Source organism: Zootoca vivipara, chromosome 3 (assembly GCF_965207765.1).
Source record: "Zootoca vivipara chromosome 3, rZooViv2.hap1.1, whole genome shotgun sequence".
In the NCBI taxonomy this organism is placed as follows: Eukaryota; Metazoa; Chordata; class Lepidosauria; order Squamata; family Lacertidae; genus Zootoca; species Zootoca vivipara.
In genome coordinates, this window is record NC_142586.1 from 1280019 (window position 1) to 1351925 (window position 71907).

Consider the following 71907-nt stretch of genomic DNA (forward strand, 5'->3'; position numbering starts at 1 on the left):
CTGGGAAAGCAACTTTTAAGTCCAACTTTATTATAAGCCACAGCTAGAAGGCTTTTGTCACTCCTTTAATGAACCTAACAGAAACAGAATGAGACTGGCAAAAGCTGAGGCATTAAGTGTCAGAATCATGAAACAGCTAGAAAATCATAACTCTCTGGTTGTCTTGGGCATAGCTGCTACAAATGGCTACTTCTGAATCAGATTATTGAATTGGATAATGTGCTGACCTGTAACAAATCTTGAGTTTAGGAATGTGTGTTCGGTGGGGGGGGGACGACATTTGGCACTATTAAGACATTTTCTGAATAAGCAGGGAAAGGGGGGGGTAGCATCTTCTTCCATGCTCATGCCTTCTGGCCTTGCCCTCACTCCTTATGCACATTCAGCATGGTGTCTGTACAAATGATGCCCTACACATGTGCAAACTGTTGGCTCTGTCTGTGTGATCAGGGACCTTTCCTGATTGTGTAGTCAGAGCTTACACACACACATTTGTAATGCCTGCAGGATCTTTCAGACATTGCATCAGAAGCACATTGGGGCAGACCTGGCAGGAGCAATCCTACCCCCCCCCACCCCCACAATAAGAGCTGAACAGTGTGGCTGAAGCATGATCGTACAGGCCATTGAAGGGGGGGGGAAGAGAAACATTGTGACATCACAGCAACACACTAGATCTCCCCAGTCCCCTATTCGGATCCAGCAGAGCATTCAGCTGTTTATGGTTTTCTGCGGGCACAGAACTCAGCTGCAGGTGGGAAAGATGGTCAGAAGCTCCAGCTCTTATTTAGTTGAACTTCTCCTAGCTAGCGGTAAGAAGGCTGTGGACTCAGTGGCCACACCCTCCCAAGAGAAGGCACCAAGGCTGGAATGACAAATCATTGACGGGCTTTGACATCAATTTCTGGTGTGGATCTATCAGACGCTCCCAGGCCTCAGTACTCAGTCCAAACTTGTTATTTGAAATACTGTATCTTCAAGTTCTTCCACCTCCTATGCAAGACTTGCTTCCATATTGTCTCTCGTGGGGGCCAATGAAAAGAGGCACTCTTCTCTGTTTCATCCCTTGAACGGGTGATGATGTGACACAAGTTCACCTGGGAGGCTGCATATCCCAGGATGCCATATTCTTTTAGCCTCCGACTAGGCTGTCCAATCAGAAAAGTGTTTCAGCATTAGCCTGTGATAGGTTAGAATTGTGCTGCTTCTTCCAAGTCTGGAAGTGCTAAGGGTGGGGTGGGGGGAGTGTCAGTGTATCATTCGGAATGATCAAATGTATGTGTGTGCGTGCACACACAAAACATCATTGAGAGAGAGAGAGAGGCTTTAAAAAAAGTTTCATCCCACAGTTACTGTACATAGCTGTCCTTGGGGAGAGCAGGGGTGGTGGGTTTTTAAAAACCTCCCCCTCCCCAAATTCAGTTTGGTCCACCGGAGCCAAGTCACTTTTGTTGAGATATATAGATATAGATATATATGTAGATCTATATAGAGAGATAGATAGATATATGTTTTTTAAAAAATATCAGTAGCAAGGTTCTCTGGAAATAGATTCTGTTTGATGTAGCTAATCTGTCTTTTCTGTTTTGCCCTCTTTCACAGCAGCCTCTGAAGTTTTCCGCAGCGGGGCTTTCTCCGAGTTGGGGTGTCCTTGGCCGGATTCTGCTGCTCCGCCATTTTTGTGTGCCGTGTGTTTTTCCAAGTAGTTCAGCATTTCACTGAGAACAGTTTGGAAAGTGCTGAGGGCAGCACATATGGCAGGCGTCCCAAAGCCATGCGTGATCAAGCTGTAAAGGAAGGAGAAAGAGAGAGAGAGAGAGAGAGAGAGAGAGAGAGAGAGAGAGAGAGAGAGAGAAATATTGAAGAGTTTACTGCACAGATTTTCATTTTGCTGAAATTGAAGACTTGCCCACTAAAATATTTATTACTTTTCGAGTGAGGAAGACACAAAAATAATCTATCTATCCAGGCCAGAAACATCTTCAAAGGTTGATTTTCTTGACAGAAGCTTAGGTCTTAAGTGCAGCCCTTAGGGACCAGATTTTCAGTTGGTGTTGCTTCATTTACTGTGGCCAGGATGCCCTGGAACCCCACAGGTGGAAGAGGATGCCCTGAAGTCCCCCAAAGTAATAGAATGCGACTCCCAACAAAACTGTCTGCTAGGATGAGGAGGAATAAAGTCCAGCAAGAAAAAGCCTCCAAGGTAGAAATATGTGTGGAAAAACACACAGCTTGTACCCACTGGGAAACTCTGGCCCAATCAGGTACTTGTGCACGGGTGTTTATGGGTTTGTGGGTAACATCCACTCTTGGCATGGTGTGGTGAGAGTCAGTGTTTCAACAACAGTGATTCCTGCAGTAATAATGTATGGAACTGGAACATATACTGGGGTGGTAAAACAGGGAGCAGGCAGTCTTCATTCTGGGAATAGGTATGAAGGAAAAGGGTTAACCCCCTTCCAAATACATGGCCCTGATCCAAATCATACTTGGGATACAGTCACATGTAGTTTGGTCTTTCATTTGGATTGCCGGTTTCCCCGCCTGGCATGTCCCCTATACCTTTAATGATTGCCTGGCTGGCAAAAATCAGCACTGACGTTTTTGCGGCCATGGCTATTCAACAGTGGGCAAAGCTTAACATACTGGTTTCTGACTGTTATATAGCTATGAAATGCTGGAAGTATTTGGATGCAGCTAAGCTTGCACTAGGGACACAGGTGGCGCTGTGGGTTAAACTACAGAGCCTAGGGTTTGCTGATCAGAAGGTCGGCGGTTTGAATCCCTGCGACGGGGTGAGCTCCCGTTGCTCGGTCCCAGCTCCTGCCAACCTAGCAGTTCGAAAGCACATCAAAGTGCAAGTAGATAAATAGGGACTGCTACAGCGGGAAGGTAAACGGCGTTTCCATGTGCTGCTCTGGTTCGCCAGAAGCAGCTTTGTCATGCTGGCCACATGACCTGGAAGCTGTACGCCGGCTCCCTCAGCCAATAATGTGAGATGAGCGCGCAACCCCAGAGTCGGTCACGACTGGACCTAATGGTCAGGGGTCCCTTTACCTTTACCTTTTAAGCTTGCACTAGAGGCAGAGGTGTAGGAAGGTCAGGTGGTACCCAGTGTGGAAAATTTCTTGTCACCCCCCCCCCACATACACACACATTGATTTTTTTTTTATTTGTCTGCAAAAATGGTTTTACATGATTTCTTATTTTCTTACAAAGGAATGTGGATTCTGGGCCCCTGATAACAAGTAGGCGACTGTGGACAGATACTTAAATCTACAGGATGGATTGTGTTTTGGCTCCACTGAATTGAAATTTCAGCCCTCATGACATATGAAAACAGCCAAGTAAGCAGTTATTTGCGTGGAGGAGGCTCAAGATATTAACTGATATGCATGAAATTTCAGATATAGCTATATAATCCCTAGTGTAGTAAGGTAAGATCTTTGGAGCAGGCATTTTTTAAAAAATAAATAAATTATGAACCACTCTAGTAGGGCAAAACAAAAAAAATTTTCCCCCTTCAGCAGCACCTTAGAGACCAACTAAGTTTGTCATGGGTATGAGCTAGTGGGGCAGTAATTGTTCCTTGATAATATGGCACTCGGGTCGCCCCTGACTGGAGGCTACAGAGAGGAACCTCCTAGCTTCCTAGACTATCATTTATCCTGTGCTGACCTTCCTAGAATTTCTGACCTCATTTCCTACTTTCTTCTTTTCCATGCCACCTTGGCATCCGCCTTGAGTCTCTCTCCATTTGAGATGAAAGAGAAAGCAAGGTTCATTGCACCCCTTCTATTCTTACCCTGGTACAATGCTCTTTGGGGAAACAAAAAATGGATTTGTGTTTGTAAAGAGTGTTCTGAGAACTTTGGTGGTGGTTGGATATTATGCCAATTTTCTCAAGTCATTATGCAGTTAAGCATATGCAGCCATGCCCAGAAGCTGGATGGGAAGGGTGTCTCCGTCATGTTTTAATGATATCCTTTCACTGAAACAAAACCAGCCAAATAGGCCTCAAGACTTGGACTCTCCTTTGGCAGCAGCTACAAGGTGTCGCACACCCCACCCCACCTCTCCACCCCCAGGCTGACAGAGCTCAGTCTTATGGTGAAGGAAATAGCTTTACTCTCCATGGGAGGTGGAGGAGAAAAAGAGGAAGCCACCATCTGTCTATCCCCGTTTACAGCAATGGCCAAGTCTGGATATTTCTAGCAGCAGAAGTTGCTATCAAATATTTACAACATACTGTGGCAGGCTGATGATACTCAAAGAGAGACATGTGCCTCTGCTATGCCCTGCTCAGTGTGAAAACATCTAACCCCATGAGTGGCCCCTATGACTGCAGAAGCCCCTTCCTGCAACCTCTACAACATACAGTGGTACCTCTACTTACGAATGTTTCTACTTATGAATGGAGCTCCGTCCGCCATCTTGGATGCGGTTTAGATAGGATTTTTTCTACTTACAAATTTTTAGATAGGGTTGCTTCGACTTACAATTTTTTTCTCCCAATGCATTCCTATGGGATTCGACTTACAAATGTTTTCGACTTACAAATGTGTGTTTGGAACGCATTAAATTCGTAAGTAGAGGTACCACTGTATTACCTGTGGTTCTTCTCAGTATGTAACTTGTTCATGGTTAGAAGCTAGAATGCCTCTCCTCATGATGGATAACACCAGGGCTTAGCGCCAAGCCTTCAGATGCTTTACAGCAGGCACAGCCAAGGTGGGGGCCCTCTGGATGTTGTCAGACATCAACTCCCATCAGCCCCAGCCGGCATGGGAGTTATAGTGCTGAACATCTGGAGGCAGGGCCGGTGCTAGGGTTATTGGCGCGCTAGGCAAGATCACCTTCTGGCACCCCCCCCCCCCCGGGGTATGTATCTTATCGATGCACGCCTGGTGGTTCCACTGACTTACTTTAATTGGAAGATCAACGTTTCAGCTGATAGCTCAGACGTGAGATGGTGCAGTGTGAATGGCAGGAGGGATGAAAACTTTATAGAGCACATGGGATGACTGAAGCTCTACGGGGCGCAGAGCCCATGCTGCTGGTCTGGGCAGCGGACGCTGTCTCCGTGCCACTGCCGGCGCCGCTTCCTTCCTGCTCTCGGCCGCTTCTGGCCGCTTCCTCCTGCTCGGCCCTGCAGCCAATCAGAAGCTGCGGGCGCCTCTGGGCCAAGCGGGAGGAAGCGGCCGAGAGCAGGAAAGAAGCGGCGCTGGCAGCGGCACAGAGACAGCGTCCGCTGCCCAGGCCAGCCTCCAGAAGGCGCGCACAGCAGTGGCGGCCTCAGAGGAGGACCGCCTCCTGCGTCCTCCTCCCCACAGTACCCCTGATCGCCAGGCGCCTTGGCGCCCCCCGCCCGAGCCTAGAGACGGCTCTGCAGGCAGCAGCGGATGGTGGTGGCGGCGGGTGGGCTGGCCAGTGCAGCGCCCCTCAATTTCGGCACTCTAGGCAGTGGCCTAGTCCGCCTAAATGGACGCGCCGGCCCTGTCTGGAGGGCCACCCTTGCTTTACATAAATTTATTTTGGGAACAAAAAGGTGAGAGCAGTCTCCAGTGTTTTCTTGAAAGGATCTCGCTTGGTCAATAATCACATTTTTGTGGCCCACGCACAGCACTCGCTGTTTTCATCTTCATGAGGATCTGCTTGCAACGAGTGTATCAGCCGTGTCTCTTGCTGCATGAGGGACTGTATCGGCCACAATGTGGGCATGCTTTATGCGGGGTTTCAGCTTCTCTGGCACTGAAGCCTATGCACATAGCTCAGTTGCCCATGTCGGATGTGTGGGTGTTGGGGGGGGTCAAGGGAAGCTGCAGAGGCCGTGGTATCGCCCCACCACTCCTTTCTGGGCATGGCCTATTAGAACCCACACATTCCCTTAAATACTATGAAATTGTTTAGTGGTAGTTCTACTGGTTGTGTTTTAGTTAATTTTGTTTGCAGAAAATCTTGCAGGGTTATATTCAGATACCCTGTCATAGCAGCACAAGGCTCCATAAAGGTTTTGGCACTTCAAGAATTTAAATCCTGGAGAATGTAACCTAGTCCTATGTCCTTTCTTGCTTCCACATATTCTTCTTTTGTTTAGCTCACTAGCAGAGCAGCAGAAAAGAAATGACTGCTTCTCACCAGCACCACCAGAGGGCACCTGACCACTCAGGAATGACAGCACCTTGGAACGAGACAATAGTTTCCATTGCATTGTGCAAATTTTCATGAATTTGGATTTCATGTTTAAGCCCACATATTCCACTGGACAGTTTTTCATTATGCAAAAACTGAAGTGGTTTAATTGTTTATTTACTTAAAACATTAGTCGTTTCCGACTCTTCGTGACCCCGTGGGGGCAGATCACCAACAATAATTTAAAGAAAAACATGGGGGGGGGAAGCTAAACTATTAAATGTTGAAGAACACACACACACAAATAAAAGCGTCTCTTAAAATAATCTTAGAACAGTGCACAAACAATGCAGTACAGATCAAAACAGGAGTTTAAAAACCATTCATAGCCTCATGCTCCTTTAAAATGGAAGGTTTGACCATCCGGTGAAAGTCATTAAAGGGAGGGCTAAGGCAAGCCACGCTGGGAAAAATTCAAGAGCCTTTTCTAATCTAAGTCTATATTATTTATATAGCAAAATAAAAGTCTTAGATAGTAACTGTGTTCCAGAGAGCCAAACTCTCTCCTGGATCAAATTCTAAGACATTCCTGTGCCTTGGGATCCTGTAAGATGTGGTTGCTACACAAGGACTAAACTCGGCATAGCTCCCTTACCCAAGGACAAAAAGTTCTACTAGCCTCCTTTTATGCACCCCTTGAAAGCTCTTCCCTACCACACATAGATTGGATTGAACAGATACTAGTCTTAATGTAGAACTTACCGTGGCAGCATAAGAAACTTTCCTCCCAGTTTCTTGAGAGAAAGCACATTGAAATCTAAAACATTCACCAACTAACATTTCAAGTTGACTTACAGAAGACAAATGGATTTCAAAGGTCATACCTGAAATGTGTTAAATGTCTCTGGATGTCAAGGTCCAATATTGGAGTGGGTCTTGAGGATCCCAAGGGTGATCTATCTTGGCTTAGCAGGTCCTGAAATTCTTTACATATTTGCCTAGAATAAAAATTGATGCATAATGTCCAAGATGTCTACCCAATGTCCCAATGCATGCTCCAATGTGTTGACATCTCTTAGCAGAAATGGATTCCCAGGTATGGAGCACAACTGAATAAATAGTAGCAGATGGTACAGTGGGAGGTGGGCTGGGAAATGAAGGCATTCTTCAAAGCTCTGCTGAAAAGAGTTTGGCACTGGCACTATTCCACTAAAATAGCATGTGAAATAGCGACACTATGAAATGCATATGGAATGTGCATAGAGGCTCATTGCTTCTTTGCTTTACAAGTGAAACTGTGCCAGGATGTTTGAAACACGTAATATAAAATTGGAGACCAGATCATCCAGCATGTGGACTATTAGCTGGCCATTGCTCTCTTATGCTGTTTAGTGATGATATTCAAAATCAATCTACATTCCAAAAAATGTGCATATGCATGCACATGCATGTACACACACATAATACAACGACAACATTCCAACGCAATTTATATGTGGTTATGCTGCTTTTGGAATCTATTTTAAAATGCTTCAGGTTGCAGTATTACTAAACCTTGACCACCCAGTTCCAGGCTTTGGTCAATAGAACTTCACATTTCAGTGAACAGGAAAGGCCATCAATGGGAGGCATCTCCCTACAACCAGGACTTGCCAACCATGCTTATCTCACTCATGTCTAAATTCAGCTGCTATCAGCTTAAAGGTAAAGGGACCCCTGACCGTTAGGTCCAGTTGCGGACAACTCTGGGGTTGCGGCACTCATCTCGCTTTACTGGCCGAGGGAGCCGGCATACAGCTTCCAGGTCATGTGGCCAGCATGACTAAGCCATTTCTGGCGAAACAGAGCAGCGCATGGAAATGCCGTTTACCTTCCCGCCAGAGCGGTACCTATTCATCTACTTGCACTTTGATGTGCTTTCGAACTGCTAGGTTGGCAGGAGCTGGGACCGAGCAACGGGAGCTCAACCCGTTGCAGGGATTCGAACCGCCGACCTTGTGATTGGCAAGCCCTAGGCTCTGTGGTTTAACCCACAGCGCCACCTGCTATCAGCTTACTTGTACGCAATTTTCATCCACTATGTCAGTGAGACTACTGCATAGGATCGAAGACAGACGATCAAAGGAAATAGTGCTACATGGGGTTAACCTCTTGGTTGCACACCATTGCACTGTTCTCTCACCATCTCACAAGGAAGCCACACATACGTAAAATATTGACTTCTGGAGCCTGCAGTGTAATTTTCAAAAGAGATGATGAGCCATGCCCTTCCTTTTGAGGCCATTATCAGAAATAAGCAAATCTCTTGGGTGCATGCCACAAACACCTCCCAGGTAGGGTTTTTTTTGTGTGTGAATAATTTCAGAACCTGCCTCTTAGGTTCAGATAGGAGGCCACTTCAGCTTGTGTTTAGAGGGTTGCTTCAGTCCATTTTCTGAAGCCTCACATGACTTTCCCACAGACTATAATGGGGAAATTAAAAAGAGTCTCCACCTTTAAAAAAAATTTAAGGCAGAATTGGGTGTTATATGCAGAGCTGAGTTGCTCTCAATTTCTAAACAGACTGTATGAAACAGTGTAATTTGTCTGAGATTCCTGCCTCATAGAACTGTTGAGTTGTAGAGTTGGAAGGAACCTAGTTATCTAGTTCAACCCCCTGAGACTTTTGCACAGCCTTGCTCTCAAGTTCTACACCAATTTTCCCTACAGGCATAATTTTATCTCATGAACAATAACCTTCCACACGAACTTCTTTCTCTAAGATCCAGGGGAGCCTGCGTTAAGGCCCACCAGTCCATATCAAGCAAATCTTTGCTCTCTAGCATTTTAGCCTTTGTAGCACATCAAAAGTCTTATTTTTCAAAAAAGGAAACAAATGATTTGCAACCGTTGATAGTTTAAAATGAAAGCAAATAGTATTAGTTTTTATCATGCCAATCTTTACAGTGTTAAATCATAGCTCCCCAAAACTCTAATGCAAATCATTAGTGTGAGTAAGCCCCAGAGTAATTTTGGTCCAGTCTTTCTTCGAAGCTCTGCCACTCTTGGCAGGAAGGGGTCACTTTGAAATGGTATGCTGACGTGCCTGCAGATGAACGAATTGGTCTGTGCTAGTCCTAGGTAAATGTTTTAAGAGTCTGTTTGGTCTTTAAAATCCTGGCAGACTAATTGTTTTTTATGGCTCCTTGGGGAAGTTAAAGGGCTTCAGGAGGCCTATTTGCCTCTGTTATGTTTGTGCATTTCAGAACTTCTGATTGTAATGACTGTGTGTGGCCTAATAAAAGTGGCAGCTTGTTTCCTTCCATTTTAAGCCAGTTATGTGATTTTTGGACTATTGCATGCTGGTATAGCCAAAGGGGATTCTTTGAAGAGAGGTTATACATCAAGTAGGAAAGAGGTTTCCCTTTTCAAGGAAACAGAAAGCTTGCTACTTTCATTGAAGCCTTTGATACTGTATAAGTTATTTGCGGTCACCTGTATCTTGTCGCCAGGCAGCACACCATGGCCGTTGAAAATGTGAAAGAGGCACAGGGGAAGGAACTCAGAAGCACTTACAGAGCAAAAAGCCTACTCTCTGTCCTTCATGAATGAATATGCAGGGCAGGTATAATACAGAAAGTCTGATCCCTAAACAAATTGGGCTGTTATAGTTTGATTGAGTCTCATATCTCAGACCAACAGAACAAATTAACCTACTTTGTCTAGCCTATCATGTGAGCTTAAATGGTTTGTGCATTGGACTATAATGCTACAGTGCAGTATGTACTTCTTTGGGGGTCTTGTTGAAATCAGGGGAAGTTTTGTAACTGGGCTTATTCAGAATACCTGAGAGAGACTCTTACTGAAACTGCATTAGTGAAAATAATAGCTGGTGTGCACAGTGACTAGGTCTGGGGAGACCTTGGTTCAACGCCCCACATCCATGAAGATCACCAGCCTTCTTCATAGACTGGGATGAGGATAACATGGGATAAAGTGACAGGGAAATGGAGACATGTTAGCAGTGGTGTCCCTTAGGTCTGCAACATCTGGTCTTTTGCATGTTTACTCAGAAGTAAGCTTCTGTTGAATAAGCCTCCTCATTTCAGAATAATTGCATTTGGGATTACATCCTTGCTTGTGTATTAAAATAAAGCAAATAAGAGACTGAAGTCTGTAATGTATGTTTATGGCCATCATTACAATAAACTAAAAAAAAATACAAGGCATTTACTCCAAAATATGGCCCTTGATTTTTGAAAAATTAAAATTAAGCCATTGACTTTTGCATAAGTAACCAAAAATATTTCAAGAAAACATTTTCCTCGCTTTTTCCATATTGCCAAAAAAGTTCAAAAATCAGATAATTTCATAAGATTTAACATCAGGAAGTCAATAGGCTGTTTCTGGCCTGCTCCTGTCTTGATGTTTGCATGTAATAATGTCTTCTTCATGTACTTTAGTAAATTCAGCACATTTGGGCACATTCAAAGAAGTTTGATATGGAGGATCGCAAGTCAACTGCTATACAGTGAGGTTTTCATGAGAATACTGAACTTCTTGGTCAGTTTATATGTTTCCCATGAATCCCACTGGATAATTCCCATGGCAAATCAAGCAGAGATGGATTTAGCACAGTGCGACTGGTTCCCCTGCACTGTGTGCCAACCTGAGGGTCACGCCACAACTATGTTGCAATGCATATGCAGAATAGACATGGAGAGGTGGGAGGGCCCCAAATTTTGGCCTCATGGAGGGGGCTGCTGAAATTAGAAAGACCAAAGTTCTCCCTTGGTACAAGTGCACTACAGAATTGGCTCATGTGCATGGTTTGTTCAGCAAGCCAGCAGGCATCTTCTCAATGGTAGACACCTGGAATTAAGACTGTATTTACAGAGCAACCAGAAGCTTGACATGGACCATTCACGGAACACATGGGCACATCTTTAGAGAACATTTTGAAGGAGTCATCCTAGGCTTTGCAAAGTTTGTTTTCTGAATAGACCTCGCAAAAATGAGCAAAGGTGCTTTCACTGCAGAAACACAGTTTTCAAAGTCCTGAGTTAAATGAAAATCACTATGGTCAGACTTGCAGCTGGGCAGTCTATGTCTATGACATGCAGGTGATCAATTCTGATTATGCCCAGTAGAGGGCAATAATAGCATAACAGAAAACAAGCAACAGTCCATCTGTCTGTCATGCACCAGTCAGCGGATTCCAGTGATGTGTCAGCTGCCGACTTCTGTTAAAAAACATCCAACTCATCTTTCTCCACACAAATGGAATTGGCGATTTTGCATTTCTAATAATATAGTGCTCATGCAAGTACAGTAGACCGCTCATGTGAGCGCTATACTTTCAGAACTGATACAAAGTGCTATTCTATTAATATTTACGTATTTGTCTCACTAAATTCAACACAATGGACTTCCTAGGAAGCGTGTTTCAAGCTGCGGCCTTTGTAACTAATGCATTTATGTATCATGGAACAAAAACAATCTAAAAGTTTGCAGAGGTACACATGCCCTTCCACTGTGTTTTGGGCTGATCCACGGTCAGTTTACAAACCAGCATGAAAATTATCTGGCTCTTCCTTACTTTGTTGCTAGGATCATCTTTTTCCTTGCTGTTTGTTCCTTCTGTTCCATGTGCTGCCTGGCAAGATGCTCCCCAACCGCCTTAGCTGGGAATTCAGTTTCACAAGTGTAGCCAAAATCCCTGGCCAAATGTAAAGCTTCTCCTGCAAGCGGACAAAAACAACTGGGTCATTTTACATTTAGTCTTTGGTACTTTACTTTACTTAGAATGTACAGACACTGTCTCTCTCAACCTAGATAGATAAATATTTATAATTTAAAGCATTTTTACCTGCTCTTCAAACAAGAACAATGCCAGAGCAGATTGCATAAGAGTAAAGGTAAAGGGTAAAGGGACCCCTGACTGTTAGGTCCAGTCGCGGACAACTCTGGGGTTGCGGCGCTCATCTCGCTTTACTGGCCAAGGGAGCCAGCGTACAGCTTCCGGGTCATGTGGCCAGCATGACTAAGCCGCTTCTGGTGAACCAGAGCAGCGCACGGAAATGTCGTTTACCTTCCTGCCAGAGCAGTATCTATTTATCTACTTGCATTTTGACGTGCTTTTGAACTGCTAGGTTGGCAGGAGCTGGGACCAAGCAACAGGAGCTCATCCCGTCACAGGGATTCAAACTGCTAACCTTCTGATCAGCAAGCCCTAGGCTCTGTGATTTAGACCACAGTGCCACCCGCATCTACTCTGCATAAGAGTAGTAAGAAACAAAACAACAACAACAATTTTTGTTGTTGAAATATGGCATCAAAAAAACAAAATATGGTACTGACAACCCTGAAGAATCGCAACCATCAAAATACAAGACTGGACTTTGGCAAACTTAAACTTTGGCTGAGTTTTTAATCCATGCTCACAAGACATTATCCAAAATGTATATGTATCCTGTACTTTGTGTTTAGATACGACTGATGCCTTGTTTCTCAAACCAGTTTCCCACCAGCTTAAATTGTTCTGAAGCCATTCCTCATTTGTCTCTAGCCAAAGCATGAACACATTTGCATGGGGCAAAGACATCCCTGCTCAGTCAACACCTCCTGGTGTGTACACAGACAGAAATTGAACTGATTCATAGAAGTTGGAAGGGATTCCGAGGATCATCTAGTCAAAGGATCATCATGTCAAAGTGCAAGTAGATAAAAGGATCATCATGTCAAAGTGCAAGTAGATAAAAAGGTACCACTCTGGCAGGAAGGTAAATGGTGTCACTGGTCTGGTTTTGGCAGAAGCGGCTTAGTCATGCTGGCCACATGACCCGGAAAAACTGTCCGTGGACAAACGTTGGCTCCCTCAGCCAGTAAAGCGAGATGAGCGCCACAACCCCAGAGTCGTTCGCGACTAGACTTAACTGTCAGGGGTCCTTTACCTTTTTAGTACCTCTGGTGGGGGATACGTTCCACCTTTGTTCCCCACCCTGCTCTCAGCTCACCCCTGTGGCTCCCAGAAACTGTCAGCATGCAACACCAGCCATACCCCAGGAATGGCTTTGACTAGCCAGCTAAACCAGGTGAAGGCAGCCGATGGGTCTCAAACCTTCGATGAGTTAGGGACTTTCCCAGCATGTGAAGATAGGCTCGGGCTAATAGTGGGTCCAATGGTCAAGGAGGAAGTTGTATTGCCAGATCAGATATGGCCAGTAGGCGGTGCTTCCTGGTTTCAACGTTTAAAGTTTGCATTGTAATATGCAAATATATGGATATTTAATCAATTAATTCATTGATTATGTGTTCAGCTATAAAACATGTAGCCAGATAAAAGCCCTAAGATGGACAAAAGATCAAGGGTAGGTATTTGACACATAATTCTGATTAATTTTGTGTTGCTTGTTTAGAAACAGAATTTTTATACAGAATTTTATAGTTTCATTGGGCTCAATTCGATAACTGTGGAGTAGCTAAAACTGGAGTAGCTAAAACATCAGGAGGACATATCACACTTAGCTACAGATATTAATTTTAGAGACAATTTGCTTCCCTCGCCCCATCCCTTTAGAGGACAAAACACATATTTTCAACAAACAGGTCAACATAATGTGTCTCTTTTGGCTGTTTAATGGGCACTACCATATCCTCAGCTCGTCTCCCCTTCTCCTCCTACTCTGTAGCCTTTGTTTTCACAGCCTTCATTCTTCTGTCTTCTCACGGGGATGGAAAAGCAACCTATTTCTCTTTCTCTCCCCACCCCCAATTCCTTAAACAGGTAATGCTGCAGGAGTGCTGATCATTATGCAGGTAAAGCCAGAGAGGAGAGAAAAGCAAATCCATGGATAAGCTTCCTCCTAGGACTGTTGTTTTCAGCTTTCACTTGAGATAGGAGCATCCCTCAGTCTTGGGGAAGCCCAGGAGAGCTCCATGCGGCTCCTTGCACCTGCCAGCTGAAGCCTGTCAAGGTACACAACCTGGTCCCTCCAGTGGGGCCTTCCAGAAATCTCTGCCTTAGCCCGGCAAACTGTCCTTTTCAATTTTGCAAAGCTCCCTGGACAATTGTCAAGCAATACAGAAAAAGTCTTGCTTGTTCAGCACCAGCTCTAGCTGTAAATAAAACAGCCTGTGCCCCAGATTACAGTGAAAACAACGAACAGAGCAGCATGGCTGTTCTTGCAATCAGCACTGTGTGTTGGATCCTCTGAGCAGAGTTGCTGTGGCATTTCAAGATGGCTGTGCCAACAGATTAAAGGCAGTCCCTTCCACTAAAATCCCACCATGGGCCCACCAGTCCTCCTGCTCTTGTCTACTCTGATTGACAACAGCTGGTCAAAGCTTGAGCCTAAGTGTATTTGGGCTGACCATCAATTACAGTACGAATTACAGTACAGTGGCAAATGGAGCAAGTTTCCTGGACTTTGCTGCAGGAGTCCCTGGTTTTTAAACCCATCTCCTTAAAACTCCATGTTAGGCTCTTGCCTTCTCAGGCGGAGTCAGTCTGCTCTGTCTCTTGCACAGTCGCCAGGTCAAGTCCCTGTTGGGGCTTTTACAGCTTAAAAGGAAGAGGGGCTGTACCACCTGCTGATTGTAGAATACACACTTGGCATGCAGAAGGTTCTGAGTTCAATTCCTAATCTCTCCAAATAGAACTCTTCTCTGGAATCCTTGAGAGCTGCTGTTGAGTTGGATGGACAAATGACGTGACTCAGCGTAAGACAGCTTTCTGTGTTCGTTACTTAAATAGTCTTCCACCTTGTCACTATCTCAGGGCAGGTGCCTCATTGAGATGTTGGAAACAAAGCATGGAAACTTCAGAAACAACAGTTGTCATTCATTGCTAGTAGGAAAAAATGTAACTGTAACATGCTAGAACTAAAACCACTTCAAAAATTCAAGAAGGCAATGAGTAAGTATTTGTATCATGATATTACAAAGCATACCTTCTACTAAGGATGTTAGGAGGGTGACATTTGCTGCTTTCCTTCTCCCTGCAGGCAGATTGAGCCCCAGTCTGTCCAATTTTTCTCTTAAGCAGCGTCCTCCATTCTTGGATTTTGCTCTGTCAGTGAAAGGGGAGGGAATGGAAATGCAAAGATTCATTGTTATCCTTTCCCAGTTTTTCTTACTTAAGATAATTCCTCAAATGTGTATCTAAGAGCTGCATGTTCCCAATTTGCAGTACAAGGCCCTCCTCAGCAGGAATTGATAGGTACTCTCAGCAGCTGGAGCTAGTAAATGAGAAGAATGGTGTTGCTAAGGGCTAAATGGCATGTTAAGTGGGGGAGCCATGACTTGAGGTTGCTTTCTTTCCCCACAGGAACCATTGTGAGTAGCAATTGAATCAGTGCCATAGTGTACATGAGTGTGCATGGGGCTAACCTTTCCCCACAAATTGATTTCATGGTGCAGATCACTTAGTGGGGCTTCCAAAAAATTCCCTCAACCAAATTTCTCCCCAGATTTTGGAGTTTTGAATGATCAGGTCTTGTTTCCAAAGTGAAACTGACACATTTGATTTTTCTCCCCATTGTTCCTTTTTGTTTTTCAGATTTGTACAACACACTTTGCACACACACAGCCTGTTCCTTCAGCTTATTTGCATGCCTTCTCTTCTGCATCACAGATGTGCAGATGCTATGTGCATTGATAAAATACATCAACAAAACAAATGCGATATGATAGCACCTACAATTCTAATAGAATGCTTTTTTTGTGTGCCGTGTTTGACCAATCTATGACAGCAAATGGGCACACTGGAAAGAAACTTGATGCAGTCATATCAAGATAGTTTTGGGGGCAGTGTGCTTTATAAATGCATTAATGGGCACTGGTAACAAAAGCCGAGATGATACAAATGAATGAGGGGGAAAAGGCTGTCCCAAATTCCAAATTAAATTTTACAAATGCCTCTAGTTAATCTGGATTCAGGAAAAGTGAAATTTGGAGCACAGCAAACCAGAGAAACAAATAAAGCAAGAGAACGAACAGAGGAAATCCTATCACCTCTAAAACCACTCCTCTGAAAGGGACATTAGGTGGGAAACTGAAAGCATGCAGGTACAATAGGAGTAAAAGCTGAGGTTTCTGACGCACTGGCATTCTCTCTTGACTTATACTTAGAAAGTAGTGTTACAAAAATAGTCCTGTTCCTCTCTCAGATTTATGGGTTTCAGAAGGGACCCCCTGAATGATTCTAGTAAAAATGAAGAAAATGAATGACTTTGATTCTATTAACAGAGCTTTGCACCAAGAAGAGCAAGAATCTTCCCACCCTTCACCAATTTAATTACTCCATGGCTTTTGCTATTAACTACATATTTTGTTTTGTGATTAATTTGAGAAAGTCACATTTCTTTGGTCATTTTTTTCATGCAAAGTCATTTTGTTTCAACACTCGTGTTTGTCTCCCCCTTCAATGAAGCTTGTAACTCCCCTGCCCCTATCATCTGGGTCAACAGTCATCACAGAGCTGATTTTGGAGCCTGCTCCTTGTGACTGCCACTTCATTTTCCCAGAATGCCCCAGATGTTCTATTGTTCTGTGGGCTTTCTTGCAGGAGGAGCGGCATAAATTAATGGTGGTCACCGCTAGGAATGACCATCATGTGAATCAGCTGTCATTTCTCTCCCAAATATATTGAGGTGATGCATCATCTAAGCCAGGCTTCCTCAAACTCAGCCCTCCAGATGTTTTTTGGCCTACAACTCCCATGATCCCTAGCTAGCAGGACCAGTGGTCAGGGATGGTGGGAATTGTAGTCTCAAAACATCTGGAGGGCCGAGTTTGAGGTAGCCTGATCTAAGCACTGTGGAGAAAATAAAAGGTAGAGTGGCCATTGAAACATTGGGTATAAGTGTGGTAACAAAAGCTGAGCCCATTCATGCCCATTCATTATTTAATGCATTCATTCTGAAACAAATGAAAATTTAACCAAATGAACTCCATTTTATATACATTCCATAGAGATGATGCCTAGCTGGTGTTTGGGAGAGGAAGGATGTTGTTTCTATTTTATTTTTAGACACAAAAGTTGTCTAACAGATAAAACCACACCAACAATTAAAATGCTGCAACAAAAAGCTGCTTCTGTTTCCTCTATTATTTCTGGTCTTCCTTGTTGAGGCAATCATTTTTTTGATGTTGCTGTCAGTCAGAGGGACAGATCCAGGTGAAGTAATCACTTCAGGAAACAGATTCCAGAGGAGGCACAATTTCTCTGCCTCTGATCAATCTGTCTCAGTGTTCCCTTTTCCATGAAGAGCCTGAGGTACAAAAAGGTCTGAAGAAATCATCTCTTATAAGCCTAGCCAAGCTGAGCAGGCGCAATGACATGCCATCTAAGGCCCCGCTGAGTCCAACTCAAGCGTCCCTATATCTTCCCCATGCGGTTGCACACAGCTTTCCCTTACCTTCTCAGAATCCCTCCTAAAAGAGAGGCATTGAGGCATTCCGGTGGGGACAAGCGTCTCTTCACTTCTGCGATGGTCACTTTGTATTTGGAAGTGGAGCTGAGTAAAGATAGACGGCCAGGAACCGAGCAAAAGAGGTCTGTGGGATTGACTACACACGTGCCGCCTGAAAAGGTATACATGACATGCGTTAGGGGGAGGCTCAGAGCAGGAGTTTTCAGGATGAAATGTTCTTGGAACACATTTGAGGGAAAGTTTTGCTTAATGCTGGAATTATGCCTGAATGGGGGATGGGAGCACAAGTAAGGTCCGTGGGGCCAAGCACACCAGCCCTGCTGCCAACACTCACCTGTGTGCTTGCCCTGCCTGTTCCATCCCTGATCTCCCTGTATTGAGTGGGAAGGTAGGGAAGGGAATTCTAAGCACATTTGATTGAACACACTGAGAAGTCTCCTTGGAATAATGCAAGGTTCTCAGTTACAGGGAAGTTTCTAAGCACATTTGGCTAAATGCACTTATAAATCTCCTTTAGACTTTCCATCCCCAAGACTGATGGGGATGGAACTGACATGCAATCACTTTCCATGGGTTGATCATTTTAATGCCTAAAATCATATTTATGTCTCTCCCAGTTCTGTCCATTTTAAAAGCACAATTTCATAGCAGAACTTGTTATTGTTTTTTTTTAAAAAAAGTACCCCCAAAACTATAGCAAACAAAGAATTTGTACAACATGTAAGAACTTCAAATAGCTAGTCACAACAGGCTATTTGCAACTAATTACAATGATTTCTTCCATTTTTATATTTTTGGTTCTGGAGGATCTCTTCTTCTCCCAGGAAAATATTTTTTGCATATTTATTTCAGGCTTTTTGTTCTGTGATTTCTTCCCAGAACTGCCACTTGCAACTGTGACCTGACCTCTGGCATGATAGTGATACTTAGGCATCATCACTACTACAGCTGCAATTCTTGGAATATATCGCTTCAGACAGAGGATTGCACAAATACTGTATATCCTTCCCTGTACATAGGCAATTAGATGTCAGGGAGAAGGTTTCTAGCATTGTATTTTTCTATGCATGTATCTTCCCCAATAAAAGCATTCAAGCACGTTTTCTGCAGTCTGAAGAGGGGCACTCTTCCCACAGTAGCTGCTGTTTGTGTAGCCTAAGTTTTGCAGTGGTAAAAATCATTAAAACAGGTTTAAAATGCTATTTGTATTCTATATTAGCATGCAGTAGATGTTTAGATTATTGCAAGTGATACATACACAAGTGGTTTACCAAAGGGTACTTGGGAAGGACAATGACAACAATCCAGGCAACTAACATGTATCAGTATTTGTATCATGTACATTCCGCTTTTTATTACATTTATAGAAGTTAACATTATTCTTTGAAGCAGAGTTTATAGCAATTATATTCCATGGACTTACACAAGGCAATGGCACACTTGAAAATATTTGCAATGTCCCCAGACATTGTTGTAGTCTATGCCTTCCCCCTTTTTTACATTTTGTTTTCACAATTTCTAAGTCATGATTTCTGTATTTATGCCTAGTGCATTCAAGTGGTTAATCACGATTTCTCCCTAATAAAAGCTAGTCCCTCAATATCTCCATTGCATTGTGAGGAAAAAGAACAACATGTGGGATGTGCTGAGAGAAGCAACCCATGGCTTGATTTGCAGTGACTGGTATAGAGAACTGGGTGAGGCCTCCATTGCAGTGGTGTCTCCAAGGGCACTTCTTTCGTTTCTTCCATATAAGTGAAAGGGAAATGTAAGGTCTGCTCTTGAAGGCAAACCTATCCTCCCGCACTCACAGTGGGTGCCTCAACCCTCACAAACAGGGATCCCCTGGGAAGCAAAATGCCCCTCCACGCACAAAGTGTCCCTATTCTATTTATGGGCATAACAATTTGCCTGCCTGCCTGTCTGTCTTTATCTATGCCACTTTCCATATTTTCTGATTTCACCCTGCTTCCTGTGACAGAGACCACATACATATGCAGTTTACAAGGAGACAAGCTGCTTGCTTGTTTGCTGCTCAGGGGTCCCAGCAAAGGTCAACCCACTCTGTCACAATAAAAGGGGCTTCACTAGAAAATAGAGCTGTGTCTATATCTCTGTCGCTATCTAACTAGTGATTTTATAAATTGTCATTTAGGAGAAGAAGAAAAACCCCGAGGTCTCAAATTAAACGGCCAACAATGAAAGACCAACAAAATTCTGAAACTCAGTTATCTTAATGAATGTGAGTATTTTCAAAGGAAAACACAGGCTTCATAACTAGTAGAACTCTTAAGTGTGTGTGTGGGGGGTGTATTTTATTTTTCAAAACTCTACCCCTGCCAAATTGCACCTTATGCTTTTTCACCTACATATAGCTTTGTTTTGAATAAATAACAGTCTTCCCATGTATCCAGATTTCAGTTCAGCAAGAGAATGTGTAAATGATGTTAATTATATTGGAAGGTACTATTTATTTCAGCTCTTGATATATTTGCTCGTAGGCAGGTAGAGAATTACCTGCAGCCATAGATCTTTATATTACAATGCAAGAGACAAATTAAGTCTACATTTTACAAACAATGAGGAAGTGCAGCAATGAAATATTAATATTTCTCTTTTGCAATCCAACCCATATGTGCACAAACAATTTGTGCTGAATAAATAATTGCTCCTTTAATAAGAAAACATTTTGTTCCCACCTGCTTTATCTTTTTCAGCACAGGCTATATCATTCAGCAAAATGCATCCACAGTACTCTTCTAAAATGAAACTGACTCAAAAAGCGATGCCTTGTAAAACAACACTGAGCAGAAACAATGGCCAGATCCAAAGAATTACTAACTTACGGTGCCCCTTGGGGATTTCAATGTACCCAGTGGGATTATTGACATTTTCTCCTGGAGTGACAGGCCCCAGCATGCCACATCTCAAAGTACTTTTGAAAGCCCTCACTGTTTTCAAAAGTGCTTTGCCTTGAGATATGAGCCACTGCTCATTGACAAGCACAGGTCCAAATTGGGCATGCAGAGCTAGCTGTATCCTTGGATCGTGGCCAATGAGGACAGGAGGGAGAAGGGGAAATGTAGTGGGAATGGAAAAGGCATTACTTATCCAGTGACATTCCCTTCATGGATCAATGCCTTGTCATGGCGAAGGGGCTTGAATAACTCAGAGAAGCTATGAGCTATGCCAGTGATGAGCAACCTTTTGAGCTTGGTGTGTCAAAATTCGCCAAAAAACCGAGCATAACTCGCGTGGTGTGTCACTTTGAGAAAAACACACACCATAATTTCGTGATATTTATAGTTTAAATAACAAAAAATGTATAATTGTAATATATAACTGTATTTAATAAACCAAAAACTAATTATTTAACCAAACCAAACCAAACCAAACCAAACCAAAAACCCCTTATTTATCACAAAGTACCCAGAGTTGTTGAGCTTTTTGGGGGGAGCTGCTGACCAAAGTTTTGAAGGTTTTTTTGGGGGGTGCAAAAGTTGCTTTGCTTTTTTGGGGGTGCCCCAAAGCTGCTGCGCTTTGGGGGGGAGAGAACAGAAATAAATGACGAATAATACCTTCGCTGGAACTAACACGCAGCACCGACATAGTCTGCCAAAGCGCCAAAAAACCCAGCACAGAACGGGTTAAAAAATGAACGCTGTTACACCCAATCATAGTCTGCCAAAGCACCAGGGGGGGGGGGGAAGCACAGAAAGGGTTACAAAACCAATCTCTGGCTACCAGCAACAACAACAACAAAAAAGGATCTGGGTTTTAAGAGCGGAGACAAGCTCTAGCAGAGACAAGCTGTAGGAGGAGTGGGAGAACAAATTGGGGGGGGGACACAACAACAACAGCGTGAATGGGCTGGTGGGGCGCGTGCCAGCAGTGAGGGCTCTGTGTGTCACGTCTGACACGTGTGTCATAGGTTCGCCATCACTGAGCTATGCCATGCATAAGGGCAGGATGGTAAATGGAACTTCCCAGTGAAACATAATGAAGATATGAAGCAGGGTCTGCCCAAATTATGACTTAAACCTGCTGGGCAGGCTTCATGGGAAACCTCAGTGCACCGGTTGCACAGCCCACCCACTGAGCAAAGGGAAAGCCTGGCCCTGGAGGAAAGAGCCAGCAGCCAGTTCTTGAGCACCTTCAGGGGTGCTGCCCTCAGCTGACTCCTTGGTTTCTCCTCACCATCCTTGAGGTTTGGATGCCCGACTTCTCTTCTCTCAGTGTCCTTTGATACTACACTCTTCCCCACCATTCTTCCCTATCATGCTTAACATGCTTCCCTGGAGGCTTCCCAAGGTTGCCCAGCACTACGGTAGGACCAGCCCTGATGGAGTGGGGCAAGTTCCATAACTGCACATAAGTAGGCACTACTTTCCAGGATGAAGTCATAGGCACACAATACTTTTCTCCCTTCCAAAGAATTGAAGGTGGTATGATAGGAACACATTTTATTCCACTGCCATGACTGGTCAAGCGTTTGTTAGGGTGCCTAACTACAAAAGGGCAAAAACTGCTTTCCAGAATCAGCAATGGGATGGAAAATGTACATGGCTGCATTACGAGCCATGATGGCACTATGATGCTACTCCCAGGAGAAGAAAAGCTATCATTTGTCTCTAGTCTGACTATGGTGCACTGGAAGGATGTTTTGGAGAAACTTCTGTATTCTACTAATCCCACTCTTTATAAGCAGCATAATGTGGATTGAAAAGCTATATTCACATTAATGATCAAATTCCATGCCTAATTTTTCATGCTTTATGACCCGAAACATTCCCAGCTTCAAAAACTCTGGAATATGAGATGATTCTTAAACACCGTGTCCCAGTCATAGTACCTTAGAGCCAAACCATGAAGTGTCATGAAGCAGTTGCCTTGGGCAGCAGATTCCTGGGGCGATGCCTTTTCCACACCTCCTGTTTCTATTTATGTACACATTTTGAAACATCAAGTCATCACTAAGCATGGGGTGTGGGTTGGTGGAGTTTGTGTGTAATGTGGGAAAATATCCAGAATGGTATATGCCAATTGTCACCACTAAAGGCTGGAGTAACTACTATATACTAACAGCTGGAGCCAGAGAAGAAAGAACAAGCAGAGCTCTGCTCATGAAATGGGCCCTTTTTGGGCTCCCTTTCCATTGCAGCCCCTGATAACTCCAAAAGTCACGCCTCCTGGTCAAGAAGGAGGCTGAAGGGGTGGGGTGTTAATGGGATTTGGGGAGGAGCTACAACTTTAGATCTAAGCCTAACAACTCAGACAAAAAGGGCACCCTGCTAGAGCATAATTAGCAAGAAATATGGAGCAGAAAACCAGGTTTTATTTAGTCACTGAATTCACCATGGAATTCTGCATTCCTGTGGCAAATATCTCTGCCCTTTCCAGTATTAACTGTCTAGAATTCAAGTCGTTATTTACTGAAGAATGGTTTTTATAGTGATTTCTGGCACTTTGAATCTTTGTGATTGATGTTTCTATCCCTAACTGTGAAAGCTAGAACTATCTCCTTAAAAATAAATAAAAATGAAACCAATACTCTCCCATAATGGCATATGATTTCTTGGCTAATGAAGGTTTCAGTCCATACATTTTAAACAAGAAAAAAAATCACTCCATGAAGGAGCCATCCAACTATCTGCCATATACTTCAGTTCTTGTCCAAGAAAACACCTTGGGAAGCAGGCGTTCAACTTTTATCCTAAAATCCTAGCTGGATTCAGAATTAGATTTCATCGACCTAGATGGGTTTTCTTTCATGACAACTGGATTTCACAACTATCCTATGCTAGCTACACTGAAACAAGTCTCATTGTGCTCAGTGGGATTTACGCCCAGGAAAGTGTGGAAGGGTTTGCAATCTTTTTTTTTTTTTAAAAAGGTGTTTCTAAAATATTTTAGAGCAAGCTTTGGCATAACACAAGGAAGAATTTGATGAAATGTGATGTCTAGGCTTGCAAGCAGGGCCGTCTTTACCTGGGGGTGCAAGGGGTGCAGGGCAAATCTATACCTACTGTATACCAGTCTCTCTTGATCAGTGGCAGCGAAAAGCAAAGGAGCGAAAGTCCTCGCCCCCCTCCTCCATTGCTCTGTTACTCAGCAGCGTCAAATATCCCCGACGAGTCAGGAAACAAAAGCAGTTTTTTTCTGCTGCGATTCCCGCCCCCCAAACTCTACAACCTCGAGTTTGCCCCCCCTAAAAAGGTCAATATATATTAGAAAATATATTAGAAAAGTTCGATATTGGTAAGGGGACAAGACAAGGCTGCCCACTCTCGCCTTTATTATTTATATTATCAATTGAATATCTGTTAAATGAGATCAAACAGGATGAGGGAGTAAAGGGCATCAAAGTTAAGCAGCATACAATAAAAATAAAGGCTTATGCGGATGACGTTATAATCATGTTGGAGGACCCCAAAGAGTCAATACTTAAATTAAAGCAAAACTTGGAGAATTATGGGAGAGTATCTGGATTTAAAGTTAATGCCAAAAAAACAAAAATTATGATTAAAAATTTAAGAGGAAAAGAAATTAAGGAGTTGGAAGAATTGGCAGAATGGCAAATCGTAAATAAATTAAAATATCTAGGCATAGAAGTAACACCAAATAATATTAACTTATTCGAAAACAATTACGCAAAACTATGGAAGGAAATAAAGGAAGATCTAGGTAGATGGGACAAATTATTCCTGTCCCTCTCGGGAAAGATTGCGGCGATTAAAATGGTGATCCTCCCAAAAATTGTCTTCCTCTTCCAGATGCTACCCATAATAGGAAAAACGGAAATATTCGACGAGTGGAAAAGAATATTAAGCAAATTTATCTGGGCAAACAAAAAACCCAGGATACAGTTTAAATTATTGACAGAAGTTAGAGAAAGAGGAGGGTGGGGGGTCCCTGATTTAAAATTATATTACGCTGCAGCCGGATGGTGCTGGATAAAAGAATGGCTGACTTTGGAGAACCGAGAACTGTTGGAACTAGAGGGATTTAGACACACAAGAGGGTGGCACGCCTACCTCTTGTTGGAGGAAAAAGGTAATCAAAGAGAATTTAAAGATCATGTTATCAAGAAATCCCTGTACCAGATCTGGCTCAAATTTAAACAGCTATTGGAGCCATACAGCCCTTGGTGGGCGTCACCCACCGAAATGACAGCGATGAGCAGATACCCAATAAAGGAAAAATGGCCCACATACCGAGATTTATTGATACAAGATAAGGACCAACTCAATTTAAAATCATATGAAGAAATTAAAATACATTGTGCCAGTTGGTTACATTATTGCCAGGTACAGAGCATTTTCAAGATACATAGGGAAATTGGGTTCTCCAAAGAAAAGTCTAAATTACAAGAAATTATTTTAGATAATGAAAAAAAAATACTTGGAAAAGTTTATAGATTCTTATTGGACTGGGAGTTAAAAGATGAGCTTACAAAAAATACCATGATAAAATGGGCATCGGATATTGGCAGACCGATTATGATAAATCAATGGGATAAATTGTGGAAATTCGACGCCAAATTTACAGCTTGTATATCAATTAAGGAGAATATCTTGAAAATGTTCTATAGATGGCATATGACCCCGGATAAGATCGCAAAATATTACAAAATAGGGGAGGGGAAATGTTGGAAATGTCAGGATAAAATTGGGAGCTACTATCATTGCTGGTGGACATGTCCTAAAGTGGCGGAATTTTGGAACCAAGTATATGAGGCGTTAAAAAAACTTTTAAAATGTACATTTAAAAAGACCCCTGAAACCTTCCTCCTGAGTATGACTCCATTGGATATACCAAAAGATAGAGTGAATATCCTGCTGTACGCCTGTGCAGCGGCAAGGGTGTTGCTTGCATCAAAATGGAAAGGGGCTAGCTTACCTACGATACAAGAATGGCAGGAGAAGCTAATTGAATATTTAAAATTGGCAAAATTAACGGCAATAATTAGACACGTTCCGAGACAGAAGATAATGAAAGAATGGAAGTACGTTCAAGAGTATATGGAGAGAGAAAATATAAAGATTAATTTAGTGAAATGCCTAGACTAGAATTTAAAAGGAGAGAAGAAATTAAATATAAAGTGAAAATGAGCTGTGGAATAGATTAGGAGGATCAGCAAGAAGAAGAGAGGAAACAAAGAAACGCGTGCTGTAAATAACAGGAAGTGATTTTTATTTGTACTTTTTTTGTCTTTTTTTTTCCCTTCTTTTTTTTTATTTTACTTTATTCGTGACATGTTTCCCTCTTGTTTTTCGTTTCTGTTTTTTCTTTTTTCTTTTATAAATTCATTGTGTATGTATATAATTCGAATATTCTTATTATTTTTGTTTTTTGTTTTCCTTAGTTATGTATGTGTTTTCATTAGTTATGTATGTGGTTTTTTAAAAAATTGAATAAAGATTTATTTAAAAAAAAAAAAGGTCAACAACTTTGGCTTCCCCCTCCCCAGAAAAGCTCAATAAAAGTTAATTTGGGGACGGCTAAGCTAAATTTGGGGGTGCTGGGCAGATCTCTGTACCCTGGTGGCACATATGCTAAATAAGGCCCTGCTTGCAAGCCTATGCACATGTTCTTGGGACTAGCCCTCACTGCTCTGTGAGGTCCCTTTCTGAGCAGAGGTAGATTTAGGAGAGTGCAGCTGGTTCCGCAGCACTGGGCAGCGAGCCTTGCGGGTGATGCAGGAAGCGCCACAACTGTGATTTAGAATGGAGTGTGAGAGGAAGGGGGTGCACCACATTTTGCTGTCGTGCAAGGTGCTGCTGAAATTTGAGACCCCAAGTTTCACCACTTTTCATTCATGACATGAGACCGCAGGAAACCAACAGGGAACCGGGGCTGGCGTGTTCCCCCATTAAGCTTGCCCCATTGCGTCTCCTCCTAGATATCTAGCCTAACAGGAAGGCCGCTAATTATCTCTGGCTAGGTTTCTCACAGGGTTTCAGGATTCCTGTAGCTGGTTCACTTACAGCCAAGGATTCCCCAAATCAGAAATCCGTCAGGGAAATGCCCGAGGTCGCCATCAAAAAAATTGGAAAAGAGATTGCAGCGGGTAGGGTGGCAGGCCCCTTCCCTGACCCCCCACTTCAAAACCTACACATCTCCCCTTTAGGCATTGTCCCCAAGAAGTCCCCGGGAGAATATCGGTTAATTCACAACCTTTCCTATCCAAAAGGGGGCTCCCTTAACGATGCGATACCACCCGAGTTATGCTCAGTCAAATATGCATCTTTTGATCAGGCAGTAAAGCTAGTTAGGGGACATGGGCCGGGTGCCCTCCTGGCAAAGTGTGACATTGAGTCCGCCTTCCGGCTCTTGCCAGTTCATCCTAGGGATTTTCATTTATTAGGTTTCAAGTTCCAAGGAAATTTTTACTATGACAAGGCCATGCCGATGGGTTGTTCGGTTTCCTGTGCTGCATTTGAGACCTTCAGCACCTTCCTGGAATGGGCCCTGCGTTTTAGGACCGGCCTGTCAGGGGTGTGTCATTATCTGGATGATTATTTACTCGTGGGTAAACCAGACACAGCAGAATGTGCTTTTCTTTTAAATGCATTTGCGTCCCTAGCTCATGAATTAGGCGTTCCCCTGGCTGCCGATAAAACGGAGGGTCCAGTTCACTCCCTCACCTTTCTTGGCATTGAGCTAGATACCATTTCTCAGTCTTCCCGCCTTCCCCGAGATAAAATCCACGCCCTTAGTGATACCATACGTGAGGTCCTTCCACTTAAAAAGCTTACCCTTAGGCAGATCCAATCCCTCCTTGGCCATCTTAATTTCGCGTGTAGGGTAGTCTCCCCTGGCCGCCCCTTTTGCTCGCAGCTGTCTAGATTGTCCGCCGGCCTCAAGCTGCCTCATCACAGGGTCCGCCTCCCAAAGTCCGTCAAAGCAGATTTGGAAATGTGGTTAAAATTCTTGGAGCATTATAATGGTATCTCATTGTGGCAGGACACCTTGACGTTACATGCAGACTTTCAGGTCCAATCTGATGCGGCGGGGTCTCTTGGGTTCGGCGTCTACTTCCGAGGGCGCTGGTGCGCTCAGCGTTGGCCAAAGAGCTGGCAAGGCAAGGCCATCACTAGGGATCTCACTTTTCTTGAGTTTTTCCCAATAGTGGTCGCAGTGCACCTGTGGACAGCCGAATTCCGGAACCGCCGGGTTTGCTTCAGGACCGACAATCAAGCTGTGGTAAACGTATTGGCCAAGCAGTCCTCACGTTCTGATAGGGTTTCCAGTCTACTGCGCTCATTTGTGCTGCTCTGCCTAGAGTGTAACATACTGTTTTCGGCCAAGTTTGTGCCCGGGATAAAGAATGACATAGCGGATGCTTTATCTCGATTTCAGATGGACCGCTTCCGGTCACTGGCACCTCTAGCTCAGCAGTGGCCAGAACCCTTCCCGGACCACCTCTGGAGCCTTGGAAACGCAACGTGATTAAGGGAGTATTGGCCTCCGTGGCCCCTTCTACCCTCCGTTCTTACAACCAAATCTGGGGTAACTTTTTGGATTACCGGTGCAAAGTTCTAGCCCTTGCACATAATATCCCACCGACTACAGATCACGTTTTACAATATTTGGAGCATCAGTACACTTTGGGGCGGGCAGCAAAAACTTTAAAAATACACACAGCTGCAATTACTTTCTTCAGTAAGTCTATGTTCTCCTTGGACCCTTGTGCGGACTTCATCGTCCACAGGGCAATTGACGGTTGGGGCAGGCTTCAGCCCAAAAAAGCCGAAGGGCGTAGGCCAATAACTTATGAATTGCTCTGCCTGGTTCGCCAAAAGTTAAGGTCGATTTGTTGGTCTAGATACGAGGCACGTTTATTCTCTGCAGCTTATGCCATCTCCTTCTTTGGGGCCCTCAGGGTTGGAGAGATAGTAGTGGAAAAGCACTCAGACAATGAATATCGTGGCCTTCTTTTGAATGACATTCAGTTGTCCAGCGCAGAACTGTTAGTACATATCCGCAGTTCGAAAACTGATCAGCGTGGCAAGGGTGCCTGGTTAAAGTTAACAGCTTCTGAACATCGAGGTCCATGTCCTGTGAAGGACACTAGGCGTTATCTGTGCCTGAGACCTGCTGGCGCTGGCCCACTATTTATTCATGAGGACGGTTCCCGGCTGATGAGGCACCAATTCACGCGGGTCTTGCGTATGGCAATCGACGCATGCGGCTTTCCAGCAAAAGAATATGCCGCACATTCTTTTAGGATAGGGGCTGCCACCTCTGCAGCACATTTAGGCCTCCCTACAGACAGGATCAAGGAATTGGGCCGTTGGAAGTCGAACGCCTATAAGGGGTACATTCGTAAGGATCTTTAGCTGGCAGCCACTTACCCCCCCCTCTCCTCCCTTCATTCCACAGCTTCACCTTCAGTACGAGTCTGGATTTGTGGGCACAGCATCGTGCACTGGGCACGAGTGCGGGCGTGCGATCGGGGCCTTGGCAACAACCTGGGTTTGCCGGCTGACGTGTGCGTTTCCTGGATCTCAAGGCGTGGGATGCGTTGGGAAGAGCTGATGCCTGCTGTGACAGCTCGAGCTGCTGCTTGCGGTCCCCCTGATGTCCTCATTATCCAGCTGGGGGAAAATGATCTTGCATACAAAAAGAGCGTGGACTTATTGCTCCATATAAAGAAGGACTTTGATGGACTTGCTGCCTTGTTCCCTGCTACTACCTTGTTTTGGTCCACACTGCTCAAGAGGAGAGTGTGGCGCGACAGTCATAACCCACGGGCCTTGGAAAAATCCAGGAAACTGCTGAATCGTGTTTTGGCACGCAAACTGCGTAGCATGGAGGGCAATGTTGTGGAGCACCCTGAAATCAAGTTCAGTGAGGCGGCTCTCTACCGTGATGATGGCGTGCATCTTTCAGATCAAGGAAACGACATCTGGCTGGCTGATATCACACGAAGCATTAGGGCTTGGTTACAGCGGTGAGGGTATTGGCGGCGAGCCCCTTTTGGGCTCAGGTGGCGGTAGGCATTGGAATATGGAGTTGTCTGGTGTGTTCGAGGACTGGTTGTGGCCATCATCCAACCCTCCTCATATAGGGGTATCCCCTTAAGGGATCCGGCGGTCGTGGATCCCGTCCGACGCCCTGCGGGTGGCTAGGGCCATGGCACGACCCCGGTGGCACCAGGGGGAGCTTTCAGTTGTATTTGCATCAACAGGCTCCTCCCTTGGGGTGTTAACCTGATATGACCCCCCACCGAGCGGGGTGGAGTCACGCTTGCTAGGGAGTCCAATGCCTAAGCCAATACCTCTCACTTGCTTTAACCAATAAAGTTGTGGCCTTATTCTACCCATTAACCTTAATACCACGTGTCACTGTGTCTTTATTTCTTGCGGGGGGCGGGTCCTCGAACCGCAATATGCTTTTTGAGATAGGGTGACCTTGAATACAAACATTCTAAATTATCACCCTAACATGTGCCAGCACTACAGCACTGCAGGTATCATTGGTAAGTGTTTATGTGCTGGTACAGCAAACTGCATAATAACTGCTAACCTGGGCCACAATAAAGAGGTCTTTTCTTAGTGTGCCCAAAAGTTTAATATAGGCTTAAAAAACCAACACCTTTCTTGGAATGACAAACATATTGACCAACATTTTTTTTGTAAGCACACTTTCCACCTACCAGGAGCTGTAAGTTTCTCACAGATAAAGAATCATAGAATTGTAGAGTTGGAAGGGGCCCTGAGGGTCATCTAGCCCAACCCTCTGCAATGCAGGAATCTCAACTAAGGCATCCATAACAGATGGATGCTTAAAAACCTCCAAAGAAAGAGAGTCTATAACCTCCTAAGGGAGTATGTTCCATGGTCTAACAGCTCTTACTATCAGAAAGTTCTTCCCAGTTTTGAGTCAGAATCTCCTTTCTTGTAAGCAGAACTCCACTGGTTCTGTTCCTACCCTCTGGAGCAGCAGAAAACAAGCTTTTCCATCCTTCATTATTGGAAATAACACAGAAAAAAGGGGAAGTTCCAGGCTAGTTAAGATTGGGCTGCTATTTGGAAGTTCAATTGAAAACAATGTGCCACAGAATACAACAGGAATACATGGACATAGCCAGGCTATGTTGGGGGAGGCAGAACTGAGCAATTGGTCAGTTAGTTAAGTATTTCTATTTATTTACTTGATGGGGGGGGACAGCTGCCCCCTAGCACCCCCCTGGCTGCATTCACACAGGAATGTGGCAAGTGCCTTGCACCAAATTAGGAGGTGTGCCCACCTAGCTAGCAGTTGTCCAGGTCCCAGGCAGAGGTCATTTCACATGTCAGCTTCTAATTTCAATCTGAGATGCCTGTCAGGATGACAGTGCTGGGCTAGATGGATAAATAGCCCATCCATTCATATGGATTTTCAAGGGTAAGGGCTTTGTTTTTGTTTTTAAACATTTGTGGGGTTAGGAGCATAGCTGTCAAGTTCTCCCTTTTTTAAGGGAAATTCCCTTATGCTGAATAGGCTTCCTCGTGAGAAAAGGGAAAACTTGACAGCTATGGTTAGGAGTGGTAGAAAAATTGCCACTTGAAACAGTGTTGTTGTTTTTTAAAAAACAAACAAACTCTGTTTCTCATTCCATTGTCACAATATCCATGCATTCTACTCATCTATGCTTAAACTTCCATGCAGATCCGGCTGAAAACATCATGCTGCCTATTTGACCATCCAAATCTGTCCCCCTGCAGAGGACTGTGGAAATCATAGGAGCAGCTCCTATTCTGTGCATTTTTTATTTTATTTTTTTACAAAACTGTGAGTTGTGTGTTGGGGGGGGTCTCTATCCAATTCTCTTAATGTTCTGAGGGGTTGTTCCTCCAAAATTCCAATTTAACGAGGGGAATTTTAAAAACCTTTTGCTGGGACTGGAAAATGCACAATTTGCCTCCACTTTCAGTTCGTACCGTACAGTTCATGGTCATGATCTTCCCCATCTACTTTATGAATACAGTATACAGTACACATAACTGTGTAGAAAACATTGCAGAAAAGCAACCCTGAAGTTGTCGTTCCATGATTGTATTGAGATTCTTTTTGTGCAGTTTCACTGGTGTGCATAAACGTGCTCCTTTTCATTAGTAAAAGATTGCACAAAGGAAAATCAATACAACTGTGTGTACAATTCTATCAATGCAATTAATTAATGCACACACACACACAAGCATGCATTGGTAATGCAGGACAGAGTGAAGACATGAAGGAACTTAAGCAAATCATGGACCCACAGCACTGTATAGAAAATTTGGGAACAAAAAAGTGGACGAATGGAGGGTTCTGAATACATTGATTCTCTTTCAAAAACAAGCCCGCACAATTCAGAATGCCAAGAAAATTTAGAGGAGGAATATTTTGGAAGTACCTCTAATTCAAGCACATGAGTGATCAGCCATGTCTCTACCCCACAAGACAAAGACCCCAAAAAATGCATATTTGCTGCCATGTAACATGAAGCAGCACATAGAGTGAAGAAGCATCCTTAATTCCACCACCTTTAGGACTGGAATAAAGTTAGCATAGCCTCAGTATTTCAGTTGGATTGCAATAACTCTCTAGCACTTTATAACCTCTCATTGCAGAATTGATCTGAGTTGCATTAGTTTTGTAGAAACCAAGTAACACCTCTGTCATAAACTCATTCCTTAACACACAAATTCCCAAAGGCCTTCATCCCACACAATTGCAATCTTGAAAAAGTTACTGGTACCTACACCTCAGTCTTATGGAAACTACAGCCCCTTGCCTATGATGGGGTGGGCAAAGAAGGAATCTCCAGTAAGCAAGGTTTACTTTGGAGTAAACTTTGATGCTTGTCTGTGTATTTCATCTCCCTAGGTAAGTACTAGGATTTAGCACGCCCAACTTCCTCTGGATTTCCCCCATGCAGTGGGACTTGTAGATATTGTGTTTGGGACTGCAGCCCTATTCTTACTTGGCCAAAGAAAGCAACACAGCCCACCCAACCTGTTACATCTAAACGTTTGTGTGGGGATTACACGAGGAAATTGTGCAGGCATGTGTGGGAATGACTGAGATCTGGTGCTGGCAAGCCACACCGATCTGCGAGAGTGTGGGCATTAGCGCGGCAAACCGGCTAATGTCAGAATGGGAAACACGTGAAGGAGGACAGGTCAGAGGCTCAGGTCAGCAGGGCAACAGGTCACAACAGAGCTAGAAGGATCAAGAAGGATCTGGATGGAACTGGATGAATCAGGACAAACCAGATGGGTCAAGCCAAGGAGGGCAACACAATGGGAACTAGGAGGGGGTGTTTACAGAGTGACATGTGCTTGGAGCATGGACAGAGGGCATGGCAAAACAACACGTGGGCTATGGAGGATGTCTTAGGGAGTGACCGGGTGTGACGTTACAGGAAACATCACCTTGTATGGGACTGCACTGATGTAATTGGCTAGAAGTTACACTGTCGTTGTAATGATTAACTGTCATCCTGAGCTTTCAATAAAAGGAAGCGCTCGAGCTCTGCTCTTGGTCACCTTCCCATTGAGTTCAACCTGCCTCGAGTCGTGTCGTCTTTGCCCCAGACAACACGTTTGGAATGAGGCGGGTTTGCATCCCTGCTTGGGAAGGCCCTTATTGGAGCCAACCGTGAACCCAACCCAAGAGAAGACCGATTCAACTCAGCCTGCCACCATTCGGGAGCAATCCCCCAAAACACAGCAGGGCTTTCTTCAAGGAAGGCATGCAAAGGATCGGGCTGTGCTCCTATGGTGAGCAACGCAAGGGGATTGCTGCGACGTGCTTCTGAACCGAAGGGGCTTCCCAACGCTTGAGCACAGCCATGGAAGTGAATGGGGGAAATGGTTTGAAATCCTAATACTCCCTCGTTTGGGGCGGGATTTCCCAAGACGCTCCCGTGACCCGCGTGTCCCAAGCCCAGGCAACTGTTCAGATACTCGGCTGCTAATTTTTCAGCCAAGCCAAGCAACCCTTCCCCCCCCCCGCCGCCCCCGCAAGCTGTACCCTCTTAAAACCCAGCCGGGCTTATTCCAGCCGCTCCCTCCTTTGCCTGGGCGCGTTTCTTGCGGCTTCCTTCATGAACCAGTCAGGCTTTTCCCCCACACCCCGCCTCACGTCTCTCCTTTCCTGCCCCCCTTCCTCTCTTTTTATTGTTGTGACTCCATTTGAAACCAGCTCGGCTGGAACTATTAATTAAACAAGCGCATTAGGGCTTTTAAATGGGACTCAATTTGCTTCCTGGGAAAAAAAAAGAGAGAAAAGAGACAGCAGCGTTAATGGCAATACATTAAGGGCAAATTATACGTATTATGGGATTATCAAGATTTGGCCAGATAAGAGCTAAAGAGTGGGGAGGGAATTGGAATCTAAGGGGGCCGAGAGAGAACGGCTGGCAAGCAAGCCAGCCTCGTCCGGTCTCCTCCTCAGGTTGCTTTCTCAGAGACCGGGACACTAGCTCGGCATAGTTACGCGCGCCTAAACCCCCGGATGCGCAACGGGTGGTGGGGGTTGTCGGAGGTGTTATAAGAATTCTAAGATGTCATAAATAAAATGAATGTTCATAAGTGCACAAGGTAAACACACATGATAAAAAAACCCCACATGTCTGAAATAATATAGTACAGGAAAGAAATCCAAAAACCATCTGGATTCTTAATGACCCATACATTTCCTCTGCAGAAGGAAGTATATTGGGGGGGAAAAACCCTCTCCCAGTAGTTCTTTTCGCTTACAAATCCTTCAAATCTAGTGAAAAGAGAACATTTTGTGAATGAATAGCGGAGGTCTTGGGACAATGGTTTCAGGAACTAAAGTATTTACCATTTAAAAGATGGCCCAGACTGGCCGAGGTGGGGCGATCAGGAAACATTATCGAGTATCTTGACAAACAGGAGACAAGCCACACTCAAATTTCTGTTGTAGACCGCCTCTTTTTGAGATGTGTTTAGGCAATTTCTAAATTGTTTAAAATCTGTTACACACCTTTGTCCGGGGTCCTCCTCTTCTCTGACCGATCATGGATTTAGGACTTAGGAGATACTAAAACCCCTTGAAGTCCGTGGGGCTTCCTTACTAAGGGTTTTAGGGGTTTGAAATGGAGGGAGAAGAAATTCATATTATTTGTTTTTACGTCAATATTTAAAGATGGAAAGAAAAGGGGTTGAGGACTAGAGCTAGGCGTAACTTGGAGTCGAGAGGAGAGAAGAACTCAGGGAGAGGAGAACTATGAGACGGTAGAGGCTTGTGGTGGATGAGGTCTAACAGAGAACATCCTTTCAAAAAGATTAACCTCTTGGACATGTTTCTGCTGGAATATGTACTGTTGTAAAATGTGTACACATTTTTTAAACCCACTCCCACCATAAAGACCCGTTTAAAAACAATAGTCAAATAGAATTCAACAGAACAGCTATAGTGAAGCAAAAATAACCAGAGAAAGTGGGTGTTGTAGGACTCTCTCTTTGGACGCCTTGCGCCATAGGAGCCAACACCTGGGGCCCACCCCCTCCAAAATATTGGATGGGGCCATACCCCCCAGAATAAATGGGCATTGCTATTCAAATAGTGTTCCTTGTGATTGATTATGGGGGGGATTTACCAGCCCCCAATAGTTTCTTTAAGTTGGCACCCCTGCTTTTGCCCTAGGAAGACGGTTCGGATTAGCTGGATTTATTTCCTAGTAAATATGCCTACGATCCGATCAATCTCACCTCAGCCCTAACCTTGCCGGGTAGTTTAGACCAGGGCTGTCCAAACTTTTTTCAAAGAGTGCCAGTTTTGATGAAGTGAACATACATGAGGGCTGACCAAAGTTGTTGGCCCTTTTTCAGAACCAGGAGGAGGAACTGCCTGTGGGGGCCGGATTAAACCGACCGGCGGCCGGATTAGGCCCCCAAAACGGATTTTGGACATGCCTGCTTTAGGCAAACTGGTGGTTCAGGCATTCCTTTCATCTTAGGTATGGGACATAGTAACGCTGGCCTGCCTCACAGGTTTGTTGTGAAACGATTGCTGAGCTAAATGTGGGTAATGCTTTTGAGAGTACTCAAGAAAAACGCTGAGGTGCTAAAGTCACAAGCCAGCCAGAGTCAAGCATTTTAAGACACTGATTCAAATAAAATAGTTAAGCACATGTTTTGTTGTTGAAATTAATTTAACGAAGTCAGATCTTCTTCTGGAAATCAGCTTGGAAGTGAGCCTGATAAATGCAAAAGGGTCGCGTAGGATTGAATCCTATATGTAATTATTTCACAGAATAGCCGTATGAATATAATATACAGGTCTTATCTTTCCCCGCGCCGATATGGAGAATATTCTGCGAGATATACAGTACTAACAAAGTCCCTTTAGGTTTTACCTTCTGTTTAGGCGTTTACAGTAAAACAAACGGTGGCTCGTCTGTCCCATCTGGTTTCTCTGCCTAATTCCCTATTCTCTACACCCAGTATGAACAGGGTCTTTTCTAACACGACATATGCGTCGTGATACATTCTGCCAGAATGTACCATAAATGCAAAACTTGGAGCTATTCTAGAAAGAAAGAAAAGAGAAAGAGAGAGAAGAGAGAGAGAGAGAGAGAGAGAGAGAGAGAGAGAGAGAGAGAGAGAGAGAGAGAGAGAGAGAGAGAGAGAGAGAGAGAGATTGTTTGGTCTTAGATATTTGCCCCCTAGAGCTTCACTCCACCCCTTAATAAAAACTCTCCCCCCCCCCCGCATCCAATGAATGAGTCATTAGGCTGCAGTTTCATCATTAAGTGTCTCAAATTAAAATTGCAGATCAAAGGACCACGATCAAACCCCGGATTGCAAGGGATAGGCAGCGCCTTAAGTAAACACATAAAAGGCAGAAGCCAGAGAAGGGGGACGTCTATCCAGGCTCTCTATTGGTTAGGCTGGTTTTTTGGTGACTGATGCTCAGACTTTTAAGAGCCTTTTTATTTTTTATTTTTTTTAATCAAATAAGATCTGACAATGTTTCTAGCTTCGCATTAATGCCTCAGCCTTCTCATGTCAGTCACCTCTAAGCGATTTGACAAACTCAAGATCTCTTAAAACGGGAAGAGTTCAGATCATATTAATTCCCCAAAAATGTTTTGATTCAAAGTAGTTTGTATTTTACGTTGCCAAGGGCAATCGAGAAAGAGAGTGTGCCGATAGCCCGGGCCCTCTTTTTCTCTTCATGGCCCAGAGGCGATAGCAGTATTTAAGCTTCTGAAATTAGCCTGGGGCAGGGAAAGATGGATGATCACAAAGCGAAACAAGAGCCGCCCCCCTTTTCTCCCCCCCTTTTTTGAGTTTGCCATTTCATAAAACGACACAGGAGGGCCAAGTGTCACCGTGTTATCTTTTTTTAAAAGGACTCCAAAATATTTAGTGCAAAAGCCACCAGTCTATCCCTCTTATTTACTCATTTCAAGGTAGACAAGCAAAGCATAAGAGACTCTTTAAAAAGTGGGGGGGGGAGAGGCAGGCTCCAGGCTGATAATTGTCGTTTAGAGAGGAATTCCTAAAACAAAAAACTGATTTCTAAGAAACTATAAAAAAGAGGGGAGGAAAACTGGGCGTGGCGGCGGGGAGACAAAAAGAGGTTTCTTTTTGCCGCCACCCTCAGCAACGATTAAAAATTGCAGACGACTCTTGTTTGCATCTTCGAGAGAGATTTCTTTTGAAAGGGGCGATCTGAATATCCAACTTTTAAGGCAAAGCTGCACTCGTCTGTATGTACAACATTAATATGATCTCTGCAGAATTTGGGCCCTCAGAAAGATTACCATATCAAAGCAGGCGCCTGCGGCTAGAGAAGCTATCGATACGCTCGCAGTAGGTAAAGTAAAGATTATTGGTTGTGATGGTGCGAGGAGCGGAGCTCCGGGCGAAATCCTGCACACCATTAACTGGAAGTGATAGCGGTGGGAGCTCGGCCACCGAATCGGGGGCAAATATTGGCTCTGGCTGGTAATTAGCTCGCCAACACCTCAGTCCTGCAGCCCCGACCTCCTCCCGCCCCCTCACCGCCACCGCCTAAGCCCACACAAAAGAAAAGGCCCCTTCCTGCCTGGGTCTCATTAAAAAGCAAACCCTCCACATCAGGGCACCTCCAGTGTCTCAGCTGGGACAGGCCTAGTCGGAGGAGGAGGCAGGCAGGCAGGCAAGAGGCTGCTTTTTGAGCAGGCGGGGGTGGGCGGGCTTGGGCCGAGGACGTTGTTGGAAGTGGGGAGGGGAGAGTAGGGGCACTTTGCAAGTTTTCGAAGAACAATTGAGCAATCTTGGCTGTAGAGCCAGAAGGCCCGGTTTGAAATATGTAGCAGCCTATACAGTACATGAATTTCCCCACTTTGTTTCTGTTCTGTACCTTATATAGTCCTTACCAGTTTCCCTCACCTGTTTACTTATTAGTAAACAGTATTAGTATTTTGGAGTTGTCCTTTGAACTCTTTCATTTTCCTCTATATTGAAATTAAAGGGTGTTGTTGTTTTTTTAATGTCTTTCCTTCCTTCCTCTTTCCTCCTGCTTCTTCCCAAAGTGAAATCTTTTCTCTCCCCCCTCGAATTCCCTCCCTCTCTTCTTAAAGCCTTTCCCCCACCTCAGATAACGGCACCAAACGCTTAAAATATGAGGGCAGCCCGGCTCCATATATTTGCATCGATGCAGCGAGAGAGAGAGAGAAAAGAAAGGGCCCCGTTGATTTATGCGGAAGGTTCCACAGCGCTCGGGCTCCTTGATGACTGCTAAGACTTTTTCCCTAAGACTCACTTGACAAAATATTTATTATGTATTTCGAGGACTCATTTGAAACGTATAGGTTCGTCTTTGATATTTTCCCCTGATTTCACAAGAGGCGTTGCACGGAGAGCGGGGGATGGGGGCGGGGGGGGCTCAAGGTGCCGGAGCCATTCAGCTCTTAAGATGCGTAGAGAAACAGCCTTGCATTTTCATGCTGGATTTCACCATCAGCCTTTAAATCCTTGAATGACTCGGTCGCCTTTTGAAAAACGGAACGGTAAGGAGGGAGAGAGCAGCCTTGCTTAACTACAATCAGTCGCTCAGGTAATTGGAAGCTCCTTGCCAGGAGAGAGCTGGAGGAGGACTCGAGAGGGGAAACCTCCTTCAGATGGGAGATTAGAGTCCAGTCAAGCAGTTACAGACACAGCACCTCAGTTGATGGGGATTCAACATTTGCCTGTTTCTCCCGTCAGGATCCAGCCCAAAGAAGCAAGCGCACTTGCTTTTAATGAATATGAACCAAAATACAAGAAACCAACATGCAACTCCTCTCCCCACCTCTGGCGCTAAGGAAGGTGGAGATGCTTGAATGAGAATGCATAACATATTGTCGACCCATCCCATATGGATTACTCCAGAGAGATAGACCCTTGCTCTTTTTCCAGTATGCAAGCAACAAATGTAACTTTAAAAAAAAGTGTCACCCCTAACTCTGTTTATATTTCTTAAACCACGCAATAATACCGCACATTAAGACTATTCTAAATATCAGAAGGTACAGTGTTGTGTAAAGGGTGAGGGGAAACAACCGATTTACAATCCATTGAAACGGGAAAAAATAGATTTGGGGCGATTTCTGATTGCTATTACGGTTTACGTTTCTGCAGACCTTGATCAAAGTGTTTAAAATAATATAAAAAGAATCCATCAGTTTGTTTAGATGAAAACGACGTGGATTTCACAGATCCCCAGTTCCTAGAAGAATTGTAACCCTCAACATTCAGAAGGGTTTTGGAGAGGAACCGTTATAAAGTAGCCGCAGGCGCTCAACGGCCAAGTTTCCTCGCTGTTAGGAAAACTCACCGCCAAGGAGCTGTCCATTTCAGCACCAGAAGTATCCCTGCCACCGCCTCTGTACCCGCACCTTTAGAATATCTGCAGTCCGACAGGATTCAAAAGACATTTCACTACTGGCGTGTTGCTGTGCGCTCTTTCCATAGTTTTATGCTTCAAATAATTTGTTATGACCCAATTACTATTTCAGTAACCTTAACCAAGACTGAAGAAAATTTCCCCTTGCTCATTTTGGTTTACCCTTCCCCCAAATGACAACAAATAAAATAAACAAAACTATCTGAAAAACAGAACCGTAAATTATAGTTGAAGCAATCCTGTTGGAATCGGCCCATATTACACACGTGGCCCAAATGGGCTAGGAAGCGCTCAGCGTAAGCGCAGAATGGCTTCGATAGTTTCATTTTGTCTCCCTGTCATCGGTGATATATGGGGAAAACCCCATTTAACTTCCTCCCGTCATGTTCACATTTCGGGAAAAGCTGTTTTCCCCCGTTTTCAAATGTAAACTTTGAATAAATTCTGCTCTCTGACATTTTTATTGTCCTTCATTCTGATCAGACCGGTGACATATGGGCCTAACTATAGAGCCGACTGCCTAAAATACTTGCGATTCACATAAGTTAATGAACTGACCCACCCCACCCCCTTTCATTCACCCAGTGCATTTACAGTGCACTCCTATACATGTCTACTCAGGAGTAAGCCTCTTTGAATTCACCCGGTGTAGGAGTGTTGCCGTAGGATCGAAATGTGAGCTTATGGCTGGTGCTACTTCCCGCCCCGCAAAAGCCAATAATTCGGGTTTCTGATACACAGTAGCTTAGAATACCACATCCTGATTTTTTACAAAAGCTACGCTTCGGTTTTAAAACTTTCCTCGCAAATTGTCATTGAAGCCCTAATTGTTTTTCTCTCTCTACGTAAGTAGTACCAGCAACACACTGAGTTGAAAAGTTTACAAAACACACGCGCGCACACAAAATGAAATGGGAAACGCAGGTGGCAAAAACAGCGTCGCAAGATCATCCCAAGTAAAAAGCATAGCGGAGTGGGGCTATCTTTCATTTCCTAGAGTTGCACACTAAACATGATGCTTGTTTCTCAGTTAATATAGACCCACCTACAACCTTTTAAAGGGCAACGTTTCCTTAGCGCCGCTTCTGTTTCTATTGGGGTGGGGGTCAATTACATGGATATAAAAGGCATCCAGAACCCGGTCATAAACTCCGCTATTTGTTTGGACGTTGGCCCTAGTGGCTATTACACAATTTTAAGGCTTTCTGTTGTTAAAATAATAAGTAAAAATATAGGACTCGCAACTTGCTTACCTCTCCTTATCACCCCACCTTGGCCGTTCAACACTAGCCCACACTGGGTCTCCACTGAGCCCTTGAATGAAGAGAATAAAATAAAATCAGATAAAGATCCATACAGATAAATTGCATGGCTGCATGCATCGAACGTGATGCGTTTTAGAAGTGACTATGTTCAGGTTGCAACTCAAAGAATACACCTCCTACGAAATATTTCAAAAACCATAGAAAAGCACAGCTTCTTCCCAGAACAAACAAACTCTGTTCTCAGATATGATCTTTTGTCTGAATGATTGATTGGCAGGCAAAGAGGAAGAGAGTCAGTATCGAAAGTTTTTGAAGGGGTGTTTTGGAGGAGGAAAAAGAATAATTTTAAAAGAAAGTGGCAGCATACCTGTGGAACATATATACCCCTTTCAAGGTCCATGTCTAACGTGTTAAGTGAACGTGGCATTCACATGTCACACAACTAGGACCAGTTTGCAGAGACTTAGACATGGGAGTTATAAAGAACGGCGACAGAAGGGGAACAATCGGGTGTTTCTCGATTTCTCGACTGGACTAAAATCTAGACTAAGTTGTTCAGGGAACCTTTCCAACGACTGAGAATTTTGCTATCAACTTCAGTGGGATTTCAACATGCTCTGATCAAAACACTTTACAGAGTTCCATATACTCTGGTTTCGCTTTATGTTGGGATACGAATTCTATCGAGTAGAAATCCCCCCTTTTTCTGTCTACGTGTGTGTACATTTCTTCCATGCAACCTCTCAGTCCTTTTGTCCAGTGGCAATGTGTTAAAAGATGCATTTTCCTTTACAAACAAACGAGGTATTGGACATGAAAGAGGCCTCTTAAGGGTGTTAACCTACTCAACAGCCCGTGAAGAGTTAAGTACATGCGGAGAAAGAGTCGGTGCATAATAATAAAAAGCCCACTTTACAAAAACAACCTTTACAGTCCCGTCTCTCTCTCTTCCCCAAGCCCCCCCCCCCGTTTTTCGGCATATTGACGCTGGCCTAGAAAACCCCTTTCAAGGCCTCTTTTGAGTTTTAGTGTTCTGCCTTAAAGTGATTATGAAATCAATATGGGGAAAAACTAGGCGACTGAGCATAAATTAAAGCGGTGATGGGAAAAGGTGTGACAGTTTCCTTTGTTGCCCATGGAAAATCTTTTTAGGGGTCTCAAAGATGCCCACTCCGGCTCCAAGACTCCTTGCATCTGTTAGGCTGGCTTAAACAGCCTTCCAAACTATTGGACTTTCACTTAACATTCTGAGCAGGGGAAAGTATATTTACATTTGTTGCATTAGAAATGAGGCATATGTTGATGAAGAAAGTGGAAAGCGGGCGGGGGCGGAGATGAAAAAGAAAAGGGGAAAACTGGCTACGAGTTGGAGTTCTTCCTCCAACCTTGGTCGGGCAGCAATCCATCTTGTCACCAAAAAAAACCTCCCCTATAAAACATAAGAAGCTGAAATCAACAAGCTTCTTTTCAAGCGTCGAAAAGAAAAAGCTACAAAAATCAATGCAAATTCACAAATAGTGGTTCCCCCGCCTCCGCCTCCCGTCACTTTAGAAACCTCACATTTGTAAATGTAAAGAAACTGAAGACAACCTAAGGAAATAGCATTCATGTATAATGAGTATAACAGACATTATGCATCATGCATAACTCAAAACCAAAACAGGTTTTTATAAAATTTGATTTTTGTGGGATTTTTTGGTAGCGCTTCGCCGCCCCCGCCCCCCCACATAGCGTTAAAAAACAGAAAGAAGGAAAGACGACCTCGTGTTATTCTCTCTATTGAAGACAAAAATGATTTTTTAAAATCGTTGAAATGATTCCTAAGCATGAACCTGCCATCTCAGTCTCGGCAAAAGGAGGTTGGAAGGGAAGCGCGTTGTTTGGTCGGATGACATTGCATAAGTGACCAGTTGAATGGCACTAAGTCGAAAATTGGATAAACTATGGTGCTTTTTTGCACAGGATTTAGGCATTGTGCGCTGCCTTGCAAACGTCTCTAATCCCTTCTTTTGAAAAAAAATACAAGGCTTTGTGCTCCGCATAGAAAAAAAAATGTACAGCTAAAAAAATCAGCAGCAGACGTGGTTATATAAAAAAGGGGAGTAAATAGGTCTTAGTGAAGCGAAATAGTGAATGGCAGATTTGGGAGAAGGAGTGATGAGGAGGAACATAAGGGAAGCCCTGTTGAAAATGGGGAGGGGGCGGGTAGAGACAGAAGCGTGGAAAATGATTGAGTGAATTTCAATGCAGAAAGTCAGGTTTTAGAGAACTGTTCTTCATGGGCCCAAATGATTTTATTCTTGTGTAGATTCCAAAATATGTGTGCGGGAGGCCTTCCCTTTATATGGAACACACACAAACATTTCTTTATCCTCAGAGAGGAAAATATATATTTTTTCTGATAAGAAATCTGGGGTGGGGTTTGAGGGGAGAAGAAAGGACAATGAAAGCAACTTAGAATTTACTCTCTTTAAGTAAATAGAACCCACTTCACGGTGTGAAACTACACTCCTTCCTAATAGGCTTGATAGAATTTCACGTTCCATCTCTTTTACAGTAAAGTTATAACTATGTATTCGTTATTATATCTATAATTAGTTATTATAATACATTGTAACTATGTATTAAAAGTAGTTAATTCCATCAAAACGCACCTTCCCTTGATGCTGATAGCTTCTTGACTAGGAAATGTTCGAATTTTGTAAAACTAGAGATTTGTGTGTGTCACAGAGAGCGAAAGAGAGATACAACAGAAATAAACAGATGAGCATGTTGGAGAGGAAGAGAAAAACAGGTGTTTGCGTTGAAGGGGGAGATAAATTTAGGGAAGAGATGTGCATGTTCAGGGGGGAAAGGCGGATGATTGGGTTAACGAATGGATGGATTTGCAGATCTGTTTCAATATTTTACAGCTAGTTTTTAATGCTTCTGCTGGCTTCCTCACTGCTGTAGGTTGGACCCGCAGTCGCCTTCCATGAGCCACTGCTCTTGTGCAGTTTAAGAGATATTTCTGCCTGTCTGGTTCAGTTTTAATTTTGCAGAGCGGAGTGGGGGGGGGGGTTGTAGGGATGCGATTGTCTTTAGGGGAGCGACCTTTGATTTCTGCCTGTCTAATCTGGATTAGGTAATGTCCCCGCCCGCCCTCGGCCGCAGGCGGCTCGCAGGTGAGAGGCTCCTCCGCCCGCCCAGCACCTTCCCTCCTGACCAGAAGGTCGCCGAGCTCTCTCTCGACAGCCGGGGGCCGGGTGGGTGGCAGGCCAGCGCGGTCCAGGGGTGGGAGCAGGGGCCGGTTTGCGGCAGCCGCGGCGGCGGGAAGGCGGCGTGTGATTTACCTGCAGGTCGTCTGCTCCCGAGGCGGCAAGCCCAAGGCTTGGTCCTGGCAGGAGTCTTTGATCGGGGTGCATCCCATACTGGGAGCCATGGCTCATAAGAGACAGGTCGTGGCGACGGTAAGCGTCTAGGCAGCCCAGCTCCCTCCTCTGCTCGTCCAAGCAGGAGGACTTGAGCGCCCGGGCGTTGTGCAGGTTGATAAAGTCGGTGGGTTCTCCATGGTGGATCTGCTGGTAGTACTGCTGCGAGTGGTGGAGCGAGTTCAAGGAGTAGGCGTCGGGGTTGACGGCCGGGTGGCTGTGTTGGAACTCGTAGTGGAAGGACTGGTGGTGCAGGGGGGTGTACTGGTGGTTGGTGGAGAAGTAGGGGGAGGCAAACTCAGTGCCGGTGGTGGAGTAAGTGAGGGGCGACGTGGAGGAGTAGGCGACGGTGGAGTTGGCCACAGACTCCAGGCATCCCAGCTGCATCAAACGGTAACTGTTTGATCCATCATGACGTATCTGAAAGGAAGAAGGGAAAAGGTAACCCAAATACTGCAGGTTGGTCATCGGAAAAGAGCGGGGCTCCAACAGCACCCTGTCCCGCCTAGCTCCCCCCCCCCGCAACCCTAGCCAAAGCTCCTCTAGAGTTAGCGCCGGTAACCCCATACACCTTGGGCTGGTGCCCTGCAAGTCTGCACTAGAGGTTTAAAGAGGGAGCGAGAGAGAGACCTCTACGTAGGAAAGCGAGGCGTCCACACAGCTTGGAAAAGAAAGCTGCCACTTCACTGTGATGGCTGCTTGCGGAGGAAACCCAAAGTTACCCAACACAAACGCTGCAAAACTCCATATCCGTCTCAAGCGCAGAAAGACTGATCTCCTCCTCTTACGGTCCTAACTCTCTCGGCAGACAGGTCTTTCTCGATAGATACCAGGCACCGCGTCTCTCGGTGTGGCTCGACTCCCTACATGCCTTTTTAACCCTTATTGGTAAAAGATCTAGGTCCAAAACCTTCCCCTTCCGACAACCTGAGTAGGAGTCGATCGTTTGCTGCCCCCCGGATTCCCATTGCGCGCTCTCGCTCTCGCTCTCTTTCTCTCTCTCCGGCTATTATTAAATAGTATTTGCCACCTTCCGTTTCACGGCATTATTGGGGCCATTAGCCTGCTTTCTTTCCGGCAACCGTTTGAATGCGGCTATGGGTTTGCCCCTTTCCTGGCGACAGATGTCATAACGAATTTTCGCCCTTTACTTCTCGAAGTTCTCTCTGAAGCCGGATTATAATTAAATGTAACGGTCCAATGTGGATTAACAAAAAAAATGGAAACAACCACACACAGGCACACTCGACCGTACACACACACACACACACGCATGCATAGGCACACACATCCGCACACAGGCACACACGCACACACACACATCCGCACACACACAAAATACCTCCGCATCGTGGACGAGTCCTGGAAAGGTAGTTGACATTTTGGGTTCTCCGAAAGAGGCTCTGATTAAATCCCTTCTCCAAATTTAAAAGGAAAGAAAAGACACCGAAGCAACCACCAAACCACGAACAGTTTTTAAAAATAAAAAAATTACAGTCCTCTCCTGTTTCCCACAGACGTGAAAAAAATATATACATATAGAGAGTATTTCTATCTAAACACAAAGAGGCTTTGTAACGTGTCTGCATAGGTCTCCCGCTTTTTTCCACCGTGCACCCTTTTAAAAACCTGTAGGAACAATTTTTCCCTCTGCACAAAAGCAGCTCCCCGGATCAGATTTTGTACTTGCTGGGTATTTCTTTGGCTGATGTCGTAGGTCCCTTGGTAATATAGAAGTTTTGAAAATTAAGCATCAGCACTGAGAACTGGGAGGACAATAGATAGAGCAGCTTCATCCCAGGAGACAAGGAATAAATATTGTATCTTCGCCTAATAAGGAACTGTAGGTTCTTTCAACGTTTTTATACATTTTTCCTTCACTCTTTTAGAAGGCTTCCCCCCACTTTACTCAGGCTAATGTGGGACCTAATCTTTTCGAAAGGGACCTTTTTAGGAACGTATGATTGAGGTGAACTAGAGCTAATACATAAAACAAACTAGATTAATTAAAACCATCCTTTTTCAGTTGGTGAGTGTTTATTCTTGCTGGCTGTGGCTATCCACACCCCACCCCCATATTGACAAAAAACCCCCCACAAGTTTAGCATGTATGTAACTGGATTTCCCCCGTCCTCCGAATTACACCAACGCATTTATATTTGTTAGAGAAAATAATAAATCGAATTGAAGTCCACCTCCCCCCCCCACCTTAGTGAGACTGTTCGATATGGGGCAACTTAGAAGAAATCACACTGGGTTTTGAAACAGAATTTCAAAGAAACAACTTATCTGAAATGTGTCACTGCGGTTAAGTGTCGCTGCCGTGCATTTATTTATACACACACACACAAACACACTATATATATACATATACTATATATACACACATACATACTCTCTCTATACATATCTATATACTATCTATCTATCTATATAAAATATAGATATTTTATATCTATATAATATTATATAGATATTTTATATCTATATAAAATAAATACACACATATAGAGCGATACCGGGAGCAGGAAGACACCCCCGCGCCCCCCGCAGCCACACAATGACAGGGGGTAAGAGAGCTAAAAACCTGGAAATTTGTGAGGGAAAAGATGAGAAAGATTTGGAGCCTCCCGCCCCAACTTGGAAGTGTCTATTTGAAGTGCAATTTGTTTTATTGTTCAGACAGCTAATTATGGCCGAGTTAGCATTATGGCTGAGTTTAAAACTACGTGCATTTGCAACCATCCCGGGAGTTAATTTCTGGGGGCGCGTCCGCCTTCTGCGGGAGAATCATCTAAGCCCCGTTTTCTGCTCGGAGGAACCGCAACTGAAGATTCTCGCTTGTCAGGGCGCGCCTGGCGAATGCTCCAAGGAAGGATCTGAAGCAAATGGCATTTCCTGCCGCTGCTGTGCCTCTCTGCTGATGGCGAGCTTAAATTACAAGCCTTGGAGACAGAAGCGGGTGTAACTCGCTTTTAATTGCCATTTAATTTGGTTCGCTTTTAAGTGTTTAAACCGCGAAGGTGTCTTAATAATAAGCCGCAGGCAAACAGACATGTGGCTCTTTTTTAAGGTCCAGGTTTGGGGAGTGTTTATTGGTATCTGTTCATGCAGGCTAACAGGAGCTGTCATTCAAGCCTCTATTCTTTATCCAAATGGACAAAGGCACACGACTAGAATTGAAATGCATTGTCTGAAATGGAAAAGTGCGATTATCCAGACCGGCAAAGGGTCAGCAGCAAACACTTTTTGTTGCCTCCCCAACCTTCTCTTTAGCGGGGTGGGGTGGGGTGGGGGGTTGTAGAGCTGCACTTCTAAAACTCCTTCGCAGAAAGAAAAAAAGAAGGAAAGAAATTACACCCTGACATTAAACAGGAAACTCCATTAATTACTGACATCTCTAATGTTTCTTTTCCCAGTCTTTGGGAAACTTTGGTGGTAAAGATTAGGAAATGGGAGACAGTACATAAATCAGTGAAATCTTTCCCCTGCAGAGACTGAGTTTGTCCAGTGATCACCCTACCCCAGTTAAGACGCTCCCGTCCACCCCCTTCCTAAGCGGAGGCGCCTTCAGGAAAGAGCAGGGACTCCTCTCGTGTCACCTCCTTTTAAAGGATCCTGCTTGCTCACCAGACGAGAAGAGCCCCAGTCTCCTGGGATAACCACGATTATTCACCCCACCCTGGTTTATGACCATCAATAACGCCGAAGGGTATTGTTTTGGTTTATGAGAGCCTGGATCGTCCTTCTGGCTCGCAAGAGTAGATGAGCACGTTGGAAGCATGGAACAAAGACAAAAAGGAAGGAAGGAAGGAAGGAAGGAAGGAAGGAAGGAAGGAAGGAAGGAAGGAAGGAAGGAAGGAGAGATCTTGTTCATGGCTAGGTTCCACTCAAATGTGTCTATTCACGTGTAACATCGGACTTCTTGATTTGTTTGTGTGGAAACCTTACCCACGTCAAACTGGATTTCCAGGACAATGTGCGGAGGATAGCATCGTTACAGCCCGATTCTCTATACTTCCCTCTCACCTGGAAGGTAACCCCTGCGGATTTCAAGTGAGGTTCTGCTGCTTTAAAAGCAGTTTAGTTTTGCGCACCTCAGGTGTGATTCTTCTTGTCACCAACTGGACGTACTTCTAAGTGAGTGCCTTGAGAACAAGATGGAAATAGACAGGAAGCGAACCCAGGTACGCTTACCTGGAGATGAGATCCATAGGACATAAGATGCAAGTTGGTGATGGCCACCAACTTGGATGACTTTAAAAGAGAATTGGGGAAATTCAGGGAGGAGGAGAGGGCTATCAACGGCTACTAGCCGTGATGGCTTTGTTTTGCCTCCATTGCCGGGGCAGGGTGATGCACCTGAATACCGGAATCGCAGGTGGGCAGAGGGCGCTTGTGCTCAGGTCTCGTTTGCGCGCTTCTCATCAGCATCGAATTGGCCAGTGTGAGACAAGGATGCTGGACTAGATGAACCATTGACCTGATCCAGCAGGCTCTTCGTATGTTCTTGAAATCAAGCGTAGGTTAGTAATTGGTCGGTTGCTGCAAGGTCTTAAGGGTTGAGGATCTAGTTCACATTCAGTCACGAAACTCTGTAGGTAAGGTTTCTGCCAACCTGGTGTGATATGACACTTAACCATTGTTTCCCCCCAACGGCATAGAAAGTGTCAGTTCGACGCTGAAAAAGCGAGTGGAGAAAACGCGCGACGTCCTTTCCCATGCTGGCAAAGAAAACAGCCAAATGGAGACAAAGTTTGCATGTTTTATCTTACTTGTCCATGTTTAGGCTGGAGAGCTGTTTTCACTTTTCTACAACCTAAACAAGGCAAGACAGGCGTGCAGAAATGAGACTGACAGTTTCCTAGGCATGGAAACAACTTCCTCGACAAAGCAGTGACTCCTAAGGAAGAGGATTTAACTCCTCCCTTTCCACAACAACAAAAAAGGCACTCCTCCACCGTCGCGTAAACACTAGGGGGGTTCCCAAATCCTGGATTAGACAGGCAACAAGGACCAATGTTTCTGCCCGGACTGGCGAAAACGTTTAAAGAACAGCCAGACAGAACAGATGAATTTGTCCTGCCAGCTCTTTTAATATGAAACGTAAGAAGCTGCCTTCTGCCCAGTTCGGCTGTGGCTCCATCTACAATGAGAGGCAGCGGCATTCCCGGGCTTCGGAAGGGTCTTTTCCACACACACACACATCCCCGGAAATGTCGGGGGTTGAACCTGGATGGGATCTTCTGCACGCAAAGATGCGTCACCGCTGAGCTACAGTCCTTCCTACGCCCTCGATTTGTGGTGCTCTCGAAACAAACCATTAAACACACCCTCTCCTCCAGAATCTTGGCCAAATCCATATTGATGAACGGAGTCAAAGCTGTGAAGCAACCGACTGATTGCTTCTCAAAAGCAAGGAAACGCCTTGTTTCCTGCTATGTCAATCCCGTCCTAAGCAAAGCAATGCTAGACTGTCAGCCCAAGGATGCAATAATTGAATGTGTTACAGTTAACAGATGCAGGTCTAGCCGAAGTAATTCCCACTGGGGTCAATGAGAATTCCTCGCAAGTAAGTGTGTAGTGAAGGGCACTCCCAAGGTGTAGTTTAGTTTTCTAGCTAGCCTATTCTCTCAAAGACTTCTTTCAGTTTTAGCCTGTGAGGGAGGATTTCAGTGGCATTTTTGATTTCTTTGACAGTTTGCGAGATTATGGAAAGAACGCCTGGCTTTTCTCTCAAAACAAGGCATTCAGAACACAGAAGGCCAAAGCTGTGGTTTTACTGTGTGGTGGTGCGGAAACCACCCTAAGCTATTGCTCACCTCCCTTCTCTCTATTTTAATTAGAAAGCCTGTGGGATATATTGGGGGGCTTCTCCATTTGAGGTGATCCAAGAGGAGGTGATTCAGTTCTCAGAGACAGCTAGAGAAGCTTGTTTCACACTATCAGGTTTGCCTTCTTTCTCCCCACCACTCTCTGTCGGGATTCTTTGACTCATCTTATGATCCACAGGCACTACCATCATTTCCCCTAAATCAGGGGGCCCCCAAACTTTTTTCAAAGAGGGCCAGATTTGATGAAGTTGATGAAGTGAACATGCATGAGGGCCGACCAAATTTTTTGAGCTTTTTTAAGGATTTGACCCCAATAAGTAAGCTGCCATGGACTTTGGACATGCCTGCCCTATGTAAAGGACTGTTCGTGGGAGGAAGGCTGGGAGGGAGCCACCATCCATTCAGACTGATTTGTTGAAAGGTTCCTGTTTAGATGAGAGATGGGCAATCTGTGGCTCTCCTGAAGGTGCTGGACACTAACTCCATTCATTCCAGGCCGAATGTGATGGTGGAAGCATAGGGCACACCTGCCACAATTATTCAGGAGCAGCCAGCTTCCAAGCCGTGTGCTCAGTCTGCCAAGTAATTCCAACAGGAAGTTGTAATTCAAGATCCTTGGGCCCACAAGTTGGTTCCCTCTCTCTTCTTTGGGGGATCAGCACCCTCAGTTTCCTTATAGTACTTCTGACCACCAAACACCGACAGACTTAAGCAAGCAAAACTGGAGGCTAACGGAGAAGTGCTGTTCAACCAAATGCTGTTGTTTTACACAGGAGCCACACATCTACACAGTCTCGCCTTCAATGGACTACTTCTGAGCCATCCATTGTCTTTGCCTTTAGAGACAGAAGAAATCTATTTGTCTTTCGTCTATCCTTAGATGAAGAGCAAACTGTACTGGGGATATGAAACCTACCTTCTCTCCCACTCCCTTCATAAATACAAGAGCAGGAAGCAAAGTCTCTAATTCAACTATATGCCATGTCCCTTGGCAAGTGCCAACTTGAATAAAAAAGGGGGGCAGGTAAGCCCCATACTGCATAATTGATCACATGATGTGGTGTGGACATACCATTTGAATGGGAATTCATCTCAGCTTGGGAGGGGTGGCCCCCTCAAATATTTTATTGGGGGGCTGAAGGGACCTCAGCCTCTACGAGTAGGTTCCTATGCAAGGTGCTGTAGTAACGGTAAAGACTTCAACACACCTCCTTCCCGCCTCTATGTTTGTCCCAGATTTCCTCATTTTCGATCATTATATGCTGAATCCACTTTGCTTACTGCAATATTATTTAAGCTCTTTTTAACTAATCTGCATAAGCATTGGGCTTGGACCATGCACAACCTTTAATGATCTTGAACTCATTTATTCTGCAGCCCACAATAATGGTTTCTCAAGGTGTACCCTATCTATGATTTTGTCTTTTATGTCTCTTTCAGCATCTTTTATCTATACTGTCAAGGGAAACTGTTCTTTCAGCAGAATCCTTTCCTGCCTTTGGGAACTTTCCCAAGATCTTTATTGGGAGACTAACCTCAATGCAAGAAAGAGCTCTACTCATTGCTGTGAATTGTTGTCTCAGTCACAGGAAACAAGCATCTACAAGTTGAGAAATGTAGTACTAGTTTTCCCTGCTATTGTTTTTTTTATTTCATCAACAAATGTGTGGTTGTCTTTCTCAAGCTACCAATGGGTTTTAATCATAGCTGCCAAGTACCCTGTTTTTCCCGGGAAACCCCCATATTTTCTTACCGTTTCCTGCAGGTGTCCCAAATGGCAAAATACCCCGTATTCCCCCGGATTACAGAGCTCCTGCCGGCAGCCATGTTCTTATGGTGCCGTGCCAGCACCGGAAGTTGCTTCTACGCACTTCCGGACATGCATAGAAGTGACTTCCGATGCTGCTGTGCCCATTTCCAAAATGTCCGCAGCGCCAGAAGTCGCTTCAACGCATGTCCGGAAGTGCGTAGAAGTGACGTCCGGTGCCGTGGCGCTGCTGATCCCAGATTTTTCAATCCGGAACTTGGCACCTATGGTTTTAATGCAACCACTCATTCAGACAATATTTAGCTTACTCTGGAATATGAATATTCACTTTAAATATGTACTGCTCTCACCACAATCTTTTCAGAAAGATCCTACTTGCTTCACTATGTCCACTTCACCAAAGATACATAGCAACATTGATCTTCCTTCCACTCATACCTGTGAATAGTGATGCAGGCCAAGTCTTGCAATCCTCTCAGCTCAGGATCATGCTGATAATTTTGGATTCATCTGAGATGTCCTTCTTGATGTGCCATCACTTATTAGAGATAATTTTTTGTCCCCCCCCCTCTCGGAATATACAGTTAACTGTGGGAGACTTGAGGTTAGAATATTATTGGATGTTACCAATAACATCTACCACTTTGTGGTGGAGATTCACACAAAGAGAGGCTGCTGCAGCTTCCAGCGGCAAGCCAAAATCTCTTCAGAAGCATCAAGTAGAACCCCAGGTTCTACTGATTGTTCTTATGCACTAGCATTATGCAGATTTTCTTCCTATGGTAATTAGTGTTTAACCACTATGGATGGGGGGGGGCAGGGAGGGAGGGATTTTCATTGATATATACCCCTCGAGCACATCCGGATGGTACTTTCCCATTTTATTATTATTATTATTATTATTATTATTATTATTATTATTATTATTATATTAAATTTGTATACCACACTATACCAGCAGGTCTCAGGGTGGTTCACAGGATATATGCACTAAAGGGATGGCTTTGAAAGTGAACAGAATAGGCACCCTGAAAAACAGGTACCCCTTTGAAGACTCATAATGGAATCTCTCCTGGGAAGATGCCAAGCCCATGATAGCCTCAAAATCAGCAGTTATGGCTTGGAATGGTAGAGAGTGCTAAGAGAGTAGCCCAAGGTAGAATTGTATAAATGCATGTGGAATTGTATATATGCATGTGGAACCCAGGTGGCGTGGTTAAACCACTGAGCCTAGGGCTTGCTGATCAGAAGGTCGGCGGTTCGAATCCCTGTGATGGGGTGAGCTCCTGTTGCTTGGTCCCAGCTCCTGCCAACCTAGCAGTTCGAAAGCACATCAAAATGCAAGTAGATAAATAGGAACCGCTAAAGCGGGAAGGTAAACGGCGTTTCCATGTGCTGCTCTGGTTTGCCAGAAGCGGCTTTGTCATGCTGGCCACATGACCTGGAAGCTATACGCCGGCTCCCTCGGCCAATAATGCGAGATGAGCGCGCAACCCCAGAGTCGGTCACGATTGGACCTAATGGTCAGGGGTACCTTTACCTTTACCTTTATGTGGAATATATATATATGAAAAATGCAGATGGTTGCCCTCAAAGCCACTATGGTGATGTGTCTCAAGATGTGTATTGCCACATAGCTGCTAGCACAGATTTGGGATTTTTTAAAAATACTGGTAGCACAGTTGTTATGCTACCTATGATGATTTACACAATCTGCTCTTCAAGCTGGGTCATCTTGTGAGTGATGTGCTGTTTCATTTGTCTTCAAATTCATAATGCCTTCAGTATAGAAGTGCCTCCAGTTTTTCCTGAGAGTTACTGATCCAAACACTACTTGTTTTGTAGTCTCTTAGAAAAAAAAGGGGGGAGGGGGCAACTAAACAAAGGATTATCAAGGATTTTCTGACCAGGCTCTCCATAAAAGTACTCCTGGCTGAGAAAACATCACACCAGATGCCAAGCTGCTTTTTCATCAAGAAGACTATTCTGACATTGTTTTCAAGATGCATTTTAATATTTGAGTCAGTATCCAGTCATTAAACTTCTCTCTGGTAGCCGAGAATGAAAACATCTGTAGACTGTGATGTATTAAAGATGTACCGTATATTAGGAGTGTCTATAATTGATGGAGACATTCCAATAAATAATACAGTGTCAGAATCTTTAGATTATTGAGGCTCATCTACAGTGCTCATATATTTATGCACCACCAGTAATAGCAAGCATGTCTCCTTTTCTAATTAAACACACAGCACCACTACGGTATGTTTAAATAACATATAGCACAAATGTGAAAATAATTCATGTCAAAGATAAGGCTGAAATTTGGGTCCTTAGCTTACGAGTCATCTTAGTGTCAACTCTTTTTTTGTAGTGAAATAACTTGGTGAGCATTGATGTGAATGTCAACATCCACTAGATTTTGGGTAATCATTCTAATGTATCATACTAATAAGTACCATTTTGACTTGCTTTTGGTCTTCCAGTTGTAGGCCTATGCTTTACTAGTAACACTCCACATGTGTCAGTCTAATGCTATTTATGTTTCTAAGCAACTATTTTCTCAAGAGTATGAGCAACCTGAATAAATCAGATTTTATGATTAAGGTTTTTTTTGTAAAAATAAAATAAAATTGAACACATATTTATTCATGGGCTTGAAACATAAGGCTTTTATTGACCCAAGGATCCAGGATGGTTGCAAAGGAACCACTGAATATATATTTTTCCTTGACTGAGTCAGAATTCATGCCTTCCTGCTATTAAAATGCATATGCTGCATTCCCCAGACTGAAGCCAGCTACTTCAGAGACACTGGAGTCCATCAGGGAATATGTATTTAGGTTTTAAAAACATAATTTAATTTCCCCATTGATTGTAACAGCTCTTGGATAAAATCCCCTCCCATAATGATCACTTAAAAATTAACAAGTAAAATTTATATGGAAAACAAAATAATGTCTTCAGCAACACAGCAAAAAGAGGGTAGTGGTAAGTTTGTTTTATATTTTAAATCCACAAGGTTTGATTCTGAAATGAGTTTTTTCCTTATTATGCTTTCTTTTTAAAAAAAAAGTTAGATGAAGGAGAGGTTATTTCTAACCTTTTGGCAATAGCCAATAGAGATTCACAATGGTCCTGTTGATAGTACCAACTATGAATTCAATTCTGCAAACCTAGTAATCCCTGCTTAAGCTAGTTGTCTTCCTGACCCTATTGGAGTCCTTGACCTGGGTGAAGGTTGCAGGGTCAAAGCCCTAGAACTCTGGAACTCTTGAGGCCTGAAGGGCTTGGCCCAAAGCTCATTGCAAGTCAGAGCCTCTTCAGTTGAATGCACTAGGCTTGAGCTGAGGCCCTGAGCAAGTGTTTGAATTTTCATTGTGTTTTAAATGAAAGAATGAAAGAGTAAATGGCAAAGCAATGGCTGCTCACGTTAAAGGAATGAATTTTTAAGCATTTGGGGCCATTTCACACAGTACAGCACAGAGCAAAATTTGGGTTTTTCGTCAGGTAAGGACCAAACTACATGTTACATGCACTTGGATCTTTAATTACCTCATTCTCTTCAAGAGAAGTATATAAACCCTCATTGGGTGGCAATTGGAAGTGCAGAAGTGGTGGTGGGAGACTGTTTCAGGGTGCTGCAAGTGGGTTATTCAGGTTTGATTTTTTTTTCCTGTGTGCCCAATGGGCCTGCAGCTACCCATCACTCCTGTATTAGCCATAGGTTTTTGTTTTTAAAAAGATATCCCACTGCTTCCCAACCACAGTGTGCGGTCCTTGATGGAATATTTCTGTGTTATGTTTCTCGCTCCTCCTCTCAGTCATTACTTCCATACCTTTCGTTAATTTTTCTTGTTCTGGACATGCATACAGGAATTTCTTCTTAAATAATTGCGCAGGAAGTACACAATAGCAAGGGTTATGAACCCTTAGTTATCATGTCTCACAAGGAGCAAAACCGGCTTATGCTGTTTTAATTTGGAGGTGGGAGGTGACATCAATGTCCATTTATTTTCTGTTTTAAAGAAGTTAATTGATAATTATGGCTGTGGGTGTGTAATGGTTTTTGTTTTACTTAATGGATTTTCTCCAGTAAGAGGAAATCTGGATTAAATGTAAAAAAGGAGAGAAAATGGGCTGGAATTTTGATGACAGTGTCATCATGTCAATGGTGTGAAAAATATGCATGCAAGAGTAGCACCAATATAAAAAAAAACCCTCTATCCGGAAGTGCCCTAACACTTTCCCAGCCCACTGTTTTTCTGCTCCAAATTACTCCTAAATATCTTCTCCTGTAGGAAAAAAAGTGGGAAGGGTAGTAGGGTGGAACTTGAGATTGCATATTATGTACAGTTTGTTCTTGATCATAAAACTTGCTTTAAAAGTATGAAGTTACCCCGAAATATACTTTCAGGATTTTCAGCAATACCATTTCCCAGGTTCTGTATAGATCAGTGCATAACAGGAAAAGAAAACATATTATTGTTTGCAAACAGCAACCACTGTGAAGACTTTCTGAGTGAACCCACAACCACTGTTTGAAATGGCAGCTGAAGAAAAGGATGACTTTGGGAACCTAATCTGAAAGCATTAGTTATTTACAGGATATTGGGATCTGCAATTTTGTCTGGAAGGCTGTAAATATGAGCTCTCTCTGCAGTCTCTGGCATCACTGAGTAATTAATTTAAGCATAAAATTGCATTTCCTAATTCAAGCCAGTAACAATAGGAGGCCACCCACACAATGTATATTTACTTTCAACAGGGCATCATTCAAATCAAATGTGTTCAAGAATGTGACCATAAAACTCGGAATTAGAATCAGGGCTATTTTCAAAACCTGAGATTTATGTTATCTGATAATAATCAAAGTAATTCCATGAATATTCTCAAGATGGAAATGGGCATCAGAACATCAGAATATTTATAGCATTTTGTTTCAAACCTCAATCCCTATTTCAATCAACAACGATTGATTTCCACTGAGTGGCTCTGTCCATAGTCTATCCATGTGGGAAGCTGTGGTCATTTATGTACATGCAAATTCTGCTGAAGTTAGTGGTACTGATTCAAGCTTAACTGAGAAGACCCGTGCCTTAATTTATGCCTTACTATATCAGTAACATGCTAGCAGTGACCCTATCATCTTGAGCCCAAACACACTTACAGGGAAGTAGCTCCATCACTTCCAGTGGAATTAACTTCCAAGAATATTTGCTTAGGGCTTGGATATACATTTGAATCCCCAAAGTTATTAGGGATGAATCTTTGTGAGTAATGCACAGCAAATCTAAAGGCTGATTTTGATTTATATAATTAATTGGGGTGGGAGATGATGATTTATCTCTCCACTCTCTTCCTTCAAATCCCTCCTCAATACCCACCTGTTCTATAAAGGTTTTTTTGTGCATAATATCTTTGTCTTCACTCCCCACTGAACTTGAATTTGTGCATCTCTCTCTCCCCCCCCCCCCCCCGCTATCCTTGCTCCCACCACCTTCCACTTACACTGGTGTTTCCTCCTCTGCTGAAATGTAAATTGTAAACTGCTTGGGGTTGAGAAACAGTTACCAACAATCTCTTTGTCCTTGCTTTAAATTTTAATTATTCTGGAGCAGAATGACTCTAAATCATTGAAGTATCACTTGTTTTCCTGCAGGATGTTTCCCCAAATCTAAAAGGTACCTTCCTTTATTGTCTTCAAACAACCCCTGAGCTAGGTTGAATGTTTGCAATAAGAGTATGAAAAAAGAATGCAAGCCTGCCTGGCATACCCTTTCTTTTATTTTCTGTAACAGGAGCAGCCTGTTAGTTGGAGTAATCCCACACCCTCTCCTTCCCTGCTATGCGACCCCCCCCCTTCTCCTTCCTCCAAAGAGTTACTGGTTTATCAAACATCATGGCCCCTTCTAGCAAGGTCCCTTGTCTTTCAGCAATGCTTCAACAGGGAGCTGTCCATTCAGGACCAAACAACCACGTGGCGCCTGCCCGCGAAAAAACAAAAGAAGTGAAATATTAATTAAGAGAGAGAGAGAGAGATGCAATCTGTTCAATCCTACGCCTGCAGGCAAGCTCTAACGGAAACCACATATGCTTTCTCTCTCCCCCCAAGAAATCTTCATTTGGGCATTAAAATACTTAAAAGGATTAGTCATTAAATACTTGTACATTTGGTTTAATTTGCTAGAAACTCTATGTCACGGGGTTAGATCAAAAAGCTAAGAGTTTTAATCTCATTTGCAGTATTTACCTAGATGTTTTATTTCTTCTGCTGCTTGTTACAGGGATCATATTAATATCCTATGCATCCAGAGGGAGGAGGTTGAAAAAAAGGAGCTGACTGATGGCATAGAAATATCAAAGGGCCTTTTCAAGTAAAACAAAAAGCATTAATGGGGATTGGGTGTTTCCTATAGCAGTCTGGCTCCTTTTAATGATAGGGATGCTGTAATAGTTGCTCAGGGAGACAGTGAAGCTAAATGGGTAGAGTAGTGGCTGAACCCATTAGGGGATTTGGGTGATGTCCCACCATTTCAGTTGTTCAGGGTTAGTCATCTTCCTACTCTCTGATTTTATCTCTTCCCTTTCCAGCTGTCATATAAGAACACTGAGTTGTTTCAAGCAATGGGTTATTGCAACAAATTCTTCTATGTTAGTTTCTCAAGTTGTTGTTGCCATTTAATTAACAGAAGGTTTGGCATATTTCATTTTGCTCTGCACTTGCTTAATTAGGAACAGCAACATTGGTAATATGGTGCCCTGTGCAAGGCCAAAATTTGACAGCCCAAATTTGACTGCCTGGCCCCAGCCTAAAACTGTCTTCTGAAAGCCAGATATGGGAGGTGTCAGGTTTGGGAAGGAGCTGCAAGGCTCTGGCAGGGTTCTAGAGCCCTGCCTACTCCTTCCCAAAGTTGGGGAAGTGCTAAATAGGCTTTAGGAAGGAGGTGGGAAGGTGTCCCTTTGGCCCCTGTGCCCTGTGTGTGTGAGAACTGGTCATGGTGCCCTAAATCTGCCTCTGGGAACAACATGTATGGAACTTGAGTAACCATGACCTAAAAAAATAATCTTTGATACTGGGGAAGGGCCATAGCTCATACTTTGCATTCAGAATGTCTTGGGTTCAGTCCCTGGCATTCCCAGGTAGAGCTGGAAAAGTCCCATGTCTAAAACTCCAGAGAGCTATAAATAATACTGCCACTCCATGGCCTTGATCAGATGTGCACAAATCCATGCAAATCTCAACAACTGAAACATGTACAATGGTAACTCGGTTTAAGAACAGCTCTGTTTACGAACTATTCGGTATACGAACTCTGCAAAACCGGAAGTAGTGTTACGATTAGCGAACTTTACGTCGGTCTACGAATTGAAGCCGAATGGTGGAAGGGCACCGGTGTCGGGAGGCCTCATTAGGGAAAGCGCACCTCGGTTTAAGAACGGCTTTGGCCTAAGAATGGACTTATAGGAACGGATTAAGTTCATAAATCGAGGTACCACTGTGATGAGATATTTAGCTCCAAGCCACAGTACACCATGGGGAGATGAAACTTCACACTGGAATATGGGGCATATTAACACTCACCAGGCCAATTGGCAGACCAACTATCCTTACAAAGATGTCTGCAAACATGATATGAAGGCTAGCAACATCACTCCTGCCGTCTAGGAATCCCTAATAATAATAATAATAATAATAATAATATTTATACCCCGCCCATCTGGCTGGGTTTCCCCAGCCACTCTGGGCGGCTTCCAAGAGAAAAATAAAATAAAATAATTGATTAAACATTAAAAGCTTCCCTAAACAGGGCTGCCTTCAGATGTCTTCTAAAATGACATCTGATGGGAGGGCGTTCCACAGGGCGGGCGCCACTGCCGAGAAGGCCCTCTGCCTGGTTCCCTGCAACTTGGCTTCTCACAACGAGGGAACCGCCAGAAGGCCCTCGTTACTGGACCTCAGTGTCTGGGCAGAACAATGGGGGTGGAGACGCTCCTTCAGGTATACTGGACCGAGGCCATTTAGGGCTTTAAAGGTCAGCACCAACACTTTGAACTGTGCTTGGAAACGTACTGGGAGCCAATGTAGATCTTTCAAGACCGGTGTTATGTGGTCTCGGCGGCCGCTCCCAGTCCCCAGTCTAGCTGCCGCATTCTGGATTAGTTGTAGTTTCCGAGTCACCTTCAAAGGCGAACGCATTGCAGTAGTCCAAGCGGGAGATAACTAGAGCATGCACCACTCTGGTGAGACAGTCTGCAGGCAACCACAGTGCCTGGAGACAGAAACCAGGTCATGTATCCATAGCGGTGACCAGAGGAGGAATGATCACCAGGAGCAGCACAGAGAGAATGAATGTCATGGTGCATTTGCATCAGCACAACTAGACACCTTTATCTGTCCCAGCTGCAACAAAACATGTATCTCCCATATCAGTTTCTACAGCTGTGACCTTCCAACAGTTTGTCTTTACCTGCAAATACACACCAACCAACCAATCAGCCAACCAACCCTCATACAACAGAACAGTCCTTAAAATCAAAGATGGTACCAGTAACTGGTACCAATGGTCTCCAATGGCAATCTCACACAGAGTGTACTAGAGTAGTCCAACTTGAATGTCACTACTAGATTCTATGTCACTAATAAATGAGTTTAGGTCTGCTTTATTCAGATAAGGTCATGGTTGGCATCATTCTGTGAACTTCCCTGAGACCTCTGGGTATAGAGTGGTATATAAATTCAATTAATATAACAACAACAACAACAACAACAACAACAACAACAACAACAGTAATAATAATACCAATCTAAATGGAAAAATGCACTCCTGACCACTATGCTGAATCCAGGAGAAATCTGGAACTGTTTACTTCAGTGGGACTGCAACCTTATCCAAGAAGGGTCACGGGCCTCCATCCAGAGTTGACAATTCACCTCCATCAAAACACCCCCATCTTGTCTGGATGATGTTTTAGCTTGCTTGCCTTCATCCACACTAAAGCTGCCTCCAGGCATTGGTTCAAGAATTTCACAGCCTCTTTAACAGAGATATGGGAGTTTGCTTAAGGGCAAAATTAATCACGAAGGATATCTTCCATGTTGGAGCTTCAGCTGTGGACATCTCCAGTCATGAAAAGTCTCCTTCTTCCTCCGATGTGGGACATTCCTTCTTGGGCAGCAAGGACTGGCTTACATTAGAGAGTGGGCAGGATAGAGTTATACTCTAACATTTTCTTTTGGAAGTCTGGGTGGTGCTAATTTGTATATTTTGGGAATTGAGAAGGGATGTCTCCCTAGGTCAGTTTGATCAGAGGCTTATGTGGGGAGATAGGTGAGAGAGAAAGGGGGCAGGAATACAGACAACCAATATTTAGGGGCCTCACCATTCTGCAATATTATTATATTCTATTCTGGCTTATTATGGTTGCTATGTGGTGTAGGCTGAACGATGGAGCACTTGGGAGCAGGCAGGTCATAGAAGAGGGTTTTGGAGTGCATGGTCTTTTCTTCCTTTTTAATTTCATGAATCCATAAAACTATGCCCACATCAATTCAAATCTGCAGGTAAGTTTAATATAAAACATGAACTGAAAGGCAACCAAGCCATAAGATCCTTTTTATTTTCTTAAAACAACATTTTCACAGTAGATGAGACATTAGCAGCTCTCCTGATGGCTGCCATCTTGCTTTTCTCAGAATGCTTCATTTTTTGTGGTGAATGTTCAGAGGCATTCTGGAGGGGTGAATGTTGGGCCACTGAAGTCTCCTTCTGACAGAACTGACTTGGCTCCTGCTGGAGACTGGTCAGCTACTTATCCACCCTTGAATGCCACCAATTGAACAAATGCACATGAATAGGAGTCCCAGACTGGATGTTCATTCATGACAGTTTATTCCTCTATACAGTATATTAATTGTGCCACAAACGGGATAGACTCCATTTGGTTCATTTGTCCGTTTGTCCCTAAACAAATGCACACTCCTAGCAAGCAGCCACCCACCCAGGCATTGATCAAACTTGTAGAAAACTTTCATATGTGCACTGCCTGTGTGCCACATTTTCTGTTCATGTGGGAAAAGGCAGCCCAAAAGTTGTGAATCTGAAAACTGACAGACTAGAAGACCTGTGATGTCTGTTCATGTTGTGTCGTAGAAGGAAAGGAGGGAATATAAGAGAGACATGGGAAACCTATTCCCTTCATTGCCTTTCAGCTTTCCCAGGCAATCAGTTTACAGCACGCAAAGTTAAGTAACTGACAATTTTGCGGCCTTTAAAGGGACCTCAAAATTTGCTGCCTAAGGCAGGTCACCACACCCTGCATGATGTTAGGGCCAGCCTTGAGGCTCAGCCCCTACAGCAAGGCTAGTTCCTCTGTTGCAAAGCTACCCTGCTTTAGGTGCTGGTTTGGGGCCAGCAAGAGGAAAGATAAAATTCGAGCGTTTCGATGAGGTGAAAAGCCCTTGCTTTTCAAGAATGCAAACCTTTCTTTTCATGTCATAGCTGCTGCATTTAATCTCCTGGATTTATTTCCAAATATCTGATAGATTTTATTCTCAGACGTTGCTCCCATGTTCAATTTTATTTGAGAATGCAGGAATAAACCCTGCACCACACATAAAGCTTTTTCAATCACACTGTTGTGCTTTTCTTCCCTTCTCAAAAGCCAGAAACTCTTTTCTCATATTCAAAGCGTTAAGCCCTGCTACTCATGGGAATGCTTGGATGAGGACTAGATAAGAGAGTTACATTAGGGCAGAAATTCGGGTCACATCATATCAAACTGAAAGCATCAGGCCAAATACGGGTTTGGCTAATAAGATTTGTACACAGTCATTTTAAATTTTTAAGGCTTGCCTTGAAATTTAAGGGGAAAGAAAAAGAGAAAAGAAACAATGAATGCATTTTCAATAAGCACAGGTTTTATTTGCTTGCAACATTTTAGGCTTCTTTTTTGCATGTTATTCTCTCCTCCTGGAAACTTCAATCCTTCTGGAAGACTTAGGCCTCATCCCCAGTCATGTGGTAAAACAGATTATGCCACTTTATAAAAGCTCCTTCACACACAATTGTTCCCTGCACATCAAAATTTTTGCATTTTTGGGATAAATCTCTTTAACATGTTAGTTTTCTATGTGAAGAGATTTTTGTTTTTGGAACATCCAATCATGTGAGCCTTCCACCTGCAGTCTGAAGTGGCAGGGCCCAGCCATTGATTTTTAACACCTCGGTGACAACTTGCCTCAAAACACAGCTGTGTGTCATCAGCTATTCAATTTACAAGAGGAACAAAATGAAGAAAACTTAAGCCTAGTGATGAAACTGGGACATATGATGGCTCATGAAATGCTTACAGTACCTAAATTTCTCCAGTAAATTACTTTTTGAATTTTTATACAATTCTACCTTTAGTTGGCTGAGCAGACAATCTAAAACCTATTTTGTGAATTAGTTGAAACCTAAACCAAAGAAGAAAACAGAACAAGGGAGGGGACTAGATTCATAATTGTTTAGTGTACAGTGGTACCTCGGTTTACGAACACCTCGGTTTACGAACTTTCAGTTTACGAACTATCCTAACCCGGAAGTTAGTAAACCGAGGTGCCGGAGGTCTACTGAGCATCCGATGCCTTCGGGGAGGCCAGGCCTTCGCTCCGATGCCTCCTGGAGGCCCGCAGCAAAGGCCCAGCCTCCCCGAAGGCATCGGAGCGAAGGCCAAACCTCCCCAAAGGCATCGGAGCGTCGGATACCTTCGGGGAGGCTGGGCTTCGCTCCGATGCCTTTGCGGAGGCCGGGGAGCATTTCCGCGACTGGGCTGCAGCCGCGAAAGCGGTCCCCGGCCTCCGCAAAGGCATCGGAGCGAAGTCCCGGCTCCGATGCCTTCTGGAGGCCGGGGAGCGTTTCCGCGACTGGGCTGTGCAGCCGCGAAAGCAGTCCCCGGCAACCGGAAGCCAGGGACCGCTTTCGCAGCTGCACAGCCCAGTCGCGGAAACGCTCCCCGGCCTCCGCGAAGGCATCGGAGCAAAGCGGTTAATCCGTTCTAGGGGGTGTTTTTCCTCGTCTAGAACGGATTAATCAACTTCCCATTACTTTCAATGGGAAAGTTCACTTCGGTTTACGAACACTTCGGTTTATGAACAGACTTCTGGAACCAATTGTGTTCGTAAACCGAGGTTCCACTGTATTGCACACAAGGCAACACAACAGAATTACTGTGTGGCTGTGCACAGAGAATGTGTCTGCTCTGTTTAATGCTTTGTGTTTCTTCTCAGTGGTAGCTTTTCCTTAACATAAGGAAGCAAAATGAAAGTCACTGCAATGAAACTGTAGCAAACAAATGTGAGGGGAGAGAGACTCCATGTTGACCAGCAGGTAATGATTTCCCCCCCCCACCTGTGGGATGGAACACTGGGGCAGACAAGTCACAACAGTTCCTAGAGTGTCCACTAACAGGAACTCACCTGGAGGGACACCTGACTACAGGTCAGTTCCTGTTCCTCCAGATATGCTGAAGAGATTAGGTGGGACAAAAGCCCTAGCCTGCAATCACTCGCTCTCTTAGCTACTTCCTCCTTCGATGAGGACACATCTCCAGGGAATCTCTAGTTAGCATGGTTCTCACTCTAGGCCTGCAGCCAAGAGTGAGACCAAATGGAGTCTTACTTTACTAAGTAGTCTCTAGATATATATATACTTGTAACTTTTCTAAGCAAGCCTGCCTTTCTGAGATTATGCTGTAACTCAGGATGAAACTGTAAGTAAACTCTATCTTATTTTATAAACACTGTGTTGTGTATTTCTTTTAAGAGGGACAAAGGGGACCTTTACCAGGAAGTGTAATATTGAACTATAAAGTGTAATATTGTTATAGAGATTCTAGCGAATCTAACGCACATGCTTTGCTGCGCACAAAAGGGGAATGTCACTCTGCTGATATTGGAAGCTTGCTAACACAAGCTTGGATAGGATCTATCTAATAATATATCCTAATCCACATCCCTAACATTCCCATAAAGGGTTATGGGCCCAGGACTGCGTATTTTTGTGTATTTTTGAAGGATTGCTTTGGATTGTGATTTTGAACTGAGTAGGATTTTTTTCAGTTAGAACTTCCTGGTAAGCACATGGTCTATTGTTATCCAGTGTGCCTAGGGGATTAGCTACCCCTCCCCTCCCTCAGAGTTTACAGCACTGAGAACTCAGAGGCAGTGAAGATTATTTTGCATTTTGAGATATTTTTAGAGATTTTGATTTTGGAATTTTTGGCAAATTTTTGAATTTTGAGAAATTTTTAGAATTTTGAGATTCCAAGATGGCTTTTGCAGATTTTGATAGTGGAGTTAAGCCAGGATTCATGGCTCTAGATGATGACAATTATGTATTTTGGAAACAACGCCTGATAGCATTTTTAGATGCAAGGAATGTTTTGGATGCCATTGAAAATCCTATGCCTACTGGCGAAACAGAAGAGGATTTAGCAAAGATAGCAACTTGGAAACGCATGAACAGCGAGGCCAGACACATAATTTTGAGTGGACTTCGCAATAAGCATCTAACGTCAATTAATAGCAGAGATGATGCAGCGCAAATCTTAAAGGATATTGAGCGCAAGTATGGAGCATCTACAAAGAATGAATCCCGCCCCTTTCCACCAAAAGGTGAAAAGAAGGGGGGTCGTGGGCGTGCAATGATATTGCAAGAAAGAAATGTAGCTTTCCAGAGCTGTGAAGGAAAGCGCAATAAGTGGCTTCTGGACAGTGCAGCAAGCAGCCATTTCTGTTATAAAAGGGAATATTTCAATGAAATAGACAATAATAAACAGTCTGAGATTGAAATTGCTGATGGAAATGTTATAAAGTCAATAGGTGCAGGATCTTTAAACTTGAATTTCAAAGTGAACAATGAGTCCTTTGATACTACAGTGAGTAATGTTAAGTATGCACCAAAGCTGAACTGTAATCTAATAAGTGTGTCTAGCTTGGACAAGAAAGGTTGTGAAATTATATTTAAAAATGGACAATGCAATGTGATAAAAGATGGTGAAGTGTTTATTCAAGCCAAACTAATCAATGATGTGTATGAGATTGATATTTCAGAGAATGAGTCTGCAAGGGTTGCACAACCCAGCGAAAAGGATCAACCAGATCTGGAACTCTGGCACAAAAGGCTTGGACACAGGGACACCAACGTTATCCTGAAAATGCAGAAGGAAAATCTGGTAAAAGGTCTACAGGTAAAGAATTGCAGTACACCAATGCCAAACTGTACAACTTGCATAACTGAAAAGGCAGTCAAGCCTTCCTTCCCACGTTGTACAGAGAAGAGAAGCACAAAAGTCATGGACACTGTTCATACTGACCTATGTGGTCCGCTGAATGTACCTTCCCTAGGAAACAATAAGTACATTCTGATATTTATAGATGACTTCTCAAGATATTGTGTTGGATATTTTCTAGAAGAAAAGAGTCAGACACCGGAATTGTTCAAACTGTACTTAAACATGGTGAAGAACAAATTCCAGAGAGCTCCTTCCACCTTAATTTCAGATAATGGTGGAGAGTTTTGCTCACGGCAGATGAAGGCCATCATGGCAAAAGAAGGCATAGCACATGTAACTACAGTTGCTTACACGCCTCAACAGAACTCCATTGCTGAGAGAAAGTTTAGGTCTATTATGGAGATGACAAGGTGCATGTTAAAAGAGGCCAACTTGTCACAGAAGCTATGGGCTGAAGCGGCGAATACGGCGATTTATCTGCAAAACAGATTGCCTACAAAGGGTGCAGAATGCACACCATTTGAACTTTGGCACGGGAGAGTCCCAAGTCTGCAGCACATACGTGTGTTTGGAAGTGTCTGTTATTACCACGTGCCCAAAGAGCGCAGACACAAGCTTGACTCCAGAGCAAAAGCAGGTATCCTGGTTGGATATGCTCCTGGAGGAAAGGGATATAGAGTTCTAGATCCAAAGAGTGGCAGAGCAGACCCATACCATGTGGTTCATTTTGATGAACTAGGAAAGTTTGATACAAAGAACACTGTTATTGACTGTTCTAGAGAGTCACCAGATGAAGAGTTTATAAGTTTTCCTTTAGCACAAGGAACTAATATACCTTCTAGTGTCACAACACCCCCTACAGGCGACACCCCAGAAGACGCAGAGGTCCAGACCCCTGGCGGCACCAGAGACGAAGAGGAGGAGCTGTACGTGGACATGCCAGCGTTGGAGGAGGATGAGGATGCTGATGCGGTTGCACAACCAGAGGTCAGATGCTCATCCAGAACCAACAAGGGCGTTCCGCCACTACGACTGTCCTACTTTGCAGGGTCGGCGTCTCCACCAGAACCTTCCACTTGGGAAGAGGTAGAGCAGATGCCAGCCACCGAAGCCAGTCTCTGGAGGAAAGCCGCGCAGGAGGAGATTGACGCACTGCACAAGAACAAGACCTGGACACTCACAGAATTACCTGCTGGTAAGAAAGCAATTGGGAGCAAATGGGTGTTCAAGGTTAAAAGGGGTTCAGAAGGGGAGGTGCAACGTTACAAAGCAAGACTAGTGGCACAAGGTTTTTCACAGCAATATGGCCACGACTATGACCAAGTCTTTGCACCGACAGTAAGATACAGTAGCGTAAGATTACTTTTAAGCATCGCAGCATCTAAAGGGATGGAGGTGAAACACATCGATATAGCTACTGCGTTTTTGCATGGGGAAATTTCTGAAGAAATTTACATGAAGCAGCCTAAAGGTTTTATAAAGCCAAATGAGGCACATTTGGTTTGCAAGCTTCAAAAGGGACTGTATGGTTTAAAACAAGCAGCCAGAGCCTGGAACTTGAAATTGCATGGAATGCTGGTGAAACTTGGGTACAAGCAAGGTGAAGCTGACAAGTGTTTGTACACTAAGCAGAGTAATGGACAATTTTCTTATATTCTTGCCTTCGTTGACGACCTTTTAATCGCAACGTCAAATGACAGGGATTATAAAAATGTAGTCCAGCACCTCAACAAGGAAGTGCAAGTGAAGGAATTAGGACCAGTTGAGTATTATCTTGGGATTCAAGTGGAAAGAGAACAGGATGGTTCATTTCTACTCAATCAGAAGCAAAAGATAATTGAACTGTTAGAGAGTATGCAATTGCAGGATGCAAAACCCGTCGACACCCCGATGGCTACAGACTTCTTAAAGAACCAAGAGGATTCGAAGCTGCTGCCAGACAACACAGAGTATCGTTCAGCGATTGGTAAACTTTTGTATTTAGTTACCACGTGCAGACCTGATTTAGCCAATGCAGTAGGGATTCTCAGCAGGAAAGTGAGTAGTCCCACTGAGCATGATTGGGTTGGTGTGAAGAGGGTGGTTCGATATCTTAAGGGTACAATGGATTGTAAATTAAAGTTACCAGCTGTCAGTGACCCTAAGCTCATTGGGTACACTGATGCTGACTGGGCGGGTGATAATTCTGATTATAAATCCACAAGCGGGCATGTCTTTATGTATGGGGCGGAGCTATCACATGGGGCAGTTATAAACAGAAATGTATAGCTTTATCGTCTACAGAATCGGAATATGTTGCGGCTACAGAAGCGTGCAGAGAGATTTCCTGGCTGGACCAACTCCTAACAGACTTTGGCGTGGAGAGAAAGGAACCTATAAGCCTGCTGGAGGACAACCAAAGCTGTCTAAAGCTGGCGCAGAATGAGAAGTTCCTAGCACGCTCAAAACACATTGGGGTCAGGTACCACTACGTTCGCCAGATGATACAAGATGGACTTGTCGAACTGTCGTACTGCTGCACATCGGAGATGACAGCAGACATCCTAACAAAACCCCTGCCAAGACAGAGTTTCCAGAACCTGCGTGTCAAGCTGGGACTCTTGGGTGGTTGAATAAAGTTGTTTATTTTTTGTTTTGTATGTAATGAATGTTGTGAATTGCCTGAGAAGGGGTTTGTGGGATGGAGCACTGGGGCAGACAAGTCACAACAGTTCCTAGAGTGTCCACTAACAGGAACTCACCTGGAGGGACACCTGACTACAGGTCAGTTCCTGTTCCTCCAGATATGCTGAAGAGATTAGGTGGGACAAAAGCCCTAGCCTGCAATCACTCGCTCTCTTAGCTACTTCCTCCTTCGATGAGGACACATCTCCAGAGAATCTCTAGTTAGCATGGTTCTCACTCTAGGCCTGCAGCCAAGAGTGAGACCAAATGGAGTCTTACTTTACTAAGTAGTCTCTAGATATATATATACTTGTAACTTTTCTAAGCAAGCCTGCCTTTCTGAGATTATGCTGTAACTCAGGATGAAACTGTAAGTAAACTCTATCTTATTTTATAAACACTGTGTTGTGTATTTCTTTTAAGAGGGACAAAGGGGACCTTTGCCAGGAAGTGTAATATTGAACTATAAAGTGTAATATTGTTATAGAGATTCTAGCGAATCTAACGCACATGCTTTGCTGCGCACAAAAGGGGAATGTCACTCTGCTGATATTGGAAGCTTGCTAACACAAGCTTGGATAGGATCTATCTAATAATATATCCTAATCCACATCCCTAACATTCCCATACCACCTTCCAGTCCTGGGAGCTTCCATAAGGATGCTGTTTCCAGTGGAAGAACTGTGAGAGGAGAGAGACTCATGTTTGCCATCAGGGGGTGGTTGGTTTCACCTGTGCTGCTCCACCTCCAGCATGAGGAATATTCAGAAGGGAGTTGTCGCCATGGCCATTAGGTGTATGTGTATTTTAATGAGCTGAATGGAGTGAAAGATTATGAGTCATGGGGTATGGAGAGTGCATGTATGAACTTACTGGTGCTTAGTTTATTTTGGCTGCTATTTTGTTATTATTTTGTTTTATAGATTATAACTTCAGCGTTGATTTGATTTTTGTTTTTAAATATTTTTTATTAGATTTTCCCATTAAACAACATCAAATCACATTGAAATTATTCCCAATTACACTTTATATTACAAATCCAAATTAATTATACAATTCCAATTAAAGGAAACATTCCAATTATACCTAATTATATTGAATTTTTCAGACTCCCCATGCCTCAGATTCCAGAGCTTCCTACTAATCAGTATTGCCATTTGCTTTTAATAATTTCTCCCTTGTTATTCAGCCTCTGGTGTAAACCTTCACATATTGTCCCAAAATAATACAGTCCTTTCCTAACAGTCTTTGTTGACATGTTTCAATCTTCTCCAAGCCTATGAGTTGTGTTGCAAGCCGGATTTTGTCAAAATACTTTCTATCGTTGCGTGGGCTTATGTCTTTAATCTCCCTCTGTTAGCTGGTCCCCTCCAGATCCAGCACAAACACAGTCACAAATCGTGTCCAAATTCTACTCCATAACTCCTCCGAAAACAGATTTACAGCTTTTCCAGCAAGGGGTTGGCCAGGTCAGATCTTATCACTTTTCTAAAAACAAGCAATGGCTTCCCCCTCGCCTCTAGCTGCTCTCCGCTCCAGTGCCATTTTGTGCTTTCTTAATTTCTAATTTCTCGGCCCAGGCCCCCCCCACAGGGTCCGGGTGGGTTAAGGGGCATCTGCGGGCCAGCGGCCCCCTCCTGTAGCATCCCGGGAGGGGTGGGGGTGCATACTCCCGAAGCAGCCGCAAAAAAAACCCCACCGTTGAAGTGGAGCAGATGTTACGTCCGCCATTCCCAGCGTGCACGAGCGGAAGCCTGATTTGTTAATCATATAATATGACTTTGATTTAATTGTGATGTTTAGCTTATTTTAATTTGTCATTTAGTTAATAATGTTTTATAAATTGTAATTGTTTCACTGATGATTTGTTATTTACTCTGTATGATTCATGTTGTATTTGTGATGTTCCATATTAAATATTATGATTACTTATGGTTTGTAAGCTGCTTTGGGATTCATTTTAATGAAAAGGGGCATAGAAATATAATAAATCCATTAAATCGAATCAAACTGAACACAATTGTTGTGGGTACATCAGTGACCAGTATTTTACATAACAAACATGTGGAGTGTGGATGAGAGTTATGCATCCTTAAATATCTGTGCACAAGCACTTGGCTCAACCAGGGCTCCCAAACATGTGTACAATAATGCACACTTTTTGCATTAGCTGGAGAGGACACTAGTAGGCAACAATGCTGTAACAATGATGTTTGATGTATAAGGTGTGGAGCTGCCTTCACAGGGTTCTTCACACCCCTATATATTTTAGGTGTATGATCAACAGGACACAACAACACCCCCCTGTGCTTCTCTGTATGCCAACCGCAGTATTCCTATGCAACTGAAGATGTAAGTAGTGAGAGTATGATATATTGGATAGAGACACTAGGGATGAGAAAACCTAGAAATCATAAAACCTATGATAACATTCCTTCCAAAACCAGGTACTGTATACAGTTAGCTCCTTATCCCTCTTCCTGGCTTCCAGTCCTTCTGCTTCTACCATACATTAGTACCTCCCAAGCCTATATAAGAGAAAAAGTGAACAACAACTCCACATTCCAAATTAGATATGACAACAAGCATAAACCACAAAGAATAAATACAGTGGTACCTCTACTTACTAATTTAATGCATTCTGAACGCACATCAATGAGTCAAAAAAAATTGTAAGTCGAATCCCATAGGAATGCATTGGGAGAAAAAAATTGTAAGTCGAAGCAACCCTATCTAAAAATTCGTAAGTAGAAAAAAATCCTATCTAAACCGCATCCAAGGTGGTGGACAGAGCTCCATTCGTAAGTAGAAACATTCGTAAGTAGAGTTATTCGTAAGTAGAGGTACCACTGTATGGCATGGAAATGAAACTTGAGACCTGGTTGGTGACAGTGATGAGACACTTGTGCAAAATAAGAGGGTGCTTTATACAAATTTTACACACCCCTGTCCTCTACTGAGTCTGGCAACCCTAAATGTGATCACAGAAGTGGAGATTCTGGAGAGTTTCATCCAGGCTTCCTCAATCAGGTGTCCTCCAGATGTTTGGGCTACAACATTCATCAGTCTCAGCTAGAATGGCCAAGGGTCAGGGATTCTGGGAGGTGTAGTATGTAATACTATCAGGGCACCAGGCTGCATAAATTTGGTCCAATCTAGGCCTCCCAGGTGGGACCCAGGTGGCGCTGTGGTTAAACCACTGAGCCTAGGGCTTGCTGATCAGAAGGTCAGCAGTTCAAATCCCTGTGATGGGGTGAGCTCCCGTTG

At 43.9% G+C, this 71907-nt stretch overlaps 3 protein-coding genes across 3 annotated transcripts; 2 read left to right on the plus strand and 1 right to left on the minus strand.

Annotated features, from left to right (window-relative positions):
* Positions 1 to 1508: 1508 nt before the first annotated feature.
* On the minus strand, positions 1509 to 45478 carry TFAP2D (transcription factor AP-2 delta). Its single transcript, XM_035110726.3, has 8 exons — positions 45440 to 45478; positions 44020 to 44517; positions 40676 to 40736; positions 17532 to 17697; positions 15063 to 15181; positions 11711 to 11852; positions 7017 to 7130; positions 1509 to 1787 (listed from the first exon to the last, which is right to left on the minus strand). Exons 1-8 carry the CDS (start codon positions 45476 to 45478, stop codon positions 1568 to 1570), a joined length of 1359 nt encoding a protein of 452 aa, XP_034966617.1. The 3' UTR covers positions 1509 to 1567.
* LOC148686120 (uncharacterized) lies at positions 25546 to 27998 on the plus strand. The gene is made up of 2 exons (XM_088667431.1): positions 25546 to 25551; positions 26502 to 27998. Exons 1-2 carry the CDS (start codon positions 25546 to 25548, stop codon positions 27996 to 27998), a joined length of 1503 nt encoding a protein of 500 aa, XP_088523557.1.
* Positions 28220 to 29765, plus strand: LOC148686121 (uncharacterized). The gene is made up of 2 exons (XM_088665443.1): positions 28220 to 28261; positions 28889 to 29765. The coding sequence occupies exons 1-2, from the start codon at positions 28220 to 28222 to the stop codon at positions 29504 to 29506; spliced, it is 660 nt and encodes a 219-aa protein (XP_088521569.1). The 3' UTR covers positions 29507 to 29765.
* Positions 45479 to 71907: the final 26429 nt, after the last annotated feature.

What these genes read in the sequence shown, in the direction of transcription:
- LOC148686121 (XM_088665443.1), top strand. Translation starts at nt 28,220, where the DNA reads ATGTTCTCCTTGGACCCTTGTGCGGACTTCATCGTCCACAGG. An exon ending in CGGACTTCATCGTCCACAGG is followed by an intron (nt 28,262 to 28,888) that starts GCAATTGACGGT and finishes AAGGATCTTTAG; the next exon opens with CTGGCAGCCACTTACCCCCC.
- TFAP2D (XM_035110726.3), bottom strand. Translation starts at nt 45,478, where the DNA reads ATGTCAACTACCTTTCCAGGACTCGTCCACGATGCGGAG. An exon ending in GACTCGTCCACGATGCGGAG is followed by an intron (nt 44,518 to 45,439) that starts GTATTTTGTGTG and finishes TCTTCCTTTCAG; the next exon opens with ATACGTCATGATGGATCAAA. An exon ending in AGACATTTAACACATTTCAG is followed by an intron (nt 1,788 to 7,016) that starts GTATGACCTTTG and finishes CTTCCTTTACAG; the next exon opens with CTTGATCACGCATGGCTTTG.